The sequence below is a fragment of the Amblyomma maculatum genome, chromosome 2 (genome assembly GCF_055883805.1).
Source record: "Amblyomma maculatum isolate TAMU_Amacu chromosome 2, ASM5588380v1, whole genome shotgun sequence".
Lineage (NCBI taxonomy): Eukaryota > Metazoa > Arthropoda > Arachnida > Ixodida > Ixodidae > Amblyomma > Amblyomma maculatum.
The window spans coordinates 203104953-203177041 of NC_139345.1; the positions used below are offsets into that span (position 1 = coordinate 203104953).

The 72089-nt window shown below is 52.1% G+C and overlaps 1 pseudogene; it reads right to left on the reverse strand.

The window, feature by feature from the left end:
• Nucleotides 1–1140: 1140 nt before the first annotated feature.
• Nucleotides 1141–54611, reverse strand: LOC146201090 (uncharacterized; annotated as a pseudogene).
• Nucleotides 54612–72089: the final 17478 nt, after the last annotated feature.

A 72089-nucleotide genomic window follows, 5' to 3' on the forward strand; every position in this document is an offset into this window, starting at 1 on the left:
TTGTTAGCAACAAGACGAATACATTAGAAGTTGAAGATGTGACCCTCGTAGGCTGCGTGATTACCTGTGTTAAGTAAAAGTCTGAACAAACATTTAAAAAGTTAGACAATTCTGACGTAGAGTTGGTTGCGGTATACGGAACACTAGACTAGGTAATATTCCAAAAATTAAAATCACCAAATAAAGAAACAGAAAAATTCGGAAATTTGGCACACACCGCACTTAGCCTGTCATGAAGTTCACTGGAAAAACCAATCGCAGTGAAAGGCGAATGGTAGCATGCAAAAAATAAACGTTTTTGGTATTCGGTTGTGATCTGAACACATAAAAACTCCAGTGACGTAGGAATGTCAATGTGAAGGCTATCAAGATGGTTCGAGACGGCAAGCAGCCCACCACCACCTCGTGCGACTGCGTGAACACAGCGAAATATGGAGTACCGCTTTTCAGTAGCGAGGATGTCCGTGCTTCTAACACAATCATTCAGCCATGTTTCCGTTAGGACAATAGTGTCGGCCGATGTGGTATCGGCGGCACAGGAAAGGTCATCACGATTTTGCACAACACTGCGTATATTGGTGAATAGTACTGAAATTCCAGAGATCGGCCGCGCACGTGCACAGAAGCGCCCAGCCAGCTACCTCGAACCATCAGAACCGCCCGCGGCACTAGAATACACACTTGAAGCATACACCCTAGTTTTTTCACAAACTTTATCACTTTCAGCACAATAGGTGTAGCATTTCTTGTTTAAGAATAACCTTGCTGCCTCAGTTTAAAGCGGGTGTTAGGCTCAGTTTCTTCGCAAATTACATTACGTTTTTTCTAGCATGCCTTGTAGATTGACTAAAATCTTCAGACAAGGACACAGCAGAATCATTCAGTTTAGACGGAGCGTTTAGCAGCATTTCTTTTGTTTTGTAGTTGGAAAATTTTACCATTATTGGTCGCGTTTTGGTAGGGTCTGCAATGTGGATTCGGTGAGCCCGGGTGATATCAGTACTAGAAATGATAATTGACATTTCTTGCTGTATTGCATTCACAATTGTTTCTCCTGATTGCAACCATGTTTCGGTGCCTCCAGCGCCTTCAGATGTACCGAAAAATAAGAGGTTATCTCTGCGGGATCTATCTTCGAGGTCATTCATTCGGGGCCCTAATGAGCAATTTTTTTTTGGCTAGGCATTCAGCAGTTGCTTTGAGAGCATTCAGGTCCTGATGGAAGGATTGAAGACCCGCAAGTTTGGTCTCAACAGTAACAAGCCGGTTTGAAACATCAGTAACCTTCCCATCCAGTTCCTCTTGGTAGCATGTAAAAGTTTTATTTGACTTCAATATTTCGACCTGCCCCTATTCGATGTTTTTTGAGCGGATTCTTAGATCCTCCCGAGGGGCGAATATGGCACCGGTTTTAGATTCGGGCGTCGGGTATTGAGTGTTGCTACGAGTGTTAAGGCCAGGGCCAGGATTTAATTGAACGTCTCCGGACAAGAGCAGTTTGAGCACACAGTAACACTTGCATACATTTTCTAACGGCACTTGTGGGCAAGGCAGCATAACGAGGCAAACATCGTTTCAACGCTTTGATGAAACTGGACTACGCGACGCTGCCAGTGCAGAGGACAGGAAACTGAAGGATGAAAAAACGAAAGACATTGGCGAACCACATCGCGTCGCTGCTCCCATGCCTACTGAAGGGGTGGCGACGGTGCAGCCAAATTATATCTTCTGCGATGGTTGACTTCGATGACGATCTGGGGTAAACATCTTGCGAAGCGGTGATCAACTGCGTCATGAAAGCATTCCATGGGCCGCTAGAGCATTTGTCGCTTGTCGCCGGCGCACTTCCGTCAAAAAGCGCTGATGGGATTCCGTCGTGGCACAGATCTGGATCCGAAGCGACGCTGCCAGTGCAGAGGACAAGAAACTGAAGGATGAAAAAACGAAAGACATTGGAGAACCACATCGTGTCGCCGCTCCCATGCCCACTGCAGGGGTGACGACGGTGCAGCCCATTTATATCTTCTGCGATGGTTGACTTTCATGTCGATCCGGGGTAAACATCTTGCGAAGCGGTGATCAACTGCTTCATGAAAGCATTCAATGGGCCGCTAGAGCATTTGTCGCTTGTCGCCGGCACACTTCCGTCAAAAAACGCTGATGGGATTCCGTCGTGGCACAGAACTGGATCCGAAGCGACGCTGCCAGTGGAGAGGACAGGAAACTGAAGGATGAAAAAACTAAAGACATTGGTGAACCACATCGTGTCGCTGCTCCCATGCCCACTGAAGGGGTGGCGATGGTGCAGCCCATTTATATCTTCTGCGATGGTTGACTTCGATGTCGATCCGGTTTAAACATGTTGCGAAGAAGTGATCAACTGCGTCATGAAAGCATTCCATGGGCCGCTAGAGCATTTGTCGCTTGTCGCCGGCACACTTCCGTCAAAAAGCGCTGATGGGATTCCGTCGTGGCACAGAACTGGATCCGAAGCAACGCTGCCAGTGCAGAGGACAGGAAACTGAATGATGAAAAACGAAAGACAATAGTGAACCACATCGTGTTGCTGCTCCCATGCCCACTGAAGGGGAGACGACGGTGCAGCCCATTTATATCTTCTGTGATGGTTGGCTTCGATGTCGATCCGGGGTAAACATCTTGCGAAGCAGTGATCAACTGCGTCATGAAAGCATTCCATGGGCCGCTAGAGCATTTGTCGCTTGTCGCCGGCACACTTCCGTCAAAAAGCGCTGGTGGGATTCCATCGTGGCACAGATCTGGATCCGAAGCGACTCTGCCAGTGCAGAGGACAGGAAACTGAATGATGAAAAAACGAAAGACATTGGTGAACCACATCGTGTCGCTGCTCCCATGAACACTGAAGGGGTGGCGATGGTGCAGCCCATCTATATCTTCTGCGATGGTTGACTCCGATGTCGATCTGGTTTAAACATGTTGCGAAGCAGTGATCAACTGCGTCATGAAAGCATTCCATGGGCCGCTAGAGCATTTGTCGCTTGGCGCCGGCACACTTCCGTCAAAAAGCGCTGATAGGATTCTGTCGTGGCACAGATCTGGATCCGAAGCGACGCTGCCAGTGCAGAGGACAGGAAACTGAATGATGAAAAAACGAAAGACATTAGTGAACCACATCGTGTCGGTGCTCCCATGCCCACTGAAGGGGAGACGACGGTGCAGCCCATTTATATCTTCTGTGATGGTTGACTTCGATGTCGATCCGGGGTAAACATCTTGCGAAGCAGAGATCAACTGCGTCATGAAAGCATTCCATGGGCCGCAAGAGCATTTGTCGCTTGTCGCCGGCACATTTCCGTCAAAAAGCGCTGATGGGATTCCGTCGTGTCACAGAACTGGATCCGAAGCGACGCTGCCAGTGCAGAGGACAGGAAGCTGAAGGCTGAATAAACGAAACACATTGGTGAACCACATCGTGTCGCTGCTCCCATGCCCAATGAAGGGGTGGCGATGGTGCAGCCCATTTATATCTTCTGCGATGGTTGACTTCGATGTCGATCCGGTTTAAATATCTTACGAAGCAGTGATCGACTGCGTCATGAAAGCATTCCATGGGCCGCTAGAGCATTTGTCGCTTGTCGCCGGCGCACTTCCGTCAAAAAGCGCTGACGGGATTCCGTCGTGGCACAGATCTGGATCCGAAGCGACGCTGCCAGTGCAGAGGACAGGAAACTGAAGGATGAAAAAACGAAAGACATTGGTCAACCACATCGTGTCGCTGCTCCCATGCCCACTGAAGGGGTGGCGATGGTGCAGCCCATTTATATCTTCTGCGATGGTTGACTTCCATGTCGATCCGGGGTAAACATCTTGCGAAGCGTGATCAACTGCTTCATGAAAGTATTCCATGGGCCGCTAGAGCATTTGTCGCTTGTCGCCGGCGCACTTCCGTCAAAAAGCGCTGATGGGATTCCGTCGTGGCACAGATCTGGATCCGAAGCGACGCTGCCAGTGCAGAGGATAGGAAACTGAAGGATGAAAAAACGAAAGACATTGGTGAACCACATCGTGTCGCCGCTCCCATGCCCACTGAAGAGTGGCGACGGTGCAGCCCATTTATATCTTCTGCGATGGTTGACTTACATGTCGATACGGGGTAAACATCTTGCGAAGCGGTGATCAACTGCGTCATGAAAGCATTCTATGGGCCGCTAGACCATTTGTCGCTTGTCGCCGGCGCACTTCCGTCAAAATGCGGTGATGGGATTCCGTCGTGGCACAGATCTGGACCCGAAGCGACGCTGCCAGTGCAGAGGACAGGAAACTGAAGGATGAAAAAACGAAAGACGTTGGTGAAACACATCGGGTCGCTGCTCCCATGCCCACTGAAGGGGTGACGACGGTGCAGCCCATTTATATCTTCTGCGATGGTTGACTTCGATGTCGATCAGGGGTAAACATCTTGCGAAGCAGAGATCAACTGCGTCATGAAAGCATTCCATGGGCCGCTAGAGCATTTGTCGCTTGTCGCCGGCACACTTCCGTCAAAAAGCGCTGATGGGATTCCGTCGTGGCACAGATCTGGATCCGAAACGACGCTGCCAGTGCAGAGGACAGGAAACTGAAGGATGAAAAAACGAAAGGCATTGGTGAACCACATCGTGTCGCTGCTCCCATGCCCACTGAAGGGGAGACGACGGTGCAGCCCATTTATATCTTCTGTGATGGTTGACTTCGATGTCGATCCGGGGTAAACATCTTGCGAAGCAGAGATCAACTGCGTCATGAAAGCATTCCATGGGCCGCAAGAGCATTTGTCGCTTGTCGCCGGCACACTTCCGTCAAAAAGCGCTGATGGGATTCCGTCGTGGCACAGATCTGGATCCGAAGCGACGCTGCCAGTGCAGAGGACAGGAAACTGAAGGTTGAAAAAACGAAAGACATTGGTGAACCATATCGTGTCGCTGCTCCCATGCCCACTGAAGGGGTGGCGATGGTGCAGCCCATTTATATCTTCTGCGATGGTTGACTTCGATGTCGATCCGGGGTAAACATCTTGCGAAGCAGAGATTAACTGCGTCATGAAAGCATTCCATGGGCCGCTAGAGCATTTGTCGCTTGTCGCCGGCACACTTCTGTCAAAAAGCGCTGATGGGATTCCGGCGTGGCACAGATCTGGATCCGAAACAACGCTGCCAGTGCAGAGGACAGGAAACTGAAGGATGAAAAAACGAAAGGCATTGGTGAACCACATCGTGTCGCTGCTCCCATGCCCACTGAAGGGGTGACGACGGTGCAGCCCATTTATATCTTCTGCGATGGTTGACTTCGATGTCGATCCGAGGTAAACATCTTGCGAAGCAGAGATCAACTGCGTCATGAAAGCATTCCATGGGCCGCTAGAGCATTTGTCACTTGTCGCCGGCACATTTCCGTCAAAAAGCGCTGATGGGATTCCGTCGTGGCACAGATCTGGATCCGAAGCGACGCTGCCAGTGCAGAGGACAGGAAACTGAAGGATGAAAAAACGAAAGGCATTGGTGAACCACATCGTGTCGCTGCTCCCATGCCCACTGAAGGGGTGGCGATGGTGCAGCCCATTTATATCTTCTGCGATGGTTGACTTCCATGTCCATCCGGGGTAAACATCTTGCGAAGCGTGATCAACTGCTTCATGACAGTATTCCATGGGCCGCTAGAGCATTTGTCGCTTGTCGCCGGCACACTTCCGTCAAAAAGCGCTGATGGGATTCCGTCGTGGCACAGAACTGGATCCGAAGCGACGCTGCCAGTGCAGAGGACAGGAAACTGAAGGCTGAAAAAACGAAACACATTGGTGAACCACATCGTGTCGCTGCTCCCATGCCCAATGAAGGGGTGGCGATGGTGCAGCCCATTTATATCTTCTGCGATGGTTGACTTCGATGTCGATCCGGTTTAAACATCTTACGAAGCAGTGATCAACTGCGTCATGAAAGCATTCCATGGGCCGCTAGAGCATTTGTCGCTTGTCGCCGGCGCACTTCCGTCAAAAAGCGCTGATGGGATTCCGTCGTGGCACAGATCTGGATCCGAAGCGACGCTGCCAGTGCAGAGGACAGGAAACTGAAGGATGAAAAAACGAAAGACATTGGTGAACCACATCGTGTCGCTGCTCCCATGCCCACTGAAGGGGTGGCGATGGTGCAGCCCATTTATATCTTCTGCGATGGTTGACTTCCATGTCGATCCGGGGTAAACATCTTGCGAAGCGTGATCAACTGCTTCATGAAAGTATTCCATGGGCCGCTAGAGCATTTGTCGCTTGTCGCCGGTACACTTCCGTCAAAAAGCGCTGATGGGATTCCGTCGTGGCACAGAACTGGATCCGAAGCGACGCTGCCAGTGCAGAGGACAGGAAACTGAAGGATGAAAAAACGAAAGACGTTGGTGAACCACATCGTGTCGCTGCTCCCATGCCCACTGAAGGGGTGGCGATGGTGCAGCCCATTTATATCTTCTGCGATGGTTGACTTCGATGTCGATCCGGTTTAAACATCTTGCGAAGCAGTGATCAACTGCGTCATGAAAGCATTCCATGGGCCGCTAGAGCATTTGTCGCTTGTCGCCGGCGCACTTACGTCAAAAAGCGCTGATGGGATTCCGTCGTGGCACAGATCTGGATCCGAAGCGACGCTGCCAGTGCAGAGGACAGGAAACTGAAGGATGAAAAAACGAAAGACATTGGTGAACCACATCGTTTCGCTGCTCCCATGCCCACTGAAGGGGTGACGACGGTGCAGCCCATTTATATCTTCTGCGATGGTGTACTTCCATGTCGATCCGGGGTAAACATCTTGCGAAGCGGTGATCAACTGCTTCATGAAAGCATTCCATGGGCCGCTAGAGCATTTGTCGCTTGTCGCCGGCACACTTCCGTCAAAAAACGCTGATGGGATTCCGTCGTGGCACAGATCTGGATCCGAAACGACGCTGCCAGTGCAGAGGACAGGAAACTGAAGGATGAAAAAACGAAAGGCATTGGTGAAGCACATCGTGTCGCTGCTCCCATGCCCACTGAAGGGGTGGCGATGGTGCAGCCCATTTATATCTTCTGAATGGTTGACTTCCATGTCGATCCGGGGTAAACATCTTGCGAAGCGTGATCAACTGCTTCATGAAAGTATTCCATGGGCCGCTAGAGCATTTGTCGCTTGTCGCCGGCACACTTCCGTCAAAAAGCGCTGATGGGATTCCGTCGTGGCACAGAACTGGATCCGAAGCGACGCTGCCAGTGCAGAGGACAGGAAACTGAAGGCTGAAAAAACGAAACACATTGGTGAACCACATCGTGTCGCTGCTCCCATGCCCAATGAAGGGGTGGCGATGGTGCAGCCCATTTATATCTTCTGCGATGGTTGACTTCGATGTCGATCCGGTTTAAACATCTTACGAAGCAGTGATCAACTGCGTCATGAAAGCATTCCATGGGCCGCTAGAGCATTTGTCGCTAGTCGCCGGCGCACTTCCGTCAAAAAGCGCTGATGGGATTCCGTCGTGGCACAGATCTGGATCCGAAGCGACGCTGCCAGTGCAGAGGACAGGAAACTGAAGGATGAAAAAACGAAAGACATTGGTGAACCACATCGTGTCGCTGCTCCCATGCCCACTGATGGGGTGGCGATGGTGCAGCCCATTTATATCTTCTGCGATGGTTGACTTACATGTCGATACGGGGTAAACTTCTTGCGAAGCGGTGATCAACTGCGTCATGAAAGCATTCTATGGGCCGCTAGAGCATTTGTCCCTTGTCGCCGGCGCACTTCCGTCAAAAAGCGGTGATGGGATTCCGTCGTGGCACAGATCTGGATCCGAAGCGACGCTGCCAGTGCAGAGGACAGGAAACTGAAGGATGAAAAAACGAAAGACATTGGTGAACCACATCGGGTCGCTGCTCCCATGCCCACTGAAGGGGTGACGACGGTGCAGCCCATTTATATCTTCTGCGATGGTTGACTTTGATGTCGATCCGGGGTAAACATGTTGCGAATCAGAGATCAACTGCGCCATGAAAGCATTCCATGGGCCGCTCGAGCATTTGTCGCTTGTCGCCGGCACACTTCCGTCAAAAAGCGCTGATGGGATTCCGTCGTGGCACAGATCTGGATCCGAAACGACGCTGCCAGTGCAGAGGAGAGGAAACTGAAGGATGAAAAAGGAAAGACATTGGTGAACCACATCGTGTCGCTGCTCCCATGCCCACTGAAGGGGTGACGACGGTGCAGCCCATTTATATCTTCTGCGATGGTTGACTTCGATGTCGATCCGGGGTAAACATCTTGCGAAGCAGTGATCAACTGCGTCATGAAAGCATTCCATGGGCCGCTAGAGCATTTGTCGCTTGTCGCCGGCACACTTCCGTCAAAAAGCGCTGATGGGATTCCGTCGTGGCACAGATCTGGATCCGAAGCGACGCTGCCAGTGCAGAGGACAGGAAACTGAAGGTTGAAAAAACGAAAGACATTGGTGAACCACATCGTGTCGCTGCTCCCATGCCCACTGAAGGGGTGGCGATGGTGCAGCCCATTTATACCTTCTGCGATGGTTGACTTACATGTCGATACGGGGTAAACATCTTGCGAAGCGGGGATCAACTGCGTCATGAAAGCATTCTATGGGCCGCTAGAGCATTTGTCGCTTGTCGCCGGCGCACTTCCGTCAAAAGCGGTGATGGGATTCCGTCGTGGCACAGATCTGGATCCAAAGCGACGCAGCCAGTGCAGAGGACAGGAAACTGAAGGATGAAAAAACGAAAGACATTGGTGAACCACATCGGGTCGCTGCTCCCATGCCCACTGAAGGGGTGACGACGGTGCAGATCATTTATATCTTCTGCGATGGTTGACTTCGATGTCGATCCGGGGTAAACATCTTGCGAAGCAGAGATCAACTGCGTCATGAAAGCATTCCATGGGCCGCTAGAGCATTTGTCGCTTGTCGCCGGCACACTTCCGTCAAAAAGCGCTGATGGGATTCCGGCGTGGCACAGATCTGGATCCGAAACGACGCTGCCAGTGCAGAGGACAGGAAACTGAAGGATGAAAAAACGAAAGGCATTGGTGAACCACATCGTTTCGCTGCTCCCATGCCCACTGAAGGGGTGACGACGGTGCAGCCCATTTATATCTTCTGCGATGGTGTACTTCCATGTCGATCCGAGGTAAACATCTTGCGAAGCGGTGATCAACTGCTTCATGAAAGCATTCCATGGGCCGCTAGAGCATTTGTCGCTTGTCGCCGGCACACTTCCGTCAAAAAACGCTGATGGGATTCCGTCGTGGCACAGATCTGGATCCGAAGCGACGCTGCCAGTGCAGAGGACAGGAAACTGAAGGATGAAAAAACGAAAGACATTGGTGAACCACATCGTGTCGTTGCTCCCATGCCCACTGAAGGGGTGGCGATGGTGCAGCCCATTTATATCTTCTGCGATGGTTGACTTCGATGTCGATCCGGTTTAAACATCTTGCGAAGCAGTGATCAACTGCGCCATGAAAGCATTCTATGGGCCGCTAGAGCATTTGTCGCTTGTCGCCGGCGCACTTCCGTCAAAAAGCGCTGATGGGATTCCGTCGTGGCACAGATCTGGATCCGAAGCGACGCTGCCAGTGCAGAGGACAGGAAACTGAAGGATGAAAAAACGAAAGACATTGGTGAACCACATCGTGTCGCTGCTCCCATGCCCCCTGAAGGGGTGGCGATGGTGCAGCCCATTTATATCTTCTGCGATGGTTGACTTACATGTCGATACGGGGTAAACATCTTGCGAAGCGGTGATCAACTGCGTCATGAAAGCATTCTATGGGCCGCTAGAGCATTTGTCGCTTGTCGCCGGCGCACTTCCGTCAAAAAGCGCTGATGGGATTCCGTCGTGGCACAGATCTGGATCCGAAGCGACGCTGCCAGTGCAGAGGACAGGAAACTGAAGGATGAAAAAACGAAAGACATTGGTGAACCACATCGTGTCACTGCTCCCATGCCCACTGATGGGGTGGCGATGGTGCAGCCCATTTATATCTTCTGCGATGGTTGACTTACATGTCGATACGGGGTAAACATCTTGCGAAGCGGTGATCAACTGCGTCATGAAAGCATTCTATGGGCCGCTAGAGCATTTGTCCCTTGTCGCCGGCGCACTTCCGTCAAAAAGCGGTGATGGGATTCCGTCGTGGCACAGATGTGGATCCGAAGCGACGCTGCCAGTGCAGAGGACAGGAAACTGAAGGATGAAAAAGCGAAAGACATTGGTGAACCACATCGGGTCGCTGCTCCCATGCCCACTGAAGGGGTGACGACGGTGCAGCCCATTTATATCTTCTGCGATGGTTGACTTCGATGTCGATCCGGGGTAAACATGTTGCGAAGCAGAGATCAACTGCGCCATGAAAGCATTCCATGGGCCGCTAGAGCATTTGTCGCTTGTCGCCGGCACACTTCCGTCAAAAAGCGCTGATGGGATTCCGTCGTGGCACAGATCTGGATCCGAAACGACGCTGCCAGTGCAGAGGAGAGGAAACTGAAGGATGAAAAAGGAAAGACATTGGTGAACCACATCGTGTCGCTGCTCCCATGCCCACTGAAGGGGTGACGACGGTGCAGCCCATTTATATCTTCTGCGATGGTTGACTTCGATGTCGATCCGGGGTAAACATCTTGCGAAGCAGTGATCAACTGCGTCATGAAAGCATTCCATGGGCCGCTAGAGCATTTGTCGCTTGTCGCCGGCACACTTCCGTCAAAAAGCGCTGATGGGATTCCGTCGTGGCACAGATCTGGATCCGAAGCGACGCTGCCAGTGCAGAGGACAGGAAACTGAAGGTTGGAAAAACGAAAGACATTGGTGAACCACATCGTGTCGCTGCTCCCATGCCCACTGAAGGGGTGGCGATGGTGCAGCCCATTTATACCTTCTGCGATGGTTGACTTACATGTCGATACGGGGTAAACATCTTGCGAAGCGGGGATCAACTGCGTCATGAAAGCATTCCATGGGCCGCTAGAGCATTTGTCGCTTGTCGCCGGCACACTTGCGTCAAAAAGCGCTGATGGGATTCCGGCGTGGCACAGATCTGGATCCGAAACGACGCTGCCAGTGCAGAGGACAGGAAACTGAAGGATGAAAAAACGAAAGGCATTGGTGAACCACATCGTTTCGCTGCTCCCATGCCCACTGAAGGGGTGACGACGGTGCAGCCCATTTATATCTTCTGCGATGGTGTACTTCCATGTCGATCCAGGGTAAACATCTTGCGAAGCGGTGATCAACTGCTTCATGAAAGCATTCCATGGGCCGCTAGAGCATTTGTCGCTTGTCGCCGGCACACTTCCGTCAAAAAACGCTGATGGGATTCCGTCGTGGCACAGATCTGGATCGGAAGCGACGCTGCCAGTGCAGAGGACAGGAAACTGAAGGTTGAAAAAACGAAAGACATTGGTGAACCACATCGTGTCGCTGCTCCCATGCCCACTGAAGGGGTGGCGATGGTGCAGCCCATTTATATCTTCTGCGATGGTTGACTTCCATGTCGATCCGGGGTAAACATCTTGCGAAGCGTAATCAACTGCTTCATGAAAGTATTCCATGGGCCGCTAGAGCATTTGTCGCTTGTCGCCGGCACACTTCCGTCAAAAAGCACTGATGGGATTCCGTCGTGGCACAGAACTGGATCCGAAGCGACGCTGCCAGTGCAGAGGACAGGAAACTGAAGGATGAAAAAACGAAAGACATTGGTGAACCACATCGTGTCGTTGCTCCCATGCCCACTGAAGGGGTGGCGATGGTGCAGCCCATTTATATCTTCTGCGATGGTTGACTTCGATGTCGATCCGGTTTAAACATCTTGCGAAGCAGTGATCAACTGCGCCATGAAAGCATTCTATGGGCCGCTAGAGCATTTGTCGCTTGTCGCCGGCGCACTTCCGTCAAAAAGCGCTGATGGGATTCCGTCGTGGCACAGATCTGGATCCGAAGCGACGCTGCCAGTGCAGAGGACAGGAAACTGAAGGATGAAAAAACGAAAGACATTGGTGAACCACATCGTGTCGCTGCTCCCATGCCCCCTGAAGGGGTGGCGATGGTGCAGCCCATTTATATCTTCTGCGATGGTTGACTTACATGTCGATACGGGGTAAACATCTTGCGAAGCGGTGATCAACTGCGTCATGAAAGCATTCTATGGGCCGCTAGAGCATTTGTCGCTTGTCGCCGGCGCACTTCCGTCAAAAAGCGGTGATTGGATTCCGTCGTGGCACAGATCTGGATCCGAAGCGACGCTGCCAGTGCAGAGGACAGGAAACTGAAGGATGAAAAAACGAAAGACATTGGTGAACCACATCGGGTCGCTGCTCCCATGCCCACTGAAGGGGTGACGACGGTGCAGCCCATTTATATCTTCTGCGATGGTTGACTTCGATGTCGATCCGGGGTAAACATCTTGCGAAGCAGAGATCAACTGCGACATGAACGCATTCTATGCGCCGCTAGAGCATTTGTCGCTTGTCGCCGGCACACTTCCGTCAAAAAGCGCTGATGGGATTCCGTCGTGGCACAGATCTGGATCCGAAACGACGCTGCCAGTGCAGAGGACAGGATACTGAAGGATAAAAAAACGAAAGGCATTGGTGAACCACATCGTGTCGCTGCTCCCATGCCCACTGAAGGGGTGGCGAGGGTGAAGCCCATTTATATCTTCTGCGATGGTTGACTTCCATGTCGATCCGGGGTAAACATCTTGCGAAGCGGTGATCAACTGCTTCATGAAAGCATTCCATGGGCCGCTAGAGCATTTGTCGCTTGTCGCCGGCACACTTCCTTCAAAAAACGCTGATGGGATTCCGTCGTGGCACAGATCTGGATCCGAAGCGACGCTGCCAGTGCAGAGGACAGGAAACTGTATGATGAAAAAACGAGACATTAGTGAACCACATCGTGTCGCTGCTCCCATGCCCACTGAAGGGGTGGCGATGGTGCAGCCAATTTATATCTTCTGCTATGGTTGACTTCCATGTCGATCCGGGGTAAACATCTTGCGAAGCGGTGATCAACTGCGTCATGAAAGCATTCCATGGGCCGCTAGAGCATTTGTCGCTTGTCGCCGGCACACTTCCGTCAAAAAGCGCTGATGGGATTCCGTCGTGGCACAGAACTGGATCCGAAGCGACGCTGCCAGTGCAGAGGACAGGAAACTGAAGAATGAAAAAACTAAAGACATTGGTGAACCACATCGTGTCGCTGCTCCCATGCCCACTGAAGGGGTGGCGATGGTGCAGCCCATTTATATCTTCTGCGATGGTTGACTTCGATGTCGATCCGGTTTAAACATGTTGCGAAGCAGTGATCAACTGCGTCATGAAAGCATTCCATGGGCCGCTAGAGCATTTGTCGCTTGTCGCCGGCACACTTCCGTCAAAAAGCGCTGATGGGATTCCGCCGTGGCACAGAACTGGATCCGAAGCGACACTGCCAGTGCAGAGGACAGGAAACTGAATGATGAAAAAACGAAAGACATTAGTGAACCTCATCGTGTCGCTGCTCCCATGCCCACTGAAGGGGAGACGACGGTGCAGCCCATTTATATCTTCTGTGATGGTTGACGTCGATGTCGATCCGGGGTAAACATCTTGCGAAGCAGTGATCAACTGCGTCATGAAAGCATTCCATGGGCCGCTAGAGCATTTGTCGCTTGTCACCGGCACACTTCCGTCAAAATGCGATGATGGGAATCCGTCGTGGCACAGATCTGGATCCGAAGCGACGCTGCCAGTGCAGAGGACAGGAAACTGAAGGATGAAAAAACGAAAGGCATTGGTGAACCACATCGTGTCGCTGCTCCCATGCCCACTAGAGGGGTGGCGATGGTGCAGCCCATTTATATCTTCTGTGATGGTTGACTTCGATGTCGATCCGGTTTAAACATGTTGCGAAGCAGTGATCAACTGCGCCATGAAAGCATTCCATGGGCCGCTAGAGCATTTGTCGCTTGTCGCCGGCACACTTCCGTCAAAAAGCGCTGATGGGATTCCGTCGTGGCACAGATCTGGATCCGAAGCGACGCTGCCAGTGCAGAGGACAGGAAACTGAATGATGAAAAAACGAAAGACATTAGTGAACCACATCGTGTCGCTGCTCCCATGCCCACTGAAGGGGAGACGACGGTGCAGCCCATTTATATCTTCTGTGATGGTTTACTTCGATGTTGATCCGGGGTAAACATCTTGCGAAGCAGAGATCAACTGCGTCATGAAAGCATTACATGGGCCACTAGAGCATTTGTCGCTTGTCGCCGGCACATTTCCGTCAAAAAGCGCTGATGGGATTCCGTCGTGGCACAGATCTGGATCCGAAGCGACGCTGCCAGTGCAGAGGACACGAAACTGAAGGATGAAAAAACGAAAGGCATTGGTGAACCACATCGTGTCGCTGCTCCCATGCCCACTGAAGGGGTGGCGATGGCGCAACCCATTTATATCTTCTGCGATGGTTGACTTCCATGTCGATCCGGGGTAAAGATCTTGCGAAGCGGTGATCAACTGCTTCATTAAAGAATTCCATTGGCCGCTAGAGGATTTCTCGGTTGTCGCCGGCACACTTCCGTCAAAAAGCGCTGATGGGATTCCGTCGTGGCACAGAACTGGATCCGAAGCGACATTGCCAGAGCAGAGGACAGGAAACTGAATGATGAAAAAACGAGACATTAGTGAACCACATCGTGTCGCTGCTCCCATGCCCACTAGAGGGGTGGCGATGGTGCAGCCCATTTATATCTTCTGTGATGGTTGACTTCGATGTCGATCCGGGGTAAACATCTTGCGAAGCAGTGATCAACTGCGTCATGAAAGCATTATATGGGCCGCTAGAGCATTTGTCGCTTGTCGCCGGCACATTTCCGTCAAAAAGCGCTGATGGGATTCCGTCGTGGCACAGATCTGGATCCGAAGCGACGCTGCCAGTGCAGAGGACAGGAAACTGAATGATGAAAAAACGAGACATTAGTGAACCACATCGTGTCGCTGCTCCCATGCCCACTGAAGGGGTGGCGATGGTGCAGCCAATTTATATCTTCTGCTATGGTTGACTTCCATGTCGATCCGGGGTAAACATCTTGCGAAGCGGTGATCAACTGCGTCATGAAAGCATTCCATGGGCCGCTAGAGCATTTGTCGCTTGTCGCCGGCACACTTCCGTCAAAAAGCGCTGATGGGATTCCGTCGTGGCACAGAACTGGATCCGAAGCGACGCTGCCAGTGCAGAGGACAGGAAACTGAAGAATGAAAAAACTAAAGACATTGGTGAACCACATCGTGTCGCTGCTCCCATGCCCACTGAAGGGGTGGCGATGGTGCAGCCCATTTATATCTTCTGCGATGGTTGACTTCGATGTCGATCCGGTTTAAACATGTTGCGAAGCAGTGATCAACTGCGTCATGAAAGCATTCCATGGGCCGCTAGAGCATTTGTCGCTTGTCGCCGGCACACTTCCGTCAAAAAGCGCTGATGGGATTCCGTCGTGGCACAGAACTGGATCCGAAGCGACGCTGCCAGTGCAGAGGACAGGAAATTGAATGATGAAAAAACGAAAGACATTTGAGAACCACATGGTGTCGCTGCTCCCATGCCCACTGAAGGGGAGACGACGGTGCAGCCCATTTATATCTTCTCTAATGGTTGACTTCGATGTCGATCCGGGGTAAACATCTTGCGAAGCAGTGATCAACTGCGTCATGAAAGCATTCCACGGGCCGCTAGAGCATTTGTCGCTTGTCGCCGGCACACTTCCGTCAAAAAGCGCTGATGGGATTCCGTCGTGGCACAGATCTGGATCCGAAGCGACGCTGCCAGTGCAGAGGACAGGAAACTTAAGGATGAAAAAACGAAAGGCATTGGTGAACCACATCGTGTCGCTGCTCCCATGCCCACTAGAGGGGTGGCGATGGTGCAGCCCATTTATATCTTCTGTGATGGTTGACTTCGATGTCGATCCGGGGTAAACATCTTGCGAAGCAGTGATCAACTGCGTCATGAAAGCATTATATGGGCCGCTAGAGCATTTGTCGCTTGTCGCCGGCACATTTCCGTCAAAAAGCGCTGATGGGATTCCGTCGTGGCACACATCTGGATCCGAAGCGACGCTGCCAGTGCAGAGGACACGAAACTGAAGGATGAAAAACGAAAGGCATTGGTGAACCACATCGTGTCGCTGCTCCCATGCCCACTGAAGGGGTGACGACGGTGCAGCCCATTTATATCTTCTGCGATGGTTGACTTCGATGTCGATCCAGGGTAAACATCTTGCGAAGCAGTGATCAACTGCGTCATGAAAGCTTTCCATGGGCCGCTATAGCATTTGTCGCTTGTCGCCGACACACTTCCGTCAAAGAGCGCTGATGGGATTCCGTCGTGGCATAGATCTGGATCCGAAGCGACGCTGCCATTGCAGAGGACAGGAAACTGAAGGTTGAAAAAACGAAAGACATTGGTGAACCACATCGTGTCGCTGCTCCCATGCCCACTGAAGGGGTGGCGATGGTGCAGCCAATTTATATCTTCTGCTATGGTTGACTTCCATGTCGATCCGGGGTAAACATCTTGCGAAGCGGTGATCAACTGCTTCATGAAAGCATTCCATGGGCCGCTAGAGCATTTGTCGCTTGTCGCCGGCACACTTCCGTCAAAAAGCGCTGATGGGATTCCGTCGTGGCACAGAACTGGATCCGAAGCGACGCTGCCAGTGCAGAGGACAGGAAACTGAAGGATGAAAAAACTAAAGACATTGGTGAACCACATCGTGTCGCTGCTCCCGTGCCCACTGAAGGGGTGGCGATGGTGCAGCCCATTTATATCTTCTGCGATGGTTGACTTCGATGTCGATCCGGTTTAAACATGTTGCGAAGCAGTGATCAACTGCGTCATGAAAGCATTCCATGGGCCGCTAGAGCATTTGTCGCTTGTCGCCGGCACACTTCCGTCAAAAAGCGCTGATGGGATTCCGTCGTGGCACAGAACTGGATCCGAAGCGACACTGCCAGTGCAGAGGACAGGAAACTGAATGATGAAAAAACGAAAGACATTAGTGAACCTCATCGTGTCGCTGCTCCCATGCCCACTGAAGGGGAGACGACGGTGCAGCCCATTTATATCTTCTGTGATGGTTGACGTCGATGTGGATCCGGGGTAAACATCTTGCGAAGCAGTGATCAACTGCGTCATGAAAGCATTCCATGGGCCGCTAGAGCATTTGTCGCTTGTCGCCGGCACACTTCCGTCAAAATGCGATGATGGGAATCCGTCGTGGCACAGATCTGGATCCGAAGCGACGCTGCCAGTGCAGAGGACATGAAACTGAAGGATGAAAAAACGAAAGGCATTGGTGAACCACATCGTGTCGCTGCTCCCATGCCCACTAGAGGGGTGGCGATGGTGCAGCCCATTTATATCTTCTGTGATGGTTGACTTCGATGTCGATCCGGTTTAAACATGTTGCGAAGCAGTGATCAACTGCGCCATGAAAGCATTCCATGGGCCGCTAGAGCATTTGTCGCTTGTCGCCGGCACACTTCCGTCAAAAAGCGCTGATGGGATTCCGTCGTGGCACAGATCTGGATCCGAAGCGACGCTGCCAGTGCAGAGGACAGGAAACTGAATGATGAAAAAACGAAAGACATTAGTGAACCACATCGTGTCGCTGCTCCCATGCCCACTGAAGGGGAGACGACGGTGCAGCCCATTTATATCTTCTGTGATGGTTTACTTCGATGTTGATCCGGGGTAAACATCTTGCGAAGCAGAGATCAACTGCGTCATGAAAGCATTACATGGGCCGCTAGAGCATTTGTCGCTTGTCGCCGGCGCATTTCCGTCAAAAAGCGCTGATGGGATTCCGTCGTGGCACAGATCTGGATCCGAAGCGACGCTGCCAGTGCAGAGGACACGAAACTGAAGGATGAAAAAACGAAAGGCATTGGTGAACCACATCGTGTCGCTGCTCCCATGCCCACTGAAGGGGTGGCGACGGCTCAACCCATTTATATCTTCTGCGATGGTTGACTTCCTTGTCGATCCGGGGTAAAGATCTTGCGAAGCGGTGATCAACTGCTTCATTAAAGAATTCCATTGGCCGCTAGAGGATTTGTCGGTTGTCGCCGGCACACTTCCGTCAAAAAGCGCTGATGGGATTCCGTCGTGGCACAGAACTGGATCCGAAGCGACATTGCCAGAGCAGAGGACAGGAAACTGAATGATGAAAAAACGAAAGACATTAGTGAACCACATCGTGTCGCTGCTCCCATGCTCACTGAAGGGGAGACGACAGTGCAGCCCATTTATATCTTCTGCGATGGTTGACTTCGATGTCGATCCGGTTTAAACATCTTGCGAAGCAGTGATCAACTGCGCCATGAAAGCATTCTATGGGCCGCTAGAGCATTTGTCGCTTGTCGCCGGCGCACTTCCGTCAAAAAGCGCTGATGGGATTCCGTCGTGGCACAGATCTGGATCCGAAGCGACGCTGCCAGTGCAGAGGACAGGAAACTGAAGGATGAAAAAACGAAAGACATTGGTGAACCACATCGTGTCGCTGCTCCCATGCCCCCTGAAGGGGTGGCGATGGTGCAGCCCATTTATATCTTCTGCGATGGTTGACTTACATGTCGATACGGGGTAAACATCTTGCGAAGCGGTGATCAACTGCGTCATGAAAGCATTCTATGGGCCGCTAGAGCATTTGTCGCTTGTCGCCGGCGCACTTCCGTCAAAAAGCGGTGATTGGATTCCGTCGTGGCACAGATCTGGATCCGAAGCGACGCTGCCAGTGCAGAGGACAGGAAACTGAAGGATGAAAAAACGAAAGACATTGGTGAACCACATCGGGTCGCTGCTCCCATGCCCACTGAAGGGGTGACGACGGTGCAGCCCATTTATATCTTCTGCGATGGTTGACTTCGATGTCGATCCGGGGTAAACATCTTGCGAAGCAGAGATCAACTGCGACATGAACGCATTCTGTGCGCCGCTAGAGCATTTGTCGCTTGTCGCCGGCACACTTCCGTCAAAAAGCGCTGATGGGATTCCGTCGTGGCACAGATCTGGATCCGAAACGACGCTGCCAGTGCAGAGGACAGGAAACTGAAGGATGAAAAAACGAAAGGCATTGGTGAACCACATCGTGTTGCTGCTCCCATGCCGACTGAAGGGGTGACGACGGTGCAGCCCATTTATATCTTCTGCGATGGTTGACTTCGATGTCGATCCGGGGTAAACATCTTGCGAAGCAGTGATCAACTGCGTCATGAAAGCATTCCATGGGCGGCTAGAGCATTTGTCGCTTGTCGCCGGCACACTTCCGTCAAAAAGCGCTGATGGGATTCCGTCGTGGCACAGATCTGGATCCGAAACGACGCTGCCAGTGCAGAGGACAGGATACTGAAGGATAAAAAAACGAAAGGCATTGGTGAACCACATCGTGTCGCTGCTCCCATGCCCACTGAAGGGGTGGCGAGGGTGAAGCCCATTTATATCTTCTGCGATGGTTGACTTCCATGTCGATCCGGGGTAAACATCTTGCGAAGCGGTGATCAACTGCTTCATGAAAGCATTCCATGGGCCGCTAGAGCATTTGTCGCTTGTCGCCGGCACACTTCCTTCAAAAAACGCTGATGGGATTCCGTCGTGGCACAGATCTGGATCCGAAGCGACGCTGCCAGTGCAGAGGACAGGAAACTGAATGATGAAAAAACGAGACATTAGTGAACCACATCGTGTCGCTGCTCCCATGCCCACTGAAGGGGTGGCGATGGTGCAGCCAATTTATATCTTCTGCTATGGTTGACTTCCATGTCGATCCGGGGTAAACATCTTGCGAAGCGGTGATCAACTGCGTCATGAAAGCATTCCATGGGCCGCTAGAGCATTTGTCGCTTGTCGCCGGCACACTTCCGTCAAAAAGCGCTGATGGGATTCCGTCGTGGCACAGAACTGGATCCGAAGCGACGCTGCCAGTGCAGAGGACAGGAAACTGAAGAATGAAAAAACTAAAGACATTGGTGAACCACATCGTGTCGCTGCTCCCATGCCCACTGAAGGGGTGGCGATGGTGCAGCCCATTTATATCTTCTGCGATGGTTGACTTCGATGTCGATCCGGTTTAAACATGTTGCGAAGCAGTGATCAACTGCGTCATGAAAGCATTCCATGGGCCGCTAGAGCATTTGTCGCTTGTCGCCGGCACACTTCCGTCAAAAAGCGCTGATGGGATTCCGTCGTGGCACAGAACTGGATCCGAAGCGACGCTGCCAGTGCAGAGGACAGGAAACTGAATGATGAAAAAACGAAAGACATTTGAGAACCACATCGTGTCGCTGCTCCCATGCCCACTGAAGGGGAGACGACGGTGCAGCCCATTTATATCTTCTCTAATGGTTGACTTCGATGTCGATCCAGGGTAAACATCTTGCGAAGCAGTGATCAACTGCGTCATGAAAGCATTCCACGGGCCGCTAGAGCATTTGTCGCTTGTCGCCGGCACACTTCCGTCAAAAAGCGCTGATGGGATTCCGTCGTGGCACAGATCTGGATCCGAAGCGACGCTGCCAGTGCAGAGGACAGGAAACTTAAGGATGAAAAAACGAAAGGCATTGGTGAACCACATCGTGTCGCTGCTCCCATGCCCACTGAAGGGGTGGCGAGGGTGAAGCCCATTTATATCTTCTGCGATGGTTGACTTCCATGTCGATCCGGGGTAAACATCTTGCGAAGCGGTGATCAACTGCTTCATGAAAGCATTCCATGGGCCGCTAGAGCATTTGTCGCTTGTCGTCGGCACACTTCCTTCAAAAAACGCTGATGGGATTCCGTCGTGGCACAGATCTGGATCCGAAGCGACGCTGCCAGTGCAGAGGACAGGAAACTGAATGATGAAAAAACGAGACATTAGTGAACCACATCGTGTCGCTGCTCCCATGCCCACTGAAGGGGTGGCGATGGTGCAGCCAATTTATATCTTCTGCTATGGTTGACTTCCATGTCGATCCGGGGTAAACATCTTGCGAAGCGGTGATCAACTGCGTCATGAAAGCATTCCATGGGCCGCTAGAGCATTTGTCGCTTGTCGCCGGCACACTTCCGTCAAAAAGCGCTGATGGGATTCCGTCGTGGCACAGAACTGGATCCGAAGCGACGCTGCCAGTGCAGAGGACAGGAAACTGAAGAATGAAAAAACTAAAGACATTGGTGAACCACATCGTGTCGCTGCTCCCATGCCCACTGAAGGGGTGGCGATGGTGCAGCCCATTTATATCTTCTGCGATGGTTGACTTCGATGTCGATCCGGTTTAAACATGTTGCGAAGCAGTGATCAACTGCGTCATGAAAGCATTCCATGGGCCGCTAGAGCATTTGTCGCTTGTCGCCGGCACACTTCCGTCAAAAAGCGCTGATGGGATTCCGTCGTGGCACAGAACTGGATCCGAAGCGACGCTGCCAGTGCAGAGGACAGGAAACTGAATGATGAAAAAACGAAAGACATTTGAGAACCACATCGTGTCGCTGCTCCCATGCCCACTGAAGGGGAGACGACGGTGCAGCCCATTTATATCTTCTCTAATGGTTGACTTCGATGTCGATCCGGGGTAAACATCTTGCGAAGCAGTGATCAACTGCGTCATGAAAGCATTCCACGGGCCGCTAGAGCATTTGTCGCTTGTCGCCGGCACACTTCCGTCAAAAAGCGCTGATGGGATTCCGTCGTGGCACAGATCTGGATCCGAAGCGACGCTGCCAGTGCAGAGGACAGGAAACTTAAGGATGAAAAAACGAAAGGCATTGGTGAACCACATCGTGTCGCTGCTCCCATGCCCACTGAAGGGGTGGCGAGGGTGAAGCCCATTTATATCTTCTGCGATGGTTGACTTCCATGTCGATCCGGGGTAAACATCTTGCGAAGCGGTGATCAACTGCTTCATGAAAGCATTCCATGGGCCGCTAGAGCATTTGTCGCTTGTCGTCGGCACACTTCCTTCAAAAAACGCTGATGGGATTCCGTCGTGGCACAGATCTGGATCCGAAGCGACGCTGCCAGTGCAGAGGACAGGAAACTGAATGATGAAAAAACGAGACATTAGTGAACCACATCGTGTCGCTGCTCCCATGCCCACTGAAGGGGTGGCGATGGTGCAGCCAATTTATATCTTCTGCTATGGTTGACTTCCATGTCGATCCGGGGTAAACATCTTGCGAAGCGGTGATCAACTGCGTCATGAAAGCATTCCATGGGCCGCTAGAGCATTTGTCGCTTGTCGCCGGCACACTTCCGTCAAAAAGCGCTGATGGGATTCCGTCGTGGCACAGAACTGGATCCGAAGCGACGCTGCCAGTGCAGAGGACAGGAAACTGAAGAATGAAAAAACTAAAGACATTGGTGAACCACATCGTGTCGCTGCTCCCATGCCCACTGAAGGGGTGGCGATGGTGCAGCCCAGTTATATCTTCTGCGATGGTTGACTTCGATGTCGATCCGGTTTAAACATGTTGCGAAGCAGTGATCAACTGCGTCATGAAAGCATTCCATGGGCCGCTAGAACATTTGTCGCTTGTCGCCGGCACACTTCCGTCAAAAAGCGCTGATGGGATTCCGTCGTGGCACAGAACTGGATCCGAAGCGACGCTGCCAGTGCAGAGGACAGGAAACTGAATGATGAAAAAACGAAAGACATTTGAGAACCACATCGTGTCGCTGCTCCCATGCCCACTGAAGGGGAGACGACGGTGCAGCCCATTTATATCTTCTCTAATGGTTGACTTCGATGTCGATCCGGGGTAAACATCTTGCGAAGCAGTGATCAACTGCGTCATGAAAGCATTCCACGGGCCGCTAGAGCATTTGTCGCTTGTCGCCGGCACACTTCCGTCAAAAAGCGCTGATGGGATTCCGTCGTGGCACAGATCTGGATCCGAAGCGACGCTGCCAGTGCAGAGGACAGGAAACTTAAGGATGAAAAAACGAAAGGCATTGGTGAACCACATCGTGTCGCTGCTCCCATGCCCACTAGAGGGGTGGCGATGGTGCAGCCCATTTATATCTTCTGTGATGGTTGACTTCGATGTCGATCCGGGGTAAACATCTTGCGAAGCAGTGATCAACTGCGTCATGAAAGCATTATATGGGCCGCTAGAGCATTTGTCGCTTGTCGCCGGCACATTTCCGTCAAAAAGCGCTGATGGGATTCCGTCGTGGCACACATCTGGATCCGAAGCGACGCTGCCAGTGCAGAGGACACGAAACTGAAGGATGACAAAACGAAAGGCATTGGTGAACCACATCGTGTCGCTGCTCCCATGCCCACTGAAGGGGCGACGGTGCAGCCCATTTATATCTTCTGCGATGGCTGACTTCGATGTCGATCCAGGGTAAACATCTTGCGAAGCAGTGATCAACTGCGTCATGAAAGCTTTCCATGGGCCGCTATAGCATTTGTCGCTTGTCGCCGACACACTTCCGTCAAAGAGCGCTGATGGGATTCCGTCGTGGCATAGATCTGGATCCGAAGCGACGCTGCCATTGCAGAGGACAGGAAACTGAAGGTTGAAAAAACGAAAGACATTGGTGAACCACATCGTGTCGCTGCTCCCATGCCCACTGAAGGGGTGGCGATGGTGCAACCCATTTATATCTTCTGCGATGGTTGACTTCCATGTCGATCCGGGGTAAACATCTTGCGAAGCGGTGATCAACTGCTTCATGAAAGCATTCCATGGGCCGCTAGAGCATTTGTCGCTTGTCGCCGGCACACTTCCGTCAAAAAACGCTGATGGGATTCCGTCGTGGCACAGATCTGGATCCGAAGCGACGCTGCCAGTGCAGAGGACAGGAAACTGAATGATGAAAAAACAAAAGACATTAGTGAACCACATCGTGTCGCTGCTCCCATGCTCACTGAAGGGGAGACGACGGTGCAGCCCATTTATATCTTCTGTGATGGTTGACTTCGATGTCGGTCCGGGGTAAACATCTTGCGAAGCAGTGATCAACTGCGTCATGAAAGCATTCCATGGGCCGCTAGAGCATTTGTCGCTTGTTGCCGGCACACTTCCGTCAAAAAGCGCTGATGGGATTCCGTCGTGGCACAGATCTGGATCCAAAGCGACGCTGCCAGTGCAGAGGACAGGAAACTGAATGATGAAAAAACGAAAGACATTAGTGAACCACATCGTGTCGCTGCTCCCATGCCCACTGAAGGGGTGGCGATGGTGCAGCCAATTTATATCTTCTGCTATGGTTGACTTCCATGTCGATCCGGGGTAAACATCTTGCGAAGCGGTGATCAACTGCTTCATGAAAGCATTCCATGGGCCGCTAGAGCATTTGTCGCTTGTCGCCGGCACACTTCCGTCAAAAAGCGCTGATGGGATTCCGTCGTGGCACAGAACTGGATCCGAAGCGACGCTGCCAGTGCAGAGGACAGGAAACTGAAGGATGAAAAAACTAAAGACATTGGTGAACCACATCGTGTCGCTGCTCCCGTGCCCACTGAAGGGGTGGCGATGGTGCAGCCCATTTATATCTTCTGCGATGGTTGACTTCGATGTCGATCCGGTTTAAACATGTTGCGAAGCAGTGATCAACTGCGTCATGAAAGCATTCCATGGGCCGCTAGAGCATTTGTCGCTTGTCGCCGGCACACTTCCGTCAAAAAGCGCTGATGGGATTCCGTCGTGGCACAGAACTGGATCCGAAGCGACACTGCCAGTGCAGAGGACAGGAAACTGAATGATGAAAAAACGAAAGACATTAGTGAACCTCATCGTGTCGCTGCTCCCATGCCCACTGAAGGAGAGACGACGGTGCAGCCCATTTATATCTTCTGTGATGGTTGACGTCGATTTCGATCCGGGGTAAACATCTTGCGAAGCAGTGATCAACTGCGTCATGAAAGCATTCCATGGGCCGCTAGAGCATTTGTCGCTTGTCGCCGGCACACTTCCGTCAAAATGCGATGATGGGAATCCGTCGTGGCACAGATCTGGATCCGAAGCGACGCTGCCAGTGCAGAGGACAGGAAACTGAAGGATGAAAAAACGAAAGGCATTGGTGAACCACATCGTGTCGCTGCTCCCATGCCCACTAGAGGGGTGGCGATGGTGCAGCCCATTTATATCTTCTGTGATGGTTGACTTCGATGTCGATCCGGTTTAAACATGTTGCGAAGCAGTGATCAACTGCGCCATGAAAGCATTCCATGGGCCGCTAGAGCATTTGTCGCTTGTCGCCGGCACACTTCCGTCAAAAAGCGCTGATGGGATTCCGTCGTGGCACAGATCTGGATCCGAAGCGACGCTGCCAGTGCAGAGGACAGGAAACTGAATGATGAAAAAACGAAAGACATTAGTGAACCACATCGTGTCGCTGCTCCCATGCCCACTGAAGGGGAGACGACGGTGCAGCCCATTTATATCTTCTGTGATGGTTTACTTCGATGTTGATCCGGGGTAAACATCTTGCGAAGCAGAGATCAACTGCGTCATGAAAGCATTACATGGGCCGCTAGAGCATTTGTCGCTTGTCGCCGGCGCATTTCCGTCAAAAAGCGCTGATGGGATTCCGTCGTGGCACAGATCTGGATCCGAAGCGACGCTGCCAGTGCAGAGGACACGAAACTGAAGGATGAAAAAACGAAAGGCATTGGTGAACCACATCGTGTCGCTGCTCCCATGCCCACTGAAGGGGTGGCGACGGCTCAACCCATTTATATCTTCTGCGATGGTTGACTTCCATGTCGATCCGGGGTAAAGATCTTGCGAAGCGGTGATCAACTGCTTCATTAAAGAATTCCATTGGCCGCTAGAGGATTTGTCGGTTGTCGCCGGCACACTTCCGTCAAAAAGCGCTGATGGGATTCCGTCGTGGCACAGAACTGGATCCGAAGCGACATTGCCAGAGCAGAGGACAGGAAACTGAATGATGAAAAAACGAAAGACATTAGTGAACCACATCGTGTCGCTGCTCCCATGCTCACTGAAGGGGAGACGACAGTGCAGCCCATTTATATCTTCTGCGATGGTTGACTTCGATGTCGATCCGGTTTAAACATCTTGCGAAGCAGTGATCAACTGCGCCATGAAAGCATTCTATGGGCCGCTAGAGCATTTGTCGCTTGTCGCCGGCGCACTTCCGTCAAAAAGCGCTGATGGGATTCCGTCGTGGCACAGATCTGGATCCGAAGCGACGCTGCCAGTGCAGAGGACAGGAAACTGAAGGATGAAAAAACGAAAGACATTGGTGAACCACATCGTGTCGCTGCTCCCATGCCCCCTGAAGGGGTGGCGATGGTGCAGCCCATTTATATCTTCTGCGATGGTTGACTTACATGTCGATACGGGGTAAACATCTTGCGAAGCGGTGATCAACTGCGTCATGAAAGCATTCTATGGGCCGCTAGAGCATTTGTCGCTTGTCGCCGGCGCACTTCCGTCAAAAAGCGGTGATTGGATTCCGTCGTGGCACAGATATGGATCCGAAGCGACGCTGCCAGTGCAGAGGACAGGAAACTGAAGGATGAAAAAACGAAAGACATTGGTGAACCACATCGGGTCGCTGCTCCCATGCCCACTGAAGGGGTGACGACGGTGCAGCCCATTTATATCTTCTGCGATGGTTGACTTCGATGTCGATCCGGGGTAAACATCTTGCGAAGCAGAGATCAACTGCGACATGAACGCATTCTGTGCGCCGCTAGAGCATTTGTCGCTTGTCGCCGGCACACTTCCGTCAAAAAGCGCTGATGGGATTCCGTCGTGGCACAGATCTGGATCCGAAACGACGCTGCCAGTGCAGAGGACAGGAAACTGAAGGATGAAAAAACGAAAGGCATTGGTGAACCACATCGTGTTGCTGCTCCCATGCCGACTGAAGGGGTGACGACGGTGCAGCCCATTTATATCTTCTGCGATGGTTGACTTCGATGTCGATCCGGGGTAAACATCTTGCGAAGCAGTGATCAACTGCGTCATGAAAGCATTCCATGGGCGGCTAGAGCATTTGTCGCTTGTCGCCGGCACACTTCCGTCAAAAAACGCTGATGGGATTCCGTCGTGGCACAGATCTGGATCCGAAACGACGCTGCCAGTGCAGAGGACAGGATACTGAAGGATAAAAAAACGAAAGGCATTGGTGAACCACATCGTGTCGCTGCTCCCATGCCCACTGAAGGGGTGGCGAGGGTGAAGCCCATTTATATCTTCTGCGATGGTTGACTTCCATGTCGATCCGGGGTAAACATCTTGCGAAGCGGTGATCAACTGCTTCATGAAAGCATTCCATGGGCCGCTAGAGCATTTGTCGCTTTTCGCTGGCACACTTCCTTCAAAAAACGCTGATGGGATTCCGTCGTGGCACAGATCTGGATCCGAAGCGACGCTGCCAGTGCAGAGGACAGGAAACTGAATGATGAAAAAACGAGACATTAGTGAACCACATCGTGTCGCTGCTCCCATGCCCACTGAAGGGGTGGCGATGGTGCAGCCAATTTATATCTTCTGCTATGGTTGACTTCCATGTCGATCCGGGGTAAACATCTTGCGAAGCGGTGATCAACTGCGTCATGAAAGCATTCCATGGGCCGCTAGAGCATTTGTCGCTTGTCGCCGGCACACTTCCGTCAAAAAGCGCTGATGGGATTCCGTCGTGGCACAGAACTGGATCCGAAGCGACGCTGCCAGTGCAGAGGACAGGAAACTGAAGAATGAAAAAAACTAAAGACATTGGTGAACCACATCGTGTCGCTGCTCCCATGCCCACTGAAGGGGTGGCGATGGTGCAGCCCATTTATATCTTCTGCGATGGTTGACTTCGATGTCGATCCGGTTTAAACATGTTGCGAAGCAGTGATCAACTGCGTCATGAAAGCATTCCATGGGCCGCTAGAGCATTTGTCGCTTGTCGCCGGCACACTTCCGTCAAAAAGCGCTGATGGGATTCCGTCGTGGCACAGAACTGGATCCGAAGCGACGCTGCCAGTGCAGAGGACAGGAAACTGAATGATGAAAAAACGAAAGACATTTGAGAACCACATCGTGTCGCTGCTCCCATGCCCACTGAAGGGGAGACGACGGTGCAGCCCATTTATATCTTCTCTAATGGTTGACTTCGATGTCGATCCGGGGTAAACATCTTGCGAAGCAGTGATCAACTGCGTCATGAAAGCATTCCACGGGCCGCTAGAGCATTTGTCGCTTGTCGCCGGCACACTTCCGTCAAAAAGCGCTGATGGGATTCCGTCGTGGCACAGATCTGGATCCGAAGCGACGCTGCCAGTGCAGAGGACAGGAAACTTAAGGATGAAAAAACGAAAGGCATTGGTGAACCACATCGTGTCGCTGCTCCCATGCCCACTGAAGGGGTGGCGAGGGTGAAGCACATTTATATCTTCTGCGATGGTTGACTTCCATGTCGATCCGGGGTAAACATCTTGCGAAGCGGTGATCAACTGCTTCATGAAAGCATTCCATGGGCCGCTAGAGCATTTGTCGCTTGTCGTCGGCACACTTCCTTCAAAAAAACGCTGATGGGATTCCGTCGTGGCACAGATCTGGATCCGAAGCGACGCTGCCAGTGCAGAGGACAGGAAACTGAATGATGAAAAAACGAGACATTAGTGAACCACATCGTGTCGCTGCTCCCATGCCCACTGAAGGGGTGGCGATGGTGCAGCCAATTTATATCTTCTGCTATGGTTGACTTCCATGTCGATCCGGGGTAAACATCTTGCGAAGCGGTGATCAACTGCGTCATGAAAGCATTCCATGGGCCGCTAGAGCATTTGTCGCTTGTCGCCGGCACACTTCCGTCAAAAAGCGCTGATGGGATTCCGTCGTGGCACAGAACTGGATCCGAAGCGACGCTGCCAGTGCAGAGGACAGGAAACTGAAGAATGAAAAAACTAAAGACATTGGTGAACCACATCGTGTCGCTGCTCCCATGCCCACTGAAGGGGTGGCGATGGTGCAGCCCATTTATATCTTCTGCGATGGTTGACTTCGATGTCGATCCGGTTTAAACATGTTGCGAAGCAGTGATCAACTGCGTCATGAAAGCATTCCATGGGCCGCTAGAACATTTGTCGCTTGTCGCCGGCACACTTCCGTCAAAAAGCGCTGATGGGATTCCGTCGTGGCACAGAACTGGATCCGAAGCGACGCTGCCAGTGCAGAGGACAGGAAACTGAATGATGAAAAAACGAAAGACATTTGAGAACCACATCGTGTCGCTGCTCCCATGCCCACTGAAGGGGAGACGACGGTGCAGCCCATTTATATCTTCTCTAATGGTTGACTTCGATGTCGATCCGGGGTAAACATCTTGCGAAGCAGTGATCAACTGCGTCATGAAAGCATTCCACGGGCCGCTAGAGCATTTGTCGCTTGTCGCCGGCACACTTCCGTCAAAAAGCGCTGATGGGATTCCGTCGTGGCACAGATCTGGATCCGAAGCGACGCTGCCAGTGCAGAGGACAGGAAACTTAAGGATGAAAAAACGAAAGGCATTGGTGAACCACATCGTGTCGCTGCTCCCATGCCCACTAGAGGGGTGGCGATGGTGCAGCCCATTTATATCTTCTGTGATGGTTGACTTCGATGTCGATCCGGGGTAAACATCTTGCGAAGCAGTGATCAACTGCGTCATGAAAGCATTATATGGGCCGCTAGAGCATTTGTCGCTTGTCGCCGGCACATTTCCGTCAAAAAGCGCTGATGGGATTCCGTCGTGGCACACATCTGGATCCGAAGCGACGCTGCCAGTGCAGAGGACACGAAACTGAAGGATGAAAAAACGAAAGGCATTGGTGAACCACATCGTGTCGCTGCTCCCATGCCCACTGAAGGGGCGACGGTGCAGCCCATTTATATCTTCTGCGATGGTTGACTTCGATGTCGATCCAGGGTAAACATCTTGCGAAGCAGTGATCAACTGCGTCATGAAAGCTTTCCATGGGCCGCTATAGCATTTGTCGCTTGTCGCCGACACACTTCCGTCAAAGAGCGCTGATGGGATTCCGTCGTAGCATAGATCTGGATCCGAAGCGACGCTGCCATTGCAGAGGACAGGAAACTGAAGGTTGAAAAAACGAGAGACATTGGTGAACCACATCGTGTCGCTGCTCCCATGCCCACTGAAGGGGTGGCGATGGTGCAACCCATTTATATCTTCTGCGATGGTTGACTTCCATGTCGATCCGGGGTAAACATCTTGCGAAGCGGTGATCAACTGCTTCATGAAAGCATTCCATGGGCCGCTAGAGCATTTGTCGCTTGTCGCCGGCACACTTCCGTCAAAAAACGCTGATGGGATTCCGTCGTGGCACAGATCTGGATCCGAAGCGACGCTGCCAGTGCAGAGGACAGGAAACTGAATGATGAAAAAACAAAAGACATTAGTGAACCACATCGTGTCGCTGCTCCCATGCTCACTGAAGGGGAGACGACGGTGCAGCCCATTTATATCTTCTGTGATGGTTGACTTCGATGTCGGTCCGGGGTAAACATCTTGCGAAGCAGTGATCAACTGCGTCATGAAAGCATTCCATGGGCCGCTAGAGCATTTGTCGCTTGTTGCCGGCACACTTCCGTCAAAAAGCGCTGATGGGATTCCGTCGTGGCACAGATCTGGATCCAAAGCGACGCTGCCAGTGCAGAGGACAGGAAACTGAATGATGAAAAAACGAAAGACATTAGTGAACCACATCGTGTCGCTGCTCCCATGCCCACTGAAGGGGTGGCGATGGTGCAGCCAATTTATATCTTCTGCTATGGTTGACTTCCATGTCGATCCGGGGTAAACATCTTGCGAAGCGGTGATCAACTGCTTCATGAAAGCATTCCATGGGCCGCTAGAGCATTTGTCGCTTGTCGCCGGCACACTTCCGTCAAAAAGCGCTGATGGGATTCCGTCGTGGCACAGAACTGGATCCGAAGCGACGCTGCCAGTGCAGAGGACAGGAAACTGAAGGATGAAAAAACTAAAGACATTGGTGAACCACATCGTGTCGCTGCTCCCGTGCCCACTGAAGGGGTGGCGATGGTGCAGCCCATTTATATCTTCTGCGATGGTTGACTTCGATGTCGATCCGGTTTAAACATGTTGCGAAGCAGTGATCAACTGCGTCATGAAAGCATTCCATGGGCCGCTAGAGCATTTGTCGCTTGTCGCCGGCACACTTCCGTCAAAAAGCGCTGATGGGATTCCGTCGTGGCACAGAACTGGATCCGAAGCGACACTGCCAGTGCAGAGAACAGGAAACTGAATGATGAAAAAACGAAAGACATTAGTGAACCTCATCGTGTCGCTGCTCCCATGCCCACTGAAGGGGAGACGACGGTGCAGCCCATTTATATCTTCTGTGATGGTTGACGTCGATTTCGATCCGGGGTAAACATCTTGCGAAGCAGTGATCAACTGCGTCATGAAAGCATTCCATGGGCCGCTAGAGCATTTGTCGCTTGTCGCCGGCACACTTCCGTCAAAATGCGATGATGGGAATCCGTCGTGGCACAGATCTGGATCCGAAGCGACGCTGCCAGTGCAGAGGACAGGAAACTGAAGGATGAAAAAACGAAAGGCATTGGTGAACCACATCGTGTCGCTGCTCCCATGCCCACTAGAGGGGTGGCGATGGTGCAGCCCATTTATATCTTCTGTGATGGTTGACTTCGATGTCGATCCGGTTTAAACATGTTGCGAAGCAGTGATCAACTGCGCCATGAAAGCATTCCATGGGCCGCTAAGCATTTGTCGCTTGTCGCCGGCACACTTCCGTCAAAAAGCGCTGATGGGATTCCGTCGTGGCACAGATCTGGATCCGAAGCGACGCTGCCAGTGCAGAGGACAGGAAACTGAATGATGAAAAAACGAAAGACATTTGTGAACCACATCGTGTCGCTGCTCCCATGCCCACTGAAGGGGAGACGACGGTGCAGCCCATTTATATCTTCTGTGATGGTTTACTTCGATGTTGATCCGGGGTAAACATCTTGCGAAGCAGAGATCAACTGCGTCATGAAAGCATTACATGGGCCGCTAGAGCATTTGTCGCTTGTCGCCGGCACATTTCCGTCAAAAAGCGCTGATGGGATTCCGTCGTGGCACAGATCTGGATCCGAAGCGACGCTGCCAGTGCAGAGGACACGAAACTGAAGGATGAAAAAACGAAAGGCATTTGTGAACCACATCGTGTCGCTGCTCCCATGCCCACTGAAGGGGTGGCGATGGCGCAACCCATTTATATCTTCTGCGATGGTTGACTTCCATGTCGATCCGGGGTAAAGATCTTGCGAAGCGGTGATCAACTGCTTCATTAAAGAATTCCATTGGCCGCTAGAGGATTTGTCGGTTGTCGCCGGCACACTTCCGTCAAAAAGCGCTGATGGGATTCCGTCGTGGCACAGAACTGGATCCGAAGCGACATTGCCAGAGCAGAGGACAGGAAACTGAATGATGAAAAAACGAGACATTAGTGAACCACATCGTGTCGCTGCTCCCATGCCCACTAGAGGGGTGGCGATGGTGCAGCCCATTTATATCTTCTGTGATGGTTGACTTCGATGTCGATCCGGGGTAAACATCTTGCGAAGCAGTGATCAACTGCGTCATGAAAGCATTATATGGGCCGCTAGAGCATTTGTCGCTTGTCGCTGGCACATTTCCGTCAAAAAGCGCTGATGGGATTCCGTCGTGGCACAGATCTGGATCCGAAGCGACGCTGCCAGTGCAGAGGACAGGAAACTGAATGATGAAAAAACGAGACATTAGTGAACCACATCGTGTCGCTGCTCCCATGCCCACTGAAGGGGTGGCGATGGTGCAGCCAATTTATATCTTCTGCTATGGTTGACTTCCATGTCGATCCGGGGTAAACATCTTGCGAAGCGGTGATCAACTGCGTCATGAAAGCATTCCATGGGCCGCTAGAGCATTTGTCGCTTGTCGCCGGCACACTTCCGTCAAAAAGCGCTGATGGGATTCCGTCGTGGCACAGAACTGGATCCGAAGCGACGCTGCCAGTGCAGAGGACAGGAAACTGAAGAATGAAAAAAACTAAAGACATTGGTGAACCACATCGTGTCGCTGCTCCCATGCCCACTGAAGGGGTGGCGATGGTGCAGCCCATTTATATCTTCTGCGATGGTTGACTTCGATGTCGATCCGGTTTAAACATGTTGCGAAGCAGTGATCAACTGCGTCATGAAAGCATTCCATGGGCCGCTAGAGCATTTGTCGCTTGTCGCCGGCACACTTCCGTCAAAAAGCGCTGATGGGATTCCGTCGTGGCACAGAACTGGATCCGAAGCGACGCTGCCAGTGCAGAGGACAGGAAACTGAATGATGAAAAAACGAAAGACATTTGAGAACCACATCGTGTCGCTGCTCCCATGCCCACTGAAGGGGAGACGACGGTGCAGCCCATTTATATCTTCTCTAATGGTTGACTTCGATGTCGATCCGGGGTAAACATCTTGCGAAGCAGTGATCAACTGCGTCATGAAAGCATTCCACGGGCCGCTAGAGCATTTGTCGCTTGTCGCCGGCACACTTCCGTCAAAAACCGCTGATGGGATTCCGTCGTGGCACAGATCTGGATCCGAAGCGACGCTGCCAGTGCAGAGGACAGGAAACTTAAGGATGAAAAAACGAAAGGCATTGGTGAACCACATCGTGTCGCTGCTCCCATGCCCACTAGAGGGGTGGCGATGGTGCAGCCCATTTATATCTTCTGTGATGGTTGACTTCGATGTCGATCCGGGGTAAACATCTTGCGAAGCAGGGATCAACTGCGTCATGAAAGCATTATATGGGCCGCTAGAGCATTTGTCGCTTGTCGCCGGCACATTTCCGTCAAAAAGCGCTGATGGGATTCCGTAGTGGCACACATCTGGATCCGAAGCGACGCTGCCAGTGCAGAGGACACGAAACTGAAGGATGAAAAAACGAAAGGCATTGGTGAACCACATCGTGTCGCTGCTCCCATGCCCACTGAAGGGGTGACGACGGTGCAGCCCATTTATATCTTCTGCGATGGTTGACTTCGATGTCGATCCAGGGTAAACATCTTGCGAAGCAGTGATCAACTGCGTCATGAAAGCTTTCCATGGGCCGCTATAGCATTTGTCGCTTGTCGCCGACACACTTCCGTCAAAGAGCGCTGATGGGATTCCGTCGTGGCATAGATCTGGATCCGAAGCGACGCTGCCATTGCAGAGGACAGGAAACTGAAGGTTGAAAAAACGAAAGACATTGGTGAACCACATCGTGTCGCTGCTCCCATGCCCACTGAAGGGGTGGCGATGGTGCAACCCATTTATATCTTCTGCGATGGTTGACTTCCATGTCGATCCGGGGTAAACATCTTGCGAAGCGGTGATCAACTGCTTCATGAAAGCATTCCATGGGCCGCTAGAGCATTTGTCGCTTGTCGCCGGAACACTTCCGTCAAAAAACGCTGATGGGATTCCGTCGTGGCACAGATCTGGATCCGAAGCGACGCTGCCAGTGCAGAGGACAGGAAACTGAATGATGAAAAAACAAAAGACATTAGTGAACCACATCGTGTCGCTGCTCCCATGCTCACTGAAGGGGAGACGACGGTTCAGCCCATTTATATCTTCTGTGATGGTTGACTTCGATGTCGGTCCGGGGTAAACATCTTGCGAAGCAGTGATCAACTGCGTCATGAAAGCATTCCATGGGCCGCTAGAGCATTTGTCGCTTGTTGCCGGCACACTTCCGTCAAAAAGCGCTGATGGGATTCCGTCGTGGCACAGATCTGGATCCAAAGCGACGCTGCCAGTGCAGAGGACAGGAAACTGAATGATGAAAAAACGAAAGACATTAGTGAACCACATCGTGTCGCTGCTCCCATGCCCACTGAAGGGGTGGCGATGGTGCAGCCAATTTATATCTTCTGCTATGGTTGACTTCCATGTCGATCCGGGGTAAACATCTTGCGAAGCGGTGATCAACTGCTTCATGAAAGCATTCCATGGGCCGCTAGAGCATTTGTCGCTTGTCGCCGGCACACTTCCGTCAAAAAGCGCTGATGGGATTCCGTCGTGGCACAGAACTGGATCCGAAGCGACGCTGCCAGTGCAGAGGACAGGAAACTGAAGGATGAAAAAACTAAAGACATTGGTGAACCACATCGTGTCGCTGCTCCCGTGCCCACTGAAGGGGTGGCGATGGTGCAGCCCATTTATATCTTCTGCGATGGTTGACTTCGATGTCGATCCGGGGTAAACAACTTGCGAAGCAGTGATCAACTGCGTCATGAAAGCATTCCATGGGCCGGTAGAGCATTTGCCGCTTGTCGCCGGCGCAAAGCGCTGATGGTATTCCGTCGTGGCACAGATCTGGATCCGAAGCGACGCTGCAAGTGCAGAGGACAGGAAACTGAAGGATGAAAAAAATGAAAGACATTGGTGAACCACATCGTGTCGCTGCTCCCATGCCCACTGAAGGGGTGACGACGGTGCAGTCCATTTATATCTTCTCCGATGGTTGACTTCGATGTCGATCCGGGGTAAACATCTTGCGAAGCAGTGATCAACTGCGTCATGAAAGCATTTCATGGGCCGCTAGAGCATTTGTCGCTTGCCGCCGGCACACTTCCGTCAAAAAGCGCTGATGGGATTCCATCGTGGCACAGATCTGGATCCGAAGCGACGCTGCCAGTGCAGGGGACAGGAAACTGAAGGTTTAAAAAATGAAAGACGTTGGTGAACCACATCGTGTCGCTGCTCCCAACCCACTGAAGAGGTGGCGATGGTGCAGCCCATTTATATCTTCTGCGATGGTTGACTTCGGTGTCGATCCGGGGTAAACATCTTTCGAAGCGGTGATCAACTGCGTCATGAAAGCATTCCATGGGCCGCTAGAACATCTGTCGCTAGAGGCCGGCGCACTGCCGTCAAAAAGCGCTGATGGGATTCCGTTGTGGCACAGAACTGGATCCGAAGCAACGCTGCCAGTGCAGAGAACAGGAAACTGAAGTATGAAAAAACAAAAGACATTGGTGAACCACATCGTGTCGCTGCTCCCTCACCCACTGAAGGGGTGGAGACGGCGCAGCCCAATTATATCTTCTGCGATGGTTGACTTCGATGTCGATCCGGGGTAAACATCTTTCGAAGCGGTGATCAACTGCGTCATGAAAGCATTCCATGGGCCGCTAGCACATTTGTCGCTTGAGGCCGGCGCACTGCCGTCAAAAAGCGCTTATGGGATTATAGGATTCCGTTGTGGCACAGAACTGGATCCGAAGCAACGCTGCCAGTGCAGAGGACAGGAAACTGAAGGATGAAAAAACAAAAGACATTGGTGAACCACATCGTGTCGCTGCTCCCATGCCCACTGAAGGGGTGGAGACGGCGCAGCCCAATTATATCTTCTGCGATGGTTGACTTTGATGTCGATAAGGGGTAACCATCTTTCGAAGCGGTGACCAACTGCGTCATGAAAGCATCCCATGGGCCGCTAGAACATTTGTCGCTTGAGGCCGGCGCACTGCAGTCAAAAAGCGCTTATGGGATTCCGTTGCGGCAGAGAACTGGATCCGAAGCAACGCTGCCAGTGCAGAGGACAGGAAACTGAACGATGAAAAAACAAAAGACATTGGTGAACCACATCGTGTCACTGCTCCCATGCCCACTGAAGGGGTGGAGACGGCGCAGCCCAATTATATCTTCTGCGATGTTTGACTTCGATGTCGATCCGGGGTAAACATCTTTCGAAGCGGTGATCAACTGCGTCATGAAAGCATTCTATGGACCGCTAGAGCATTTGTCGCTTGTCGCCGGCGCACTTCCGTCAAAAAGCGGTGATGGGATTCCGTCGTGGCACAGATCTGGATCCGAAGCGACGCTGCCAGTGCAGAGGACAGGAAACTGAAGGATGAAAAAACGAAAGACATTGGTGAACCACATCGGGTCGCTGCTCCCATGCCCACTGAAGGGGTGACGACGGTGCAGCCCATTTATATCTTCTGCGATGGTTGACTTCGATGTCGATCCGGGGTAAACATCTTGAGAAGCAGAGATCAACTGCGTCATGAAAGCATTCCATGGGCCGCTAGAGCATTTGTCGCTTGTCGCCGGCAAACTTCCGTCAAAAAGCGCTGATGGGATTCCGTCGTGGCACAGATCTGGATCCGAAACGACGCTGCCAGTGCAGAGGACAGGAAACTGAAGGATGAAAAAACGAAAGGCATTGGTGAACCACATCGTGTCGCTGCTCCCATGCCCACTGAAGGGGTGGCGAGGGTGAAGCCCATTTATATCTTCTGCGATGGTTGTCTTCCATGTCGATCCGGGGTAAACATCTTGCGAAGCGGTGATCAACTGCTTCATGAAAGCATTCCATGGGCCGCTAGAGCATTTGTCGCTTGTCGCCGGCACACTTCCTTCAAAAAACGCTGATGGGATTCCGTCGTGGCACAGATCTGGATCCGAAGCGACGCTGCCAGTGCAGAGGACAGGAAACTGAATGATGAAAAAACGAAAGACATTAGTGAACCACATCGTGTCGCTGCTCCCATGCTCACTGAAGGGGAGACGACAGTGCAGCCCATTTATATCTTCTGTGATGGTTGACTTCGATGTCGGTCCGGGATAAACATCTTGCGAAGCAGAGATCAACTGCGTCATGAAAGCATTACATGGGCCGCTAGAGCATTTGTCGCTTGTCGCCGGCACATTTCCGTCATAAAGCGCTGATGGGATTCCGTCGTGGCACAGATCTGGATCCGAAGCGACGCTGCCAGTGCAGAGGACACGAAACTGAAGGATGAAAAAACGAAAGGCATTGGTGAACCACAACGTGTCGCTGCTCCCATGCCCACTGAAGGGGTGGCGATGGTGCAACCCATTTATATCTTCTGCGATGGTTGACTTCCATGTCGATCCGGGGTAAACATCTTGCGAAGCGGTGATCAACTGCTTCATTAATGAATTCCATGGGCCGCTAGAGCATTTGTCGGTTGTCGCCGGCACACTTCCGTCAAAAAGCGCTGATGGGATTCCGTCGTGGCACAGAACTGGATCCGAAGCGACACTGCCAGTGCAGAGGACAGGAAACTGAATGATGAAAAAACGAAAGACATCAGTGAACCACATCGTGTCGCTGCTCCCATGCCCACAGAAGGGGAGACGACGGTGCAGCCCATTTATATCTTCTGTGATGGTTGACTTCGATGTCGATCCGGGGTAAACTTCTTGCGAAGCAGTGATCAACTGCGTCATGAAAGCATTCCATGGGCCGCTAGAGCATTTGTCGCTTGTCGCCGGCACACTTCCGTCAAAAAGCGCTGATGGGATTCCGTCGTGGCACAGATCTGCATCCGAAGCGACGCTGCCAGTGCAGAGGACAGGAAACTGAATGATGAAAAAACGAAAGACATTAGTGAACCACATCGTGTCGCTGCTCCCATGCCCACTGAAGGGGAGACGACGGTGCAGCCCATTTATATCTTCTGTGATGGTTTACTTCGATGTTGATCCGGGGTAAACATCTTGCGAAGCAGAGATCAACTGCGTCATGAAAGCATTACATGGGCCGCTAGAGCATTTGTCGCTCGTCGCCGGCACATTTCCGTCAAAAAGCGCTGATGGGATTCCGTCGTGGCACAGATCTGGATCCGAAGCGACGCTGCCAGTGCAGAGGACACGAAACTGAATGATGAAAAAACGAAAGGCATTGGTGAACCACATCGTGTCGCTGCTCCCATGCCCACTGAAGGGGTGGCGATGGCGCAACCCATTTATATCTTCTGCGATGGTTGACTTCCATGTCGATCCGGGGTAAAGATCTTGCGAAGCGGTGATCAACTGCTTCATTAAAGAATTCCATTGGCCGCTAGAGGATTTGTCGGTTGTCGCCGGCACACTTCCGTCAAAAAGCGCTGATGGGATTCCGTCGTGGCACAGAACTGGATCCGAAGCGACATTGCCAGAGCAGAGGACAGGAAACTGAATGATGAAAAAACGAAAGACATTAGTGAACCACATCGTGTCGCTGCTCCCATGCCCACAGAAGGGGAGACGACGGTGCAGCCCATTTATATTTTCTCCGATGGTTGACTTCGATGCCGATCCGGGGTAAACATCTTGCGAAGCAGTGATCAACTGCGTCATGAAAGCATTCCATGGGCCGCTAGAGCATTTGTCGCTTGTCGCCGGCACACTTCCGTCAAAAAGCGCTGATGGGATTCCGTCGTGGCACAGATCTGCATCCGAAGCGACGCTGCCAGTGCAGAGGACAGGAAACTGAAAGATGAAAAAAGGAAAGGCATTGGTGAACCACATCGTGTCGCTGCTCCCATGCCCACTAGAGGGGTGGCGATGGTGCAGCCCATTTGTATCTTCTGTGATGGTTGACTTCGATGTCGATCCGGGGTAAACATCTTGCGAAGCAGTGATCAACTGCGTCATGAAAGCATTCCATGGGCCGCTAGAGCATTTGTCGCTTGTCGCCGGCACACTTCCGTCAAAAAGCGCTGATGGGATTCCGTCGTGGCACAGATCTGGATCCGAAGCGACGCTGCCAGTGCAGAGGACAGGAAACTGAATGATGAAAAAACGAAAGACATTAGTAAACCACATCGTGTCGCTGCTCCCATGCCCACTGAAGGGGAGACGACGGTGCAGCCCATTTATATCTTCTGCGATGGTTGACTTCGATGTCGTCCGGGGTAAACATCTTGCGAAGCAGTGATCAACTGCGTCATGAAAGCATTCCATGGGCCGCTAGAGCATTTGTCGCTTGTCGCCGGCACACTTCCGTCAAAAAGCGCTGATGGGATTCCGTCGTGGCACAGATCTGGATCTGAAGCGACGCTGCCAGTGCAGAGGACAGGAAACTGAAGGTTGAAAAAACGAAAGACATTGGTGAACCACATCGTGTCGCTGCTCCCATGCCCACTGAAGGGGTGGCGATGGTGCAACCCATTTATATCTTCTGCGATGGTTGACTTCCATGTCGATCCGGGGTAAACATCTTGCGAAGCAGTGATCAACTGCGTCATGAAAGCATTTCATGGGCCACTAGAGCATTTGTCGCTTGTCGCCGGCACACTTTCGTCAAAAAGCGCTGATGGGATTCCGTCGTAGCACAGATCTGGATCCGAAGGGACGCTGCCAGTGCAGAGGACAGGAAACTGTAGGATGAAAGAACGAAAGACATTGGTGAACCACATCGTGTCGCTGCTCCCATGCTCACTGAAGCGGTGGCGATGGTACAGCCCATTTATATCTTCTGCGATGGTTGACTTCGATGTCGATCCGGGGTAAACAACTTGCGAAGCAGTGATCAACTGCGTCATGAAAGCATTCCATGGGCCGGTAGAGCATTTGCCGCTTGTCGCCGGCGCAAAGCGCTGATGGTATTCCGTCGTGGCACAGATCTGGATCCGAAGCGACGCTGCAAGTGCAGAGGACAGGAAACTGAAGGATGAAAAAAACGAAAGACATTGGTGAACCACATCGTGTCGCTGCTCCCATGCCCACTGAAGGGGTGACGACGGTGCAGTCCATTTATATCTTCTCCGATGGTTGACTTCGATGTCGATCCGGGGTAAACATCTTGCGAAGCAGTGATCAACTGCGTCATGAAAGCATTTCATGGGCCGCTAGAGCATTTGTCGCTTGTCGCCGGCACACTTCCGTCAAAAAGCGCTGATGGGATTCCATCGTGGCACAGATCTGGATCCGAAGCGACGCTGCCAGTGCAGGGGACAGGAAACTGAAGGTTTAAAAAATGAAAGACGTTGGTGAACCACATCGTGTCGCTGCTCCCAACCCACTGAAGAGGTGGCGATGGTGCAGCCCATTTATATCTTCTGCGATGGTTGACTTCGGTGTCGATCCGGGGTAAACATCTTTCGAAGCGGTGATCAACTGCGTCATGAAAGCATTCCATGGGCCGCTAGAACATCTGTCGCTAGAGGCCGGCGCACTGCCGTCAAAAAGCGCTGATGGGATTCCGTTGTGGCACAGATCTGGATCCGAAGCGACGCTGCCAGTGCAGAGAACAGGAAACTGAAGTATGAAAAAACAAAAGACATTGGTGAACCACATCGTGTCGCTGCTCCCTCACCCACTGAAGGGGTGGAGACGGCGCAGCCCAATTATATCTTCTGCGATGGTTGACTTCGATGTCGATCCGGGGTAAACATCTTTCGAAGCGGTGATCAACTGCGTCATGAAAGCATTCCATGGGCCGCTAGCACATTTGTCGCTTGAGGCCGGCGCACTGCCGTCAAAAAGCGCTCATGGGATTATAGGATTCCGTTGTGGCACAGAACTGGATCCGAAGCAACGCTGCCAGTGCAGAGGACAGGAAACTGAAGGATGAAAAAACAAAAGACATTGGTGAACCACATCGTGTCGCTGCTCCCATGCCCACTGAAGGGGTGGAGACGGCGCAGCCCAATTATATCTTCTGCGATGGTTGACTTTGATGTCGATCCGGGGTAAACATCTTTCGAAGCGGTGACCAACTGCGTCATGAAAGCATCCCATGGGCCGCTAGAACATTTGTCGCTTGAGGCCGGCGCACTGCAGTCAAAAAGCGCTTATGGGATTCCGTTGCGGCACAGATCTGGATCCGAAGCGACGCTGCCAGTGCAGAGGACAGGAAACTGAAGGATGAAAAAACGAAAGACATTGGTGAACCACATCGGGTCGCTGCTCCCATGCCCACTGAAGGGGTGACGACGGTGCAGCCCATTTATATCTTCTGCGATGGTTGACTTCGATGTCGATCCGGGGTAAACATCTTGCGAAGCAGAGATCAACTGCGTCATGAAAGCATTCCATGGGCCGCTAGAGCATTTGTCGCTTGTCGCCGGCAAACTTCCGTCAAAAAGCGCTGATGGGATTCCGCCGTGGCACAGATCTGGATCCGAAACGACGCTGCCAGTGCAGAGGACAGGAAACTGAAGGATGAAAAAACGAAAGGCATTGGTGAACCACATCGTGTCGCTGCTCCCATGCCCACTGAAGGGGTGGCGAGGGTGAAGCCCATTTATATCTTCTGCGATGGTTGTCTTCCATGTCGATCCGGGGTAAACATCTTGCGAAGCGGTGATCAACTGCTTCATGAAAGCATTCCATGGGCCGCTAGAGCATTTGTCGCTTGTCGCCGGCACACTTCCTTCAAAAAACGCTGATGGGATTCCGTCGTGGCACAGATCTGGATCCGAAGCGACGCTGCCAGTGCAGAGGACAGGAAACTGAATGATGAAAAAACGAAAGACATTAGTGAACCACATCGTGTCGCTGCTCCCATGCTCACTGAAGGGGAGACGACAGTGCAGCCCATTTATATCTTCTGTGATGGTTGACTTCGATGTCGGTCCGGGATAAACATCTTGCAAAGCAGAGATCAACTGCGTCATGAAAGCATTACATGGGCCGCTAGAGCATTTGTCGCTTGTCGCCGGCACATTTCCGTCAAAAAGCGCTGATGGGATTCCGTCGTGGCACAGATCTGGATCCGAAGCGACGCTGCCAGTGCAGAGGACACGAAACTGAAGGATGAAAAAACGAAAGGCATTGGTGAACCACATCGTGTCGCTGCTCCCATGCCCACTGAAGGGGTGGCGATGGTGCAACCCATTTATATCTTCTGCGATGGTTGACTTCCATGTCGATCCGGGGTAAACATCTTGCGAAGCGGTGATCAACTGCTTCATTAAAGAATTCCATGGGCCGCTAGAGCATTTGTCGGTTGTCGCCGGCACACTTCCGTCAAAAAGCGCTGATGGGATTCCGTCGTGGCACAGAACTGGATCCGAAGCGACACTGCCAGTGCAGAGGACAGGAAACTGAATGATGAAAAAACGAAAGACATTGGTGAACCACATCGTGTCGCTGCTCCCTCACCCACTGAAGGGGTGGAGACGGCGCAGCCCAATTATATCTTCTGCGATGGTTGACTTCGATGTCGATCCGGGGTAAACATCTTTCGAAGCGGTGATCAACTGCGTCATGAAAGCATTCCATGGGCCGCTAGAGCATTTGTCGCTTGTCGCCGGCACACTTCCGTCAAAAAGCGCTGATGGGATTCCGTTGTGGCACAGAACTGGATCCGAAGCAACGCTGCCAGTGCAGAGGACAGGAAACTGAAGGATGAAAATACAAAAGACATTGGTGAACCACATCGTGTCGCTGCTCCCATGCCCACTGAAGGGGTGGAGACGGCGCAGCCCAATTATATCTTCTGCGATGGTTGACTTTGATGTCGATCCGGGGTAAACATCTTTCGAAGCGGTGATCAACTGCGTCATGAAAGCATCCCATGGGCCGCTAGAACATTTGTCGCTTGAGGCCGGCGCACTGCAATCAAAAAGCGCTTATGGGATTCCGTTGCGGCAGAGAACTGGATCCGAAGCAACGCTGCCAGTGCAGAGGACAGGAAACTGAAGGATGAAAAAACAAAAGACATTGGTGAACCACATCGTGTCGCTGCTCCCATGCCCACTGAAGGGGTGGAGACGGCGCAGCCCAATTATATCTTCTGCGATGTTTGACTTCGATGTCGATCCGGGGTAAACATCTTGCGAAGCAGAGATCAACTGCGTCATGAAAGCATTCCATGGGCCTCTAGAGCATTTGTCGCTTGTCGCCGGCACATTTCCGTCAAAAGGCGGTGATGGGATTCCGTCGTGGCACAGATCTGGATCCGAAGCGACGCTGCCAGTGCAGAGGACAGGAAACTGAAGGATGAAAAAACGAAAGACATTGGTGAACCACATCGGGTCGCTGCTCCCATGCCCACTAGAGGGGTGGCGATGGTGCAGCCCATTTGTATCTTCTGTGATGGTTGACATCGATGTCGATCCGGGGTAAACATCTTGCGAAGCAGGGATCATCTGCGTCATGAAAGCATTCCATGGGCCGCTAGAGCATTTGTCGTTTGTCGCCGGCACACTTCCGTCAAAAAGCGCTGATGGGATTCCGTCGTGGCACAGATCTGGATCCGAAGCGACGCTGCCAGTGCAGAGGACAGGAAACTGTAGGATGAAAGAACGAAAGACATTGGTGAACCACATCGTGTCGCTGCTCCCATGCCCACTGAAGGGGAGACGACGGTGCAGCCCATTTATATCTTCTGTGATGGTTCACTTCGATGTCGATCCGGGGTAAACATCTTGCGAAGCAGAGATCAACTGCGTCATGAAAGCATTCCATGGGCCGCTAGAGCATTTGTCGCTTGTCGCCGGCACATTTCCGTCAAAAGGCGCTGATGGGATTCCGTCGTGGCACAGATCTGGATCCGAAGCGACGCTGCCAGTGCAGAGGACACGAAACTGAAGGATGAAAAAACGAAAGGCATTGGTGAACCACATCGTGTCGCTGCTCCCATGCCCACTGAAGGGGTGACGACGGTGCAGCCCATTTATATCTTCTCCGATGGTTGACTTCGATGTCGATCCGGGGTAAACATCTTGCGAAGCAGTGATCAACTGCGTCATGAAAGCATTTCATGGGCCGCTAGAGCATTTGTCGCTTGTCGCCGGCACACTTCCGTCAAAAAGCGCTGAGGGGATTGCATCGTGGCACAGATCTGGATCCGAAGCGACGCTGCCAGTGCGGGGGACAGGAAACTGAAGGTTTAAAAAATGAAAGACGTTGGTGAACCACATCGTGTCGCTGCTCCCAACCCACTGAAGAGGTGGCGATGGTGCAGCCCATTTATATCTTCTGCGATGGTTGACTTCGGTGTCGATCCGGGGTAAACATCTTTCGAAGCGGTGATCAACTGCGTCATGAAAGCATTCCATGGGCCGCAGAACATCTGTCGCTAGAGGCCGGCGCACTGCCGTCAAAAAGCGCTGATGGGATTCCGTTGTGGCACAGAACTGGATCCGAAGCAACGCTGCCAGTGCAGAGAACAGGAAACTGAAGTACGAAAAAACAAAAGACATTGGTGAAAAAAATCGTGTCGCTGCTCCCTCACCCACTGAAGGGGTGGAGACGGCGCAGCCCAATTATATCTTCTGCGATGGTTGACTTCGATGTCGATCCGGGGTAAACATCTTTCGAAGCGGTGATCAACTGCGTCATGAAAGCATTCCATGGGCCGCTAGCACATTTGTCGCTTGAGGCCGGCGCACTGCCGTCAAAAAGTGCTTATGGGATTATAGGATTCCGTTGTGGCACAGAACTGGATCCGAAGCAACGCTGCCAGTGCAGAGGACAGGAAACTGAAGGATGAAAATACAAAAGACATTGGTGAACCACATCGTGTCGCTGCTCCCATGCCCACTGAAGGGGTGGAGACGGCGCAGCCCAATTATATCTTCTGCGATGGTTGACTTTGATGTCGATCCGGGGTAAACATCTTTCGAAGCGGTGATCAACTGCGTCATGAAAGCATCCCATGGGCCGCTAGAACATTTGTCGCTTGAGGCCGGCGCACTGCAATCAAAAAGCGCTTATGGGATTCCGTTGCGGCAGAGAACTGGATCCGAAGCAACGCTGCCAGTGCAGAGGACAGGAAACTGAATGATGAAAAAACGAAAGACATTAGTAAACCACATCGTGTCGCTGCTCCCATGCCCACTGAAGGGGAGACGACGGTGCAGCCCATTTATATCTTCTGTGATGGTTCACTTCGATGTCGATCCGGGGTAAACATCTTGCGAAGCAGAGATCAACTGCGTCATGAAAGCATTCCATGGGCCGCTAGAGCATTTGTCGCTTGTCGCCGGCACATTTCCGTCAAAAGGCGCTGATGGGATTCCGTCGTGGCACAGATCTGGATCCGAAGCGACGCTGCCAGTGCAGAGGACACGAAACTGAAGGATGAAAAAACGAAAGGCGTTGGTGAACCACATCGTGTCGCTGCTCCCATGCCCACTGAAGGGGTGACGACGGTGCAGCCCATTTATATCTTCTGCGATGGTTGACTTCGATGTCGATCCGGGGTAAACATCTTGCGAAGCAGTGATCAACTGCGTCATGAAAGCATTCCATGGGCCGCTAGAGCATTTGTCGCTTGTCGCCGGCACACTTCCGTCAAAAAGCGCTGATGGGATTCCGTCGTGGCACAGATCTGGATCTGAAGCGACGCTGCCAGTGCAGAGGACAGGAAACTGAAGGTTGAAAAAACGAAAGACATTGGTGAACCACATCATGTCGCTGCTCCCATGCCCACTGAAGGGGTGACGACGGTGCAGCCCATTTATATCTTCTCCGATGGTTGACTTCGATGTCGATCCGGGGTAAACATCTTGCGAAGCAGTGATCAACTGCGTCATGAAAGCATTTCATGGGCCGCTAGAGCATTTGTCGCTTGTCGCCGGCACACTTCCGTCAAAAAGCGCTGATGGGATTCCATCGTGGCACAGATCTGGATCCGAAGCGACGCTGCCAGTGCAGGGGACAGGAAACTGAAGGTTTAAAAATTGAAAGACGTTGGTGAACCACATCGTGTCGCTGCTCCCAACCCACTGAAGAGGTGGCGATGGTGCAGCCCATTTATATCTTCTGCGATGGTTGACTTCGGTGTCGATCCGGGGTAAACATCTTTCGAAGCGGTGATCAACTGCGTCATGAAAGCATTCCATGGGCCGTAGAACATCTGTCGCTAGAGGCCGGCGCACTGCCGTCAAAAAGCGCTGATGGGATTCCGTTGTGGCACAGAACTGGATCCGAAGCAACGCTGCCAGTGCAGAGAACAGGAAACTGAAGTATGAAAAAACAAAAGACATTGGTGAACCACATCGTGTCGCTGCTCCCTCACCCACTGAAGGGGTGGAGACGGCGCAGCCCAATTATATCTTCTGCGATGGTTGACTTCGATGTCGATCCGGGGTAAACATCTTTCGAAGCGGTGATCAACTGCGTCATGAAAGCATTCCATGGGCCGCTAGAGCATTTGTCGCTTGTCGCCGGCACACTTCCGTCAAAAAGCGCTGATGGGATTCCGTCGTGGCACAGAACTGGATCCGAAGCGACGCTGCCAGTGCAGAGGACAGGAAACTGAAGAATGAAAAAAACTAAAGACATTGGTGAACCACATCGTGTCGCTGCTCCCATGCCCACTGAAGGGGTGGCGATGGTGCAGCCCATTTATATCTTCTGCGATGGTTGACTTCGATATCGATCCGGTTTAAACATGTTGCGAAGCAGTGATCAACTGCGTCATGAAAGCATTCCATGGGCCGCTAGAGCATTTGTCGCTTGTCGCCGGCACACTTCCGTCAAAAAGCGCTGATGGGATTCCGTCGTGGCACAGAACTGGATCCGAAGCGACGCTGCCAGTGCAGAGGACAGGAAACTGAATGATGAAAAAACGAAAGACATTTGAGAACCACATCGTGTCGCTGCTCCCATGCCCACTGAAGGGGAGACGACGGTGCAGCCCATTTATATCTTCTCTAATGGTTGACTTCGATGTCGATCCGGGGTAAACATCTTGCGAAGCAGTGATCAACTGCGTCATGAAAGCATTCCACGGGCCGCTAGAGCATTTGTCGCTTGTCGCCGGCACACTTCCGTCAAAAAGCGCTGATGGGATTCCGTCGTGGCACAGATCTGGATCCGAAGCGACGCTGCCAGTGCAGAGGACAGGAAACTTAAGGATGAAAAAACGAAAGGCATTGGTGAACCACATCGTGTCGCTGCTCCCATGCCCACTAGAGGGGTGGCGATGGTGCAACCCATTTATATCTTCTGTGATGGTTGACTTCGATGTCGATCCGGGGTAAACATCTTGCGAAGCAGTGATCAACTGCGTCATGAAAGCATTATATGGGCCGCTAGAGCATTTGTCGCTTGTCGCCGGCACATTTCCGTCAAAAAGCGCTGATGGGATTCCGTAGTGGCACACATCTGGATCCGAAGCGACGCTGCCAGTGCAGAGGACACGAAACTGAAGGATGAAAAAACGAAAGGCATTGGTGAACCACATCGTGTCGCTGCTCCCATGCCCACTGAAGGGGTGACGACGGTGCAGCCCATTTATATCTTCTGCGATGGTTGACTTCGATGTCGATCCAGGGTAAACATCTTGCGAAGCAGTGATCAACTGCGTCATGAAAGCTTTCCATGGGCCGCTAGAGCATTTGTCGCTTGTCGCCGGCACACTTCCGTCAAAAAGCGCTGATGGGATTCCGTCGTGGCACAGAACTGGATCCGAAGCGACACTGCCAGTGCAGAGGACAGGAAACTGAATGATGAAAAAACGAAAGACATTAGTGAACCTCATCGTGTCGCTGCTCCCATGCCCACTGAAGGGGAGACGACGGTGCAGCCCATTTATATCTTCTGTGATGGTTGACGTCGATGTCGATCCGGGGTAAACATCTTGCGAAGCAGTGATCAACTGCGTCATGAAAGCATTTCATGGGCCGCTAGAGCATTTGTCGCTTGTTGCCGGCACACTTCCGTCAAAAAGCGCTGATGGGATTCCGTCGTGGCACAGATCTGGATCCAAAGCGACGCTGCCAGTGCAGAGGACAGGAAACTGAATGATGAAAAAACGAAAGACATTAGTGAACCACATCGTGTCGCTGCTCCCATGCCCACTGAAGGGGTGGCGATGGTGCAGCCAATTTATATCTTCTGCTATGGTTGACTTCCATGTCGATCCGGGGTAAACATCTTGCGAAGCGGTGATCAACTGCTTCATGAAAGCATTCCATGGGCCGCTAGAGCATTTGTCGCTTGTCGCCGGCACACTTCCGTCAAAAAGCGCTGATGGGATTCCGTCGTGGCACAGAACTGGATCCGAAGCGACGCTGCCAGTGCAGAGGACAGGAAACTGAAGGATGAAAAAACTAAAGACATTGGTGAACCACATCGTGTCGCTGCTCCCGTGCCCACTGAAGGGGTGGCGATGGTGCAGCCCATTTATATCTTCTGCGATGGTTGACTTCGATGTCGATCCGGTTTAAACATGTTGCGAAGCAGTGATCAACTGCGTCATGAAAGCATTCCATGGGCCGCTAGAGCATTTGTCGCTTGTCGCCGGCACACTTCCGTCAAAAAGCGCTGATGGGATTCCGTCGTGGCACAGAACTGGATCCGAAGCGACACTGCCAGTGCAGAGGACAGGAAACTGAATGATGAAAAAACGAAAGACATTAGTGAACCTCATCGTGTCGCTGCTCCCATGCCCACTGAAGGGGAGACGACGGTGCAGCCCATTTATATCTTCTGTGATGGTTGACGTCGATGTCGATCCGGGGTAAACATCTTGCGAAGCAGTGATCAACTGCGTCATGAAAGCATTTCATGGGCCGCTAGAGCATTTGTCGCTTGTCGCCGGCACACTTCCGTCAAAATGCGATGATGGGAATCCGTCGTGGCACAGATCTGGATCCGAAGCGACGCTGCCAGTGCAGAGGACAGGAAACTGAAGGATGAAAAAACGAAAGGCATTGGTGAACCACATCGTGTCGCTGCTCCCATGCCCACTAGAGGGGTGGCGATGGTGCAGCCCATTTATATCTTCTGTGATGGTTGACTTCGATGTCGATCCGGTTTAAACATGTTGCGAAGCAGTGATCAACTGCGCCATGAAAGCATTCCATGGGCCGCTAGAGCATTTGTCGCTTGTCGCCGGCACACTTCCGTCAAAAAGCGCTGATGGGATTCCGTCGTGGCACAGATCTGGATCCGAAGCGACGCTGCCAGTGCAGAGGACAGGAAACTGAATGATGAAAAAACGAAAGACATTAGTGAACCACATCGTGTAGCTGCTCCCATGCCCACTGAAGGGGAGACGACGGTGCAGCCCATTTATATCTTCTGTGATGGTTTACTTCGATGTTGATCCGGGGTAAACATCTTGCGAAGCAGAGATCAACTGCGTCATGAAAGCATTACATGGGCCGCTAGAGCATTTGTCGCTTGTCGCCGGCACATTTCCGTCAAAAAGCGCTGATGGGATTCCGTCGTGGCACAGATCTGGATCCGAAGCGACGCTGCCAGTGCAGAGGACACGAAACTGAAGGATGAAAAAACGAAAGGCATTGGTGAACCACATCGTGTCGCTGCTCCCATGCCCACTGAAGGGGTGACGACGGTGCAGCCCATTTATATCTTCTGCGATGGTTGACTTCGATGTCGATCCAGGGTAAACATCTTGCGAAGCAGTGATCAACTGCGTCATGAAAGCTTTCCATGGGCCGCTATAGCATTTGTCGCTTGTCGCCGACACACTTCCGTCAAAGAGCGCTGATGGGATTCCGTTGTGGCATAGATCTGGATCCGAAGCGACGCTGCCATTGCAGAGGACAGGAAACTGAAGGTTGAAAAAACGAAAGACATTGGTGAACCACATCGTGTCGCTGCTCCCATGCCCACTGAAGGGGTGGCGATGGTGCAACCCATTTATATCTTCTGCGATGGTTGACTTCCATGTCGATCCGGGGTAAACATCTTGCGAAGCGGTGATCAACTGCTTCATGAAAGCATTCCATGGGCCGCTAGAGCATTTGTCGCTTGTCGCCGGCACACTTCCGTCAAAAAACGCTGATGGGATTCCGTCGTGGCACAGATCTGGATCCGAAGCGACGCTGCCAGTGCAGAGGACAGGAAACTGAATGATGAAAAAACAAAAGACATTAGTGAACCACATCGTGTCGCTGCTCCCATGCTCACTGAAGGGGAGACGACGGTGCAGCCCATTTATATCTTCTGTGATGGTTGACTTCGATGTCGGTCCGGGGTAAACATCTTGCGAAGCAGCGATCAACTGCGTCATGAAAGCATTCCATGGGCCGCTAGAGCATTTGTCGCTTGTTGCCGGCACACTTCCGTCAAAAAGCGCTGATGGGATTCCGTCGTGGCACAGATCTGGATCCAAAGCGACGCTGCCAGTGCAGAGGACAGGAAACTGAATGATGAAAAAACGAAAGACATTAGTGAACCACATCGTGTCGCTGCTCCCATGCCCACTGAAGGGGTGGCGATGGTGCAGCCAATTTATATCTTCTGCTATGGTTGACTTCCATGTCGATCCGGGGTAAACATCTTGCGAAGCGGTGATCAACTGCTTCATGAAAGCATTCCATGGGCCGCTAGAGCATTTGTCGCTTGTCGCCGGCACACTTCCGTCAAAAAGCGCTGATGGGATTCCGTCGTGGCACAGAACTGGATCCGAAGCGACGCTGCCAGTGCAGAGGACAGGAAACTGAAGGATGAAAAAACTAAAGACATCGGTGAACCACATCGTGTCGCTGCTCCCGTGCCCACTGAAGGGGTGGCGATGGTGCAGCCTATTTATATCTTCTGCGATGGTTGACTTCGATGTCGATCCGGTTTAAACATGTTGCGAAGCAGTGATCAACTGCGTCATGAAAGCATTCCATGGGCCGCTAGAGCATTTGTCGCTTGTCGCCGGCACACTTCCGTCAAAAAGCGCTGATGGGATTCCGTCGTGGCACAGAACTGGATCCGAAGTGACACTGCCAGTGCAGAGGACAGGAAACTGAATGATGAAAAAACGAAAGACATTAGTGAACCTCATCGTGTCGCTGCTCCCATGCCCACTGAAGGGGAGACGACGGTGCAGCCCATTTATATCTTCTGTGATGGTTGACGTCGATGTCGATCCGGGGTAAACATCTTGCGAAGCAGTGATCAACTGCGTCATGAAAGCATTCCATGGGCCGCTAGAGCATTTGTCGCTTGTCGCCGGCACACTTCCGTCAAAATGCGATGATGGGAATCCGTCGTGGCACAGATCTGGATCCGAAGCGACGCTGCCAGTGCAGAGGACAGGAAACTGAAGGATGAAAAAACGAAAGGCATTGGTGAACCACATCGTGTCGCTGCTCCCATGCCCACTAGAGGGGTGGCGATGGTGCAGCCCATTTATATCTTCTGTGATGGTTGACTTCGATGTCGATCCGGTTTAAACATGTTGCGAAGCAGTGATCAACTGCGCCATGAAAGCATTCCATGGGCCGCTAGAGCATTTGTCGCTTGTCGCCGGCACACTTCCGTCAAAAAGCGCTGATGGGATTCCGTCGTGGCACAGATCTGGATCCGAAGCGACGCTGCCAGTGCAGAGGACAGGAAACTGAATGATGAAAAAACGAAAGACATTAGTGAACCACATCGTGTCGCTGCTCCCATGCCCACTGAAGGGGAGACGACGGTGCAGCCCATTTATATCTTCTGTGATGGTTTACTTCGATGTTGATCCGGGGTAAACATCTTGCGAAGCAGAGATCAACTGCGTCATGAAAGCATTACATGGGCCGCTAGAGCATTTGTCGCTTGTCGCCGGCACATTTCCGTCAAAAAGCGCTGATGGGATTCCGTCGTGGCACAGATCTGGATCCGAAGCGACGCTGCCAGTGCAGAGGACACGAAACTGAAGGATGAAAAAACGAAAGGCATTGGTGAACCACATCGTGTCGCTGCTCCCATGCCCACTGAAGGGGTGGCGATGGCTCAACCCATTTATATCTTCTGCGATGGTTGACTTCCATGTCGATCCGGGGTAAAGATCTTGCGAAGCGGTGATCAACTGCTTCATTAAAGAATTGCATTGGCCGCTAGAGGATTTGTCGGTTGTCGCCGGCACACTTCCGTCAAAAAGCGCTGATGGGATTCCGTCGTGGCACAGAACTGGATCCGAAGCGACATTGCCAGAGCAGAGGACAGGAAACTGAATGATGAAAAAACGAAAGACATTAGTGAACCACATCGTGTCGCTGCTCCCATGCCCACAGAAGGGGAGACGACGGTGCAGCCCATTTATATCTTCTGTGATGGTTCACTTCGATGTCGATCCGGGGCAAACATCTTGCGAAGCAGAGATCAACTGCGTCATGAAAGCATTCCATGGGCCGCTAGAGCATTTGTCGCTTGTCGCCGGCACATTTCCGTCAAAAGGCGCTGATGGAATTCCGTCGTGGCACAGATCTGGATCCGAAGCGACGCTGCCAGTGCAGAGGACACGAAACTGAAGGAGGAAAAAACGAAAGGCATTGGTGAACCACATCGTGTCGCTGCTCCCATGCCCACTGAAGGGGTGACGACGGTGCAGCCCATTTATATCTTCTGCGATGGTTGACTTCGATGTCGTCCGGGGTAAACATCTTGCGAAGCAGTGATCAACTGCGTCATGAAAGCATTCCATGGGCCGCTAGAGCATTTGTCGCTTGTCGCCGGCACACTTCCGTCAAAAAGCGCTGATGGGATTCCGTCGTGGCACAGATCTGGATCTGAAGCGACGCTGCCAGTGCAGAGGACAGGAAACTGAAGGTTGAAAAAACGAAAGACATTGGTGAACCACATCGTGTCGCTGCTCCCATGCCCACTGAAGGGGAGGCGATGGTGCAACCCATTTATATCTTCTGCGATGGTTGACTTCCATGTCGATCCGGGGTAAACATCTTGCGAAGCAGTGATCAACTGCGTCATGAAAGCATTTCATGGGCCGCTAGAGCATTTGTCGCTTGTCGCCGGCACACTTTCGTCAAAAAGCGCTGATGGGATTCCGTCGTAGCACAGATCTGGATCCGAAGGGACGCTGCCAGTGCAGAGGACAGGAAACTGTAGGATGAAAGAACGAAAGACATTGGTGAACCACATCGTGTCGCTGCTCCCATGCCCACTGAAGCGGTGGCGATGGTACAGCCCATTTATATCTTCTGCGATGGTTGACTTCGATGTCGATCCGGGGTAAAACACTTGCGAAGCAGTGATCAACTGCGTCATGAAAGCATTCCATGGGCCGGTAGAGCATTTGCCGCTTGTCGCCGGCGCAAAGCGCTGATGGTATTTCGTCGTGGCACAGATCTGGATCCGAAGCGACGCTGCAAGTGCAGAGGACAGGAAACTGAAGGATGAAAAAAACGAAAGACATTGGTGAACCACATCGTGTCGCTGCTCCCATGCCCACTGAAGGGGTGACGACGGTGCAGTCCATTTATATCTTCTCCGATGGTTGACTTCGATGTCGATCCGGGGTAAACATCTTGCGAAGCAGTGATCAACTGCGTCATGAAAGCATTTCATGGGCCGCTAGAGCATTTGTCGCTTGTCGCCGGCACACTTCCGTCAAAAAGCGCTGATGGGATTCCATCGTGGCACAGATCTGGATCCGAAGCGACGCTGCCAGTGCAGGGGACAGGAAACTGAAGGTTTAAAAAATGAAAGACGTTGGTGAACCACATCGTGTCGCTGCTCCCAACCCACTGAAGAGGTGGCGATGGTGCAGCCCATTTATATCTTCTGCGATGGTTGACTTCGGTGTCGATCCGGGGTAAACATCTTTCGAAGCGGTGATCAACTGCGTCATGAAAGCATTCCATGGGCCGCTAGAACATCTGTCGCTAGAGGCCGGCGCACTGCCGTCAAAAAGCGCTGATGGGATTCCGTTGTGGCACAGAACTGGATCCGAAGCAACGCTGCCAGTGCAGAGGACAGGAAACTGAAGGATGAAAAAACAAAAGACATTGGTGAACCACATCGTGTCGCTGCTCCCATGCCCACTGAAGGGGTGGAGACGGCGCAGCCCAATTATATCTTCTGCGATGGTTGACTTTGATGTCGATCCGGGGTAACCATTTTTCGAAGCGGTGACCAACTGCGTCATGAAAGCATCCCATGGGCCGCTTGAACATTTGTCGCTTGAGGCCGGCGCACTGCAGTCAAAAAGCGCTTATGGGATTCCGTTGCGGCAGAGAACTGGATCCGAAGCAACGCTGCCAGTGCAGAGGACAGGAAACTGAACGATGAAAAAACAAAAGACATTGGTGAACCACATCGTGTCACTGCTCCCATGCCCACTGAAGGGGTGGAGACGGCGCAGCCCAATTATATCTTCTGCGATGTTTGACTTCGATGTCGATCCGGGGTAAACATCTTTCGAAGCGGTGATGAACTGCGTCATGAAAGCATTCTATGGACCGCTAGAGCATTTGTCGCTTGTCGCCGGCGCACTTCCGTCAAAAAGCGGTGATGGGATTCCGTCGTGGCACAGATCTGGATCCGAAGCGACGCTGCCAGTGCAGAGGACAGGAAACTGAAGGATGAAAAAACGAAAGACATTGGTGAACCACATCGGGTCGCTGCTCCCATGCCCACTGAAGGAGTGACGACGGTGCAGCCCATTTATATCTTCTGCGATGGTTGACTTCGATGTCGATCCGGGGTAAACATCTTGAGAAGCAGAGATCAACTGCGTCATGAAAGCATTCCATGGGCCGCTAGAGCATTTGTCGCTTGTCGCCGGCAAACTTCCGTCAAAAAGCGCTGATGGGATTCCGTCGTGGCACAGATCTGGATCCGAAACGACGCTGCCAGTGCAGAGGACAGGAAACTGAAGGATGAAAAAACGAAAGGCATTGGTGAACCACATCGTGTCGCTGCTCCCATGCCCACTGAAGGGGTGGCGAGGGTGAAGCCCATTTATATCTTCTGCGATGGTTGTCTTCCATGTCGATCCGGGGTAAACATCTTGCGAAGCGGTGATCAACTGCTTCATGAAGGCATTCCATGGGCCGCTAGAGCATTTGTCGCTTGTCGCCGGCACACTTCCGTCAAAAAGCGCTGATGGGATTCCGTCGTGGCACAGATCTGGATCTGAAGCGACGCTGCCAGTGCAGAGGACAGGAAACTGAAGGTTGAAAAAACGAAAGACATTGGTGAACCACATCGTGTCGCTGCTCCCATGCCCACTGAAGGGGTGGCGATGGTGCAACCCATTTATATCTTCTGCGATGGTTGACTTCCATGTCGATCCGGGGTAAACATCTTGCGAAGCAGTGATCAACTGCGTCATGAAAGCATTTCATGGGCCGCTAGAGCATTTGTCGCTTGTCGCCGGCACACTTTCGTCAAAAAGCGCTGATGGGATTCCGTCGTAGCACAGATCTGGATCCGAAGGGACGCTGCCAGTGCAGAGGACAGGAAACTGTAGGATGAAAGAACGAAAGACATTGGTGAACCACATCGTGTCGCTGCTCCCATGCCAACTGAAGCGGTGGCGATGGTACAGCCCATTTATATCTTCTGCGATGGTTGACTTCGATGTCGATCCGGGGTAAACAACTTGCGAAGCAGTGATCAACTGCGTCATGAAAGCATTCCATGGGCCGGTAGAGCATTTGCCGCTTGTCGCCGGCGCAAAGCGCTGATGGTATTCCGTCGTGGCACAGATCTGGATCCGAAGCGACGCTGCAAGTGCAGAGGACAGGAAACTGAAGGATGAAAAAAACGAAAGACATTGGTGAACCACATCGTGTCGCTGCTCCCATGCCCACTGAAGGGGTGACGACGGTGCAGTCCATTTATATCTTCTCCGATGGTTGACTTCGATGTCGATCCGGGGTAAACATCTTGCGAAGCAGTGATCAACTGCGTCATGAAAGCATTTCATGGGCCGCTAGAGCATTTGTCGCTTGTCGCCGGCACACTTCCGTCAAAAAGCGCTGATGGGATTCCATCGTGGCACAGATCTGGATCCGAAGCGACGCTGCCAGTGCAGGGGACAGGAAACTGAAGGTTTAAAAAATGAAAGACGTTGGTGAACCACATCGTGTCGCTGCTCCCAACCCACTGAAGAGGTGGCGATGGTGCAGCCCATTTATATCTTCTGCGATGGTTGACTTCGGTGTCGATACGGGGTAAACATCTTTCGAAGCGGTGATCAACTGCGTCATGAAAGCATTCCATGGGCCGCTAGAACATCTGTCGCTAGAGGCCGGCGCACTGCCGTCAAAAAGCGCTGATGGGATTCCGTTGTGGCACAGAACTGGATCCGAAGCAACGCTGCCAGTGCAGAGAACAGGAAACTGAAGTATGAAAAAACAAAAGACATTGGTGAACCACATCGTGTCGCTGCTCCCTCACCCACTGAAGGGGTGGAGACGGCGCAGCCCAATTATATCTTCTGCGATGGTTGACTTCGATGTCGATCCGGGGTAAACATTTTTCGAAGCGGTGATCAACTGCGTCATGAAAGCATTCCATGGGCCGCTAGCACATTTGTCGCTTGAGGCCGGCGCACTGCCGTCAAAAAGCGCTTATGGGATTATAGGATTCCGTTGTGGCACAGAACTGGATCCGAAGCAACGCTGCCAGTGCAGAGGACAGGAAACTGAAGGATGAAAAAACAAAAGACATTGGTGGACCACATCGTGTCGCTGCTCCCATGCCCACTGAAGGGGTGGAGACGGCGCAGCCCAATTATATCTTCTGCGATGGTTGACTTTGATGTCGATCCGGGGTAACCATCTTTCGAAGCGGTGACCAACTGCGTCATGAAAGCATCCCATGGGCCGCTAGAACATTTGTCGCTTGAGGCCGGCGCACTGCAGTCAAAAAGCGCTTATGGGATTCCGTTGCGGCAGAGAACTGGATCCGAAGCAACGCTGCCAGTGCAGAGGACAGGAAACTGAACGATGAAAAAACAAAAGACATTGGTGAACCACATCGTGTCACTGCTCCCATGCCCACTGAAGGGGTGGAGACGGCGCAGCCCAATTATATCTTCTGCGATGTTTGACTTCGATGTCGATCCGGGGTAAACATCTTTCGAAGCGGTGATCAACTGCGTCATGAAAGCATTCTATGGACCGCTAGAGCATTTGTCGCTTGTCGCCGGCGCACTTCCGTCAAAAAGCGGTGATGGGATTCCGTCGTGGCACAGATCTGGATCCGAAGCGACGCTGCCAGTGCAGAGGACAGGAAACTGAAGGATGAAAAAACGAAAGACATTGGTGAACCACATCGGGTCGCTGCTCCCATGCCCACTGAAGGGGTGACGACGGTGCAGCCCATTTATATCTTCTGCGATGGTTGACTTCGATGTCGATCCGGGGTAAACATCTTGAGAAGCAGAGATCAACTGCGTCATGAAAGCATTCCATGGGCCGCTAGAGCATTTGTCGCTTGTCGCCGGCAAACTTCCGTCAAAAAGCGCTGATGGGATTCCGTCGTGGCACAGATCTGGATCCGAAACGACGCTGCCAGTGCAGAGGACAGGAAACTGAAGGATGAAAAAACGAAAGGCATTGGTGAACCACATCGTGTCGCTGCTCCCATGCCCACTGAAGGGGTGGCGAGGGTGAAGCCCATTTATATCTTCTGCGATGGTTGTCTTCCATGTCGATCCGGGGTAAACATCTTGCGAAGCGGTGATCAACTGCTTCATGAAAGCATTCCATGGGCCGCTAGAGCATTTGTCGCTTGTCGCCGGCACACTTCCTTCAAAAAACGCTGATGGGATTCCGTCGTGGCACAGATCTGGATCCGAAGCGACGCTGCCAGTGCAGAGGACAGGAAACTGAATGATGAAAAAACGAAAGACATTAGTGAACCACATCGTGTCGCTGCTCCCATGCTCACTGAAGGGGAGACGACAGTGCAGCCCATTTATATCTTCTGTGATGGTTGACTTCGATGTCGGTCCGGGATAAACATCTTGCGAAGCAGAGATCAACTGCGTCATGAAAGCATTACATGGGCCGCTAGAGCATTTGTCGCTTGTCGCCGGCACATTTCCGTCATAAAGCGCTGATGGGATTCCGTCGTGGCACAGATCTGGATCCGAAGCGACGCTGCCAGTGCAGAGGACACGAAACTGAAGGATGAAAAAACGAAAGGCATTGGTGAACCACAACGTGTCGCTGCTCCCATGCCCACTGAAGGGGTGGCGATGGTGCAACCCATTTATATCTTCTGCGATGGTTGACTTCCATGTCGATCCGGGGTAAACATCTTGCGAAGCGGTGATCAACTGCTTCATTAATGAATTCCATGGGCCGCTAGAGCATTTGTCGGTTGTCGCCGGCACACTTCCGTCAAAAAGCGCTGATGGGATTCCGTCGTGGCACAGAACTGGATCCGAAGCGACACTGCCAGTGCAGAGGACAGGAAACTGAATGATGAAAAAACGAAAGACATCAGTGAACCACATCGTGTCGCTGCTCCCATGCCCACAGAAGGGGAGACGACGGTGCAGCCCATTTATATCTTCTGTGATGGTTGACTTCGATGTCGATCCGGGGTAAACTTCTTGCGAAGCAGTGATCAACTGCGTCATGAAAGCATTACACGGGCCGCTAGAGCATTTGTCGCTTGTCGCCGGCACATTTCCGTCAAAAAGCGCTGATGGGATTCCGTCGTGGCACAGATCTGGATCCGAAGCGACGCTGCCAGTGCAGAGGACACGAAACTGAAGGATGAAAAAAACGAAAGGCATTGGTGAACCACATCGTGTCGCTGCTCCCATGCCCACTGAAGGGGTGGAGATGGCGCAACCCATTTATATCTTCTGCGATGGTTGACTTCCATGTCGATCCGGGGTAAAGATCTTGCGAAGCGGTGATCAACTGCTTCATTAAAGAATTCCATTGGCCGCTAGAGGATTTGTCGGTTGTCGCCGGCACACTTCCGTCAAAAAGCGCTGATGGGATTCCGTCGTGGCACAGAACTGGATCCGAAGCGACATTGCCAGAGCAGAGGACAGGAAACTGAATGATGAAAAAACGAAAGACATTAGTGAACCACATCGTGTCGCTGCTCCCATGCCCACAGAAGGGGAGACGACGGTGCAGCCCATTTATATCTTCTCCGATGGTTGACTTCGATGCCGATCCGGGGTAAACATCTTGCGAAGCAGTGATCAACTGCGTCATGAAAGCATTCCATGGGCCGCTAGAGCATTTGTCGCTTGTCGCCGGCACACTTCCGTCAAAAAGCGCTGATGGGATTCCGTCGTGGCACAGATCTGCATCCGAAGCGACGCTGCCAGTGCAGAGGACAGGAAACTGAAAGATGAAAAAAGGAAAGGCATTGGTGAACCACATCGTGTCGCTGCTCCCATGCCCACTAGAGGGGTGGCGATGGTGCAGCCCATTTGTATCTTCTGTGATGGTTGACTTCGATGTCGATCCGGGGTAAACATCTTGCGAAGCAGTGATCAACTGCGTCATGAAAGCATTCCATGGGCCGCTAGAGCATTTGTCGCTTGTCGCCGGCACACTTCCGTCAAAAAGCGCTGATGGGATTCCGTCGTGGCACAGATCTGGATCCGAAGCGACGCTGCCAGTGCAGAGGACAGGAAACTGAATGATGAAAAAACGAAAGACATTAGTAAACCACATCGTGTCGCTGCTCCCATGCCCACTGAAGGGGAGACGACGGTGCAGCCCATTTATATCTTCTGTGATGGTTCACTTCGATGTCGATCCGGGGCAAACATCTTGCGAAGCAGAGATCAACTGCGTCATGAAAGCATTCCATGGGCCGCTAGAGCATTTGTCGCTTGTCGCCGGCACATTTCCGTCAAAAGGCGCTGATGGAATTCCGTCGTGGCACAGATCTGGATCCGAAGCGACGCTGCCAGTGCAGAGGACACGAAACTGAAGGATGAAAAAATGAAAGGCATTGGTGAACCACATCGTGTCGCTGCTCCCATGCCCACTGAAGGGGTGACGACGGTGCAGCCCATTTATATCTTCTGCGATGGTTGACTTCGATGTCGTCCGGGGTAAACATCTTGCGAAGCAGTGATCAACTGCGTCATGAAAGCATTCCATGGGCCGCTAGAGCATTTGTCGCTTGTCGCCGGCACACTTCCGTCAAAAAGCGCTGATGGGATTCCGTCGTGGCACAGATCTGGATCTGAAGCGACGCTGCCAGTGCAGATGACAGGAAACTGAAGGTTGAAAAAACGAAAGACATTGGTGAACCACATCGTGTCGCTGCTCCCATGCCCACTGAAGGGGTGGCGATGGTGCAACCCATTTATATCTTCTGCGATGGTTGACTTCCATGTCGATCCGGGGTAAACATCTTGCGAAGCAGTGATCAACTGCGTCATGAAAGCATTTCATGGGCCGCTAGAGCATTTGTCGCTTGTCGCCGGCACACTTTCGTCAAAAAGCGCTGATGGGATTCCGTCGTAGCACAGATCTGGATCCGAAGGGACGCTGCCAGTGCAGAGGACAGGAAACTGTAGGATGAAAGAACGAGACATTGGTGAACCACATCGTGTCGCTGCTCCCATGCTCACTGAAGCGGTGGCGATGGTACAGCCCATTTATATCTTCTGCGATGGTTGACTTCGATGTCGATCCGGGGTAAACAACTTGCGAAGCAGTGATCAACTGCGTCATGAAAGCATTCCATGGGCCGGTAGAGCATTTGCCGCTTGTCACCGGCGCAAAGCGCTGATGGTATTCCGTCGTGGCACAGATCTGGATCCGAAGCGACGCTGCAAGTGCAGAGGACAGGAAACTGAAGGATGAAAAAAACGAAAGACATTGGTGAACCACATCGTGTCGCTGCTCCCATGCCCACTGAAGGGGTGACGACGGTGCAGTCCATTTATATCTTCTCCGATGGTTGACTTCGATGTCGATCCGGGGTAAACATCTTGCGAAGCAGTGATGAACTGCGTCATGAAAGCATTTCATGGGCCGCTAGAGCATTTGTCGCTTGTCGCCGGCACACTTCCGTCAAAAAGCGCTGATGGGATTCCATCGTGGCACAGATCTGGATCCGAAGCGACGCTGCCAGTGCAGGGGACAGGAAACTGAAGGTTTAAAAAATGAAAGACGTTGGTGAACCACATCGTGTCGCTGCTCCCAACCCACTGAAGAGGTGGCGATGGTGCAGCCCATTTATATCTTCTGCGATGGTTGACTTCGGTGTCGATCCGGGGTGAACATCTTTCGAAGCGGTGATCAACTGCGTCATGAAAGCATTCCATGGGCCGCTAGAACATCTGTCGCTAGAGGCCGGCGCACTGCCGTCAAAAAGCGCTGATGGGATTCCGTTGTGGCACAGAACTGGATCCGAAGCAACGCTGCCAGTGCAGAGAACAGGAAACTGAAGTATGAAAAAACAAAAGACATTGGTGAACCACATCGTGTCGCTGCTCCCTCACCCACTGAAGGGGTGGAGACGGCGCAGCCCAATTATATCTTCTGCGATGGTTGACTTCGATGTCGATCCGGGGTAAACATCTTTCGAAGCGGTGATCAACTGCGTCATGAAAGCATTCCATGGGCCGCTAGCACATTTGTCGCTTGAGGCCGGCGCACTGCCGTCAAAAAGCGCTTATGGGATTATAGGATTCCGTTGTGGCACAGAACTGGATCCGAAGCAACGCTGCCAGTGCAGAGGACAGGAAACTGAAGGATGAAAAAACAAAAGACATTGGTGAACCACATCGTGTCGCTGCTCCCATGCCCACTGAAGGGGTGGAGACGGCGCAGCCCAATTATATCTTCTGCGATGGTTGACTTCGATGTCGATCCGGGGTAAACATCTTTCGAAGCGGTGATCAACTGCGTCATGAAAGCATTCTATGGACCGCTAGAGCATTTGTCGCTTGTCGCCGGCGCACTTCCGTCAAAAAGCGGTGATGGGATTCCGTCGTGGCACAGATCTGGATCCGAAGCGACGCTGCCAGTGCAGAGGACAGGAAACTGAAGGATGAAAAAACGAAAGACATTGGTGAACCACATCGGGTCGCTGCTCCCATGCCCACTGAAGGGGTGACGACGGTGCAGCCCATTTATATCTTCTGCGATGGTTGACTTCGATGTCGATCCGGGGTAAACATCTTGAGAAGCAGAGATCAACTGCGTCATGAAAGCATTCCATGGGCCGCTAGAGCATTTGTCGCTTGTCGCCGGCAAACTTCCGTCAAAAAGCGCTGATGGGATTCCGTCGTGGCACAGATCTGGATCCGAAACGACGCTGCCAGTGCAGAGGACAGGAAACTGAAGGATGAAAAAACGAAAGGCATTGGTGAACCACATCGTGTCGCTGCTCCCATGCCCACTGAAGGGGTGGCGAGGGTGAAGCCCATTTATATCTTCTGCGATGGTTGTCTTCCATGTCGATCCGGGGTAAACATCTTGCGAAGCGGTGATCAACTGCTTCATGAAAGCATTCCATGGGCCGCTAGAGCATTTGTCGCTTGTCGCCGGCACACTTCCTTCAAAAAACGCTGATGGGATTCCGTCGTGGCACAGATCTGGATCCGAAGCGACGCTGCCAGTGCAGAGGACAGGAAACTGAATGATGAAAAAACGAAAGACATTAGTGAACCACATCGTGTCGCTGCTCCCATGCTCACTGAAGGGGAGACGACAGTGCAGCCCATTTATATCTTCTGTGATGGTTGACTTCGATGTCGGTCCGGGATAAACATCTTGCGAAGCAGAGATCAACTGCGTCATGAAAGCATTACATGGGCCGCTAGAGCATTTTTCGCTTGTCGCCGGCACATTTCCGTCAAAAAGCGCTGATGGGATTCCGTCGTGGCACAGATCTGGATCCGAAGCGACGCTGCCAGTGCAGAGGACACGAAACTGAAGGATGAAAAAACGAAAGGCATTGGTGAACCACATCGTGTCGCTGCTCCCATGCCCACTGAAGGGGTGGCGATGGTGCAACCCATTTATATCTTCTGCGATGGTTGACTTCCATGTCGATCCGGGGTAAACATCTTGCGAAGCGGTGATCAACTGCTTCATTAAAGAATTCCATGGTCCGCTAGAGCATTTGTCGGTTGTCGCCGGCACACTTCCGTCAAAAAGCGCTGATGGGATTCCGTCGTGGCACAGAACTGGATCCGAAGCGACACTGCCAGTGCAGAGGACAGGAAACTGAATGATGAAAAAACGAAAGACATTAGTGAACCACATCGTGTCGCTGCTCCCATGCCCACAGAAGGGGAGACGACGGTGCAGCCCATTTATATCTTCTGTGATGGTTGACTTCGATGTCGATCCGGGGTAAACTTCTTGCGAAGCAGTGATCAACTGCGTCATGAAAGCATTCCATGGGCCGCTAGAGCATTTGTCGCTTGTCGCCGGCACACTTCCGTCAAAAAGCGCTGATGGGATTCCGTCGTGGCACAGATCTGCATCCGAAGCGACGCTGCCAGTGCAGAGGACAGGAAACTGAAGGATGAAAAAAGGAAAGGCATTGGTGAACCACATCGTGTCGCTGCTCCCATGCCCACTAGAGGGGTGGTGATGGTGCAGCCCATTTGTATCTTCTGTGATGGTTGACTTCGATTTCGATCCGGGGTAAACATCTTGCGAAGCAGTGATCAACTGCGTCATGAAAGCATTCCTTGGGCCGCTAGAGCATTTTCGCTTGTCGCCGGCACACTTCCGTCAAAAAGCGCTGATGGGATTCCGTCGTGGCACAGATCTGGATCCGAAGCGACGCTGCCAGTGCAGAGGACAGGAAACTGAATGATGAAAAAACGAAAGACATTAGTAAACCACATCGTGTCGCTGCTCCCATGCCCACTGAAGGGGAGACGACGGTGCAGCCCATTTATATCTTCTGTGATGGTTCACTTCGATGTCGATCCGGGGTAAACATCTTGCGAAGCAGAGATCAACTGCGTCATGAAAGCATTCCATGGGCCTCTAGAGCATTTGTCGCTTGTCGCCGGCACATTTCCGTCAAAAGGCGCTGATGGGATTCCGTCGTGGCACAGATCTGGATCCGAAGCGACGCTGCCAGTGCAGAGGACACGAAACTGAAGGATGAAAAAACGAAAGGCATTGGTGAACCACATCGTGTCGCTGCTCCCATGCCCACTGAAGGGGTGACGATGGTGCAACCCATTTATATCTTCTGCGATGGTTGACTTCCATGTCGATCCGGGGTAAACATCTTGCGAAGCAGTGATCAACTGCGTCATGAAAGCATTTCATGGGCCGCTAGAGCATTTGTCGCTTGTCGCCGGCACACTTTCGTCAAAAAGCGCTGATGGGATTCCGTCGTAGCACAGATCTGGATCCGAAGGGACGCTGCCAGAGCAGAGGACAGGAAACTGTAGGATGAAAGAACGAAAGACATTGGTGAACCACATCGTGTCGCTGCTCCCATGCCCACTGAAGCGGTGGCGATGGTACAGCCCATTTATATCTTCTGCGATGGTTGACTTCGATGTCGATCCGGGGCAAACATCTTGCGAAGCAGTGATCAACTGCGTCATGAAAGCATTCCATGGGCCTGTAGAGCATTTGTCGCTTGTCGCCGGCGCAAAGCGCTGATGGGATTCCGTCGTGGCACAGATCTGGATCCGAAGCGACGCTGCCAGTGCAGAGGACAGGAAACTGAAGGATGAAAAAACGAAAGACATTGGTGAACCACATCGTGTCGCTGTTCCCATGCCCACTGAAGGGGTGACGACGGTGCAGCCCATTTATATCTTCTCCGATGGTTGACTTCGATGTCGATCCGGGGTAAACATCTTGCGAAGCAGTGATCAACTGCGTCATGAAAGCATTTCATGGGCCGCTAGAGCATTTGTCGCTTGTCGCCGGCACACTTCCGTCAAAAAGCGCTGATGGGATTGCATCGTGGCACAGATCTGGATCCGAAGCGACGCTGCCAGTGCGGGGGACAGGAAACTGAAGGTTTAAAAAATGAAAGACGTTGGTGAACCACATCGTGTCGCTGCTCCCAACCCACTGAAGAGGTGGCGATGGTGCAGCCCATTTATATCTTCTGCGATGGTTGACTTCGGTGTCGATCCGGGGTAAACATCTTTCGAAGCGGTGATCAACTGCGTCATGAAAGCATTCCATGGGCCGCAGAACATCTGTCGCTAGAGGCCGGCGCACTGCCGTCAAAAAGCGCTGATGGGATTCCGTTGTGGCACAGAACTGGATCCGAAGCAACGCTGCCAGTGCAGAGAACAGGAAACTGAAGTATGAAAAAACAAAAGACATTGGTGAACCACATCGTGTCGCTGCTCCCTCACCCACTGAAGGGGTGGAGACGGCGCAGCCCAATTATATCTTCTGCGATGGTTGACTTCGATGTCGATCCGGGGTAAACATCTTTCGAAGCGGTGATCAACTGCGTCATGAAAGCATTCCATGGGCCGCTAGCACATTTGTCGCTTGAGGCCGGCGCACTGCCGTCAAAAAGCGCTTATGGGATTATAGGATTCCGTTGTGGCACAGAACTGGATCCGAAGCAACGCTGCCAGTGCAGAGGACAGGAAACTGAAGGATGAAAATACAAAAGACATTGGTGAACCACATCGTGTCGCTGCTCCCATGCCCACTGAAGGGGTGGAGACGGCGCAGCCCAATTATATCTTCTGCGATGGTTGACTTTGATGTCGATCCGGGGTAAACATCTTTCGAAGCGGTGATCAACTGCGTCATGAAAGCATCCCATGGGCCGCTTGAACATTTGTCGCTTGAGGCCGGCGCACTGCAATCAAAAAGCGCTTATGGGATTCCGTTGCGGCAGAGAACTCGATCCGAAGCAACGCTGCCAGTGCAGAGGACAGGAAACTGAAGGATGAAAAAACAAAAGACATTGGTGAACCACATCGTGTCGCTGCTCCCATGCCCACTGAAGGGGTGGAGACGGCGCAGCCCAATTATATCTTCTGCGATGTTTGACTTCGATGTCGATCCGGGGTAAACATCTTTCGAAGCGGTGATCAACTGCGTCATGAAAGCATTCTATGGACCGCTAGAGCATTTGTCGCTTGTGCCGGCGCACTTCCGTAAAAAAGCGGTGATGGGATTCCGTCGTGGCACAGATCTGGATCCGAAGCGACGCTGCCAGTGCAGAGGACAGGAAACTGAAGGATGAAAAAACGAAAGACATTGGTGAACCACATCGGGTCGCTGCTCCCATGCCCACTAGAAGGGTGGCGATGGTGCAGCCCATTTGTATCTTCTGTGATGGTTGACATCGATGTCGATCCGGGGTAAACATCTTGCGAAGCAGGGATCATCTGCGTCATGAAAGCATTCCATGGGCCGCTAAGCATTTGTCGCTTGTCGCCGGCAAACTTCCGTCAAAAAGCGCTGATGGGATTCCGTCGCGGCACAGATCTGGATCCGAAGCGACGCTGCCAGTGCAGAGGACAGGAAACTGAAGGATGAAAAAACGAAAGGCATTGGTGAACCACATCGTGTCGCTGCTCCCATGCCCACTGAAGGGGTGACGACGGTGCAGCCCATTTATATCTTCTCCGATGGTTGACTTCGATGTCGATCCGGGGTAAACATCTTGCGAAGCAGTGATCAACTGCGTCATGAAAGCATTTCATGGGCCGCTAGAGCATTTGTCGCTTGTCGCCGGCACACTTCCGTCAAAAAGCGCTGATGGGATTGCATCGTGGCACAGATCTGGATCCGAAGCGACGCTGCCAGTGCAGGGGACAGGAAACTGAAGGTTTAAAAAATGAAAGACGTTGGTGAACCACATCGTGTCGCTGCTCCCAACCCACTGAAGAGGTGGCGATGGTGCAGCCCATTTATATCTTCTGCGATGGTTGACTTCGGTGTCGATCCGGGGTAAACATCTTTCGAAGCGGTGATCAACTGCGTCATGAAAGCATTCCATGGGCCGCAGAACATCTGTCGCTAGAGGCCGGCGCACTGCCGTCAAAAAGCGCTGATGGGATTCCGTTGTGGCACAGAACTGGATCCGAAGCAACGCTGCCAGTGCAGAGAACAGGAAACTGAAGTACGAAAAAACAAAAGACATTGGTGAACCACATCGTGTCGCTGCTCCCTCACCCACTGAAGGGGTGGAGACGGCGCAGCCCAATTATATCTTCTGCGATGGTTGACTTCGATGTCGATCCGGGGTAAACATCTTTCGAAGCGGTGATCAACTGCGTCATGAAAGCATTCCATGGGCCGCTAGCACATTTGTCGCTTGAGGCCGGCGCACTGCCGTCAAAAAGTGCTTATGGGATTATAGGATTCCGTTGTGGCACAGAACTGGATCCGAAGCAACGCTGCCAGTGCAGAGGACAGGAAACTGAAGGATGAAAATACAAAAGACATTGGTGAACCACATCGTGTCGCTGCTCCCATGCCCACTGAAGGGGTGGAGACGGCGCAGCCCAATTATATCTTCTGCGATGGTTGACTTTGATGTCGATCCGGGGTAAACATCTTTCGAAGCGGTGATCAACTGCGTCATGAAAGCATCCCATGGGCCGCTAGAACATTTGTCGCTTGAGGCCGGCGCACTGCAATCAAAAAGCGCTTATGGGATTCCGTTGCGGCAGAGAACTGGATCCGAAGCAACGCTGCCAGTGCAGAGGACAGGAAACTGAAGGATGAAAAAACAAAAGACATTGGTGAACCACATCGTGTCGCTGCTCCCATGCCCACTGAAGGGGTGGAGACGGCGCAGCCCAATTATATCTTCTGCGATGTTTGACTTCGATGTCGATCCGGGGTAAACATCTTTCGAAGCGGTGATCAACTGCGTCATGAAAGCATTCTATGGACCGCTAGAGCATTTGTCGCTTGTCGCCGGCGCACTTCCGTAAAAAAGCGGTGATGGGATTCCGTCGTGGCACAGATCTGGATCCGAAGCGACGCTGCCAGTGCAGAGGACAGGAAACTGAAGGATGAAAAAACGAAAGACATTGGTGAACCACATCGGGTCGCTGCTCCCATGCCCACTAGAAGGGTGGCGATGGTGCAGCCCATTTGTATCTTCTGTGATGGTTGACTTCGATGTCGATCCGGGGTAAACATCTTGCGAAGCAGTGATCAACTGCGTCATGAAAGCATTCCATGGGCCGCTAGAGCATTTGTCGCTTGTCGCCGGCACACTTCCGTCAAAAAGCGCTGATGGGATTCCGTCGTGGCACAGATCTGGATCCGAAGCGACGCTGCCAGTGCAGAGGACAGGAAACTGAATGATGAAAAAACGAAAGACATTAGTAAACCACATCGTGTCGCTGCTCCCATGCCCACTGAAGGGGAGACGACGGTGCAGCCCATTTATATCTTCTGTGATGGTTCACTTCGATGTCGATCCGGGGTAAACATCTTGCGAAGCAGAGATCAACTGCGTCATGAAAGCATTCCATGGGCCGCTAGAGCATTTGTCGCTTGTCGTCGGCACATTTCCGTCAAAAGGCGCTGATGGGATTCCGTCGTGGCACAGATCTGGATCCGAAGCGACGCTGCCAGTGCAGAGGACACGAAACTGAAGGATGAAAAAACGAAAGGCATTGGTGAACCACATCGTGTCGCTGCTCCCATGCCCACTGAAGGGGTGACGACGGTGCAGCCCATTTATATCTTCTGCGATGGTTGACTTCGATGTCGATCCGGGGTAAACATCTTGCGAAGCAGTGATCAACTGCGTCATGAAAGCATTCCATGGGCCGCTAGAGCATTTGTCGCTTGTCGCCGGCACACTTCCGTCAAAAAGCGCTGATGGGATTCCGTCGTGGCACAGATCTGGATCTGAAGCGACGCTGCCAGTGCAGAGGACAGGAAACTGAAGGTTGAAAAAACGAAAGACATTGGTGAACCACATCGTGTCGCTGCTCCCATGCCCACTGAAGGGGTGACGACGGTGCAGCCCATTTATATCTTCTCCGATGGTTGACTTCGATGTCGATCCGGGGTAAACATCTTGCGAAGCAGTGATCAACTGCGTCATGAAAGCAATTCATGGGCCGCTAGAGCATTTGTCGCTTGTCGCCGGCACACTTCCGTCAAAAAGCGCTGATGGGATTGCATCGTGGCACAGATCTGGATCTGAAGCGACGCTGCCAGTGCAGAGGACAGGAAACTGAAGGTTGAAAAAACGAAAGACATTGGTGAACCACATCGTGTCGCTGCTCCCATGCCCACTGAAGCGGTGGCGATGGTACAGCCCATTTATTTCTTCTGCGATGGTTGACTTCGATGTCGATCCGGGGTAAACATCTTGCGAAGCAGTGATCAACTGCGTCATGAAAGCATTCCATGGGCCGGTAGAGCATTTGTCGCTTGTCGCCGGCGCAAAGCGCTGATGGGATTCCGTCGTGGCACAGATCTGGATCCGAAGCGACGCTGCCAGTGCAGAGGACAGGAAACTGAAGGATGAAAAAACGAAAGACATTGGTGAACCACATCGTGTCGCTGCTCCCATGCCCACTGAAGGGGTGACGACGGTGCAGCCCATTTATATCTTCTCCGATGGTTGACTTCGATGTCGATCCGGGGTAAACATCTTGCGAAGCAGTGATCAACTGCGTCATGAAAGCATTTCATGGGCCGCTAGAGCATTTGTCGCTTGTCGCCGGCACACTTCCGTCAAAAAGCGCTGATGGGATTCCATCGTGGCACAGATCTGGATCCGAAGCGACGCTGCCAGTGCAGGGGACAGGAAACTGAAGGTTTAAAAAATGAAAGACGTTGGTGAACCACATCGTGTCGCTGCTCCCAACCCACTGAAGAGGTGGCGAAGGTGCAGCCCATTTATATCTTCTGCGATGGTTGACTTCGGTGTCGATCCGGGGTAAACATCTTTCGAAGCGGTGATCAACTGCGTCATGAAAGCATTCCATGGGCCGCTAGAACATCTGTCGCTAGAGGCCGGCGCACTGCCGTCAAGAAGCGCTGTTGGGATTCCGTTGTGGCACAGATATGGATCCGAAGCAACGCTGCCAGTGCAGAGAACAGGAAACTGAAGTATGAAAAAACAAAAGACATTGGTGAACCACATCGTGTCGCTGCTCCCTCACCCACTGAAGGGGTGGAGACGGCGCAGCCCAATTATATCTTCTGCGATGGTTGACTTCGATGTCGATCCGGGGTAAACATCTTTCGAAGCTGTGATCAACTGCGTCATGAAAGCATTCCATGGGCCGCTAGCACATTTGTCGCTTGAGGCCGGCGCACTGCCGTCAAAAAGCGCTTATGGGATTATAGGATTCCGTTGTGGCACAGAACTGGATCCGAAGCAACGCTGCCAGTGCAGAGGACAGGAAACTGAAGGATGAAAAAACAAAAGACATTGGTGAACCACATCGTGTCGCTGCTCCCATGCCCACTGAAGGGGTGGAGACGGCGCAGCCCAATTATATCTTCTGCGATGGTTGACTTTGATGTCGATCCGGGGTAAACATCTTTCGAAGCGGTGATCAACTGCGTCATGAAAGCATCCCATGGGCCGCTAGAACATTTGTCGCTTGAGGCCGGCGCACTGCAGTCAAAAAGCGCTTATGGGATTCCGTTGCGGCAGAGAACTGGATCCGAAGCAACGCTGCCAGTGCAGAGGACAGGAAACTGAAGGATGAAAAAACAAAAGACATTGGTGAACCACATCGTGTCGCTGCTCCCATGCCCACTGAAGGGGTGGAGACGGCGCAGCCCAATTATATCTTCTGCGATGTTTGACTTCGATGTCGATCCGGGGTAAACATCTTTCGAAGCGGTGATCAACTGCGTCATGAAAGCATTCTATGGACCGCTAGAGCATTTGTCGCTTGTCGCCGGCGCACTTCCGTCAAAAAGCGGTGATGGGATTCCGTCGTGGCACAGATCTGGATCCGAAGCGACGCTGCCAGTGCAGAGGACAGGAAACTGAAGGATGAAAAAACGAAAGACATTGGTGAACCACATCGGGTCGCTGCTCCCATGCCCACTGAAGGGTGACGACGGTGCAGCCCATTTATATCTTCTGCGATGGTTGACTTCGATGTCGATCCGGGGTAAACATCTTGCGAAGCAGTGATCAACTGCGTCATGAAAGCATTCCATGGGCCGCTAGAGCATTTGTCGCTTGTCGCCGGCACACTTCCGTCAAAAAGCGCTGATGGGATTCCGTCGTGGCACAGATCTGGATCTGAAGCGACGCTGCCAGTGCAGAGGACAGGAAACTGAAGGTTGAAAAAACGAAAGACATTGGTGAACCACATCGTGTCGCTGCTCCCATGCCCACTGAAGGGGTGGTGATGGTGCAACCCATTTATATCTTCTGCGATGGTTGACTTTGATGTCGATCCGGGGTAAACATCTTTCGAAGCGGTGATCAACTGCGTCATGAAAGCATCCCATGGGCCGCTAGAACATTTGTCGCTTGAGGCCGGCGCACTGCAGTCAAAAAGCGCTTATGGGATTCCGTTGCGGCAGAGAACTGGATCCGAAGCAACGCTGCCAGTGCAGAGGACAGGAAACTGAAGGATGAAAAAACAAAAGACATTGGTGAACCACATCGTGTCGCTGCTCCCTCACCCACTGAAGGGGTGGAGACGGCGCAGCCCAATTATATCTTCTGCGATGGTTGACTTCGATGTCGATCCGGGGTAAAC